This window comes from Oenanthe melanoleuca, chromosome 1, assembly GCF_029582105.1.
Source record: "Oenanthe melanoleuca isolate GR-GAL-2019-014 chromosome 1, OMel1.0, whole genome shotgun sequence".
Taxonomy (NCBI): domain Eukaryota; kingdom Metazoa; phylum Chordata; class Aves; order Passeriformes; family Muscicapidae; genus Oenanthe; species Oenanthe melanoleuca.
Genome location: NC_079333.1, coordinates 67,924,113 through 67,996,201, shown reverse-complemented (window position 1 = coordinate 67,996,201; position 72,089 = coordinate 67,924,113).

Genomic DNA, 72,089 nt, shown 5'->3' with positions numbered 1-72,089 from the left:
TAAAAATTAAATGTTGTAAAAATGTTGAAACAATGTTGTAATAATATACTTTAGGAAGAACAAAATATGCAGTATAAATCATGTGAATGTCCAAACTTAATTATTTCTCATCTATCAGTCTAAACAGATTAATTTCAAGAGGAATTTTTTTAAATTGTTGATTAAATTACAATGTTTGAAATATCCCTCACGCAAAAAAGAACAACTTGAAAACGGGGAAAAAAAAAGGCAATAAAAATCTTCAATTATATACAATTTTCTTCAAGACAATAGGTTTTCACTTTTTCAGTTGGAAAGTATGAGACTGAAAATCACCTTTTTTCAGCCACACTCGGAGGACAAGCAATAATAACTCACATGTTATGAAAATGGACCTACTCCTTTATAATGCAGAACTTGCCATCTTTCAGAAGTTGTCCATTAGGGTTTGTTGTATACATAACTCAGTACTCAGGTGTGACAGACAAGTTTGACCTGTTCACCCTGGCTGAATCTCTTCCTAGGCTGAGAATACATCAAAATTACAGCATCTAATAACACTTTCCAGTTCTCTGATCTGAATGCACATAATTTATCTTGGCTCTTGAACTAATTGAGCCCAGGAGTTCTTCTCTTTTATAAAAAATTAACTTTATAAGTTCTCTTATGCTCTTTTGAGGTGAAACACACCATGTTAAGACAATATTTGCTGCTGGCATGGCAAGAGTACAAATACACGTAAATGTTGTGGTATGGTACTGAAGAAATGGAAATTCAAAGAGTGCTTTGTGTGTTTGAGGAGCCAGTTGCTAAGATATACCTCAGAGCCCTCCTGCACAGATAAGACTAGATAAAGCCTGAGTTCAGCCTCATGTTCTATTAGAATTTCTGAGGATATGATCAGTGGTTTTTAATGATAATTGATAAATTATGTGGAAAGTATATTCTTTCAGAATATATGGAGAATTTTGAGTGGAATATAGATTGTCAGTCTTCTTTGAAGCTGCTATGATAAGTGATGTCCCAGTCCTTATGTCAACCCAGGAACTATATAAACCCATTTTCTCCCTATCCTGTGGGTCTGGCAGCTGGCCCAGGTCAACCCACCACATCTCATGGGAGAAAAGTAAATAAATATAATAAGTACATCTATGTTGCTAAAGAAACAGCGAGCCAGGAAACAAGATAAGAGATTGGATGTTCCTTCGCCCAACTAATTCAACAGTTAATCTACTCCCAGTCAGTTGAAATATTATATTTCATTCTAAAGACAGCTCTCCCAAAGGAGTATTCATAAAGGACAGCAAAACCATGAGACTGCCCAAAGTTCTGCTGCCTCTGTTGCACTTTGCTACAAATCCAGACTGAATCTCTGCTGAGGAGTCCGATGGGCTGATTGAGAAAAAGAACAGCTCCCTCCCCTGTAGTGAATGTCCTTAGGAGCTAACCTTCTTTGTAGTGGTGAGGGCAATTCCTCCCAGCATGCCTCTCTGCTCCAGGCAAATTGCTTGTACCCCATTGGTTCTTCCTCCTTTGCTCCGCCCCTGTGCCCTCTGTTGATTGGCCTGTTGCTCTACCCCGCCCCCCAGCTTTCTCCCTCAGACCCCTTTGGGCTGGCTGCCATTTGTGCCTGGTGTGCTTTGTGGAAGAAGCTGAATAAGTTTCTCCGTGGAGCACCATTGTTGTGCCATCAGCACTCTGCCATGACACTCTGCCTCTCAAAATCAGGTAAAAAAAACACACTTTGGTCCTGTGCAGCACAGTCCTTTCATCGTAACCCATTTATTGATGAAAGAAAGGTACAAAGCAGCCTTGCAGAGGCATTGCAGGGGACCCAAATGATACAAATCATGAATGTATTGTTTTCATCCTAATGCAACTGGACTAATCAGCCTGGACGCAAGCCAGCCCACAGAACTTGGTTTCATGCCCAAGGATTGATCCTGATTCTCTGTTGTTAAGGGGAGTAGCTGAAGTCACTGTAATTGCTGCAAGGCTTCTTTCACATCGCCAGTGGTATCTGATTTCAGCCATTACAAATTTATATTAAAATTTGTAAGAATTATTTTCAATATGAACATTCTTATTACTTCACTATTTCTTTGTATTCATCTGCTGTAACTTGTCCTTTTTTCACTAGTAATTCTTTTGGGATGTCCTAAAAATTATAGAAAAACAAGGCTGCTGTGGAATTCTTAACAGCACCTGAACACAAACCAGAGACATTATTTTATTTTATTGAAAAGTATCTGAGACAGATGAACAGAACCAAACCAGAACAAATGCAGAAGTGAAATAAATATAAATACTATAGATAAAATACTGCTCTGATTCCTTGTTCCCACAAGTAAGGAAATAGCATTGCTAGCTTTTATTATATTTTTCTTACTTTATGCTAAAAACCTTGCCACTGAAACACAATTCAAAGCTTCACACTTCTCAATTTTAGATCTGTGATACCGTACCTTCAATTGTCTATATATCTTGTACAAAGAAGTCCTTATTATTTGTCTCTTTTGTTTCAAGATTTGTTTGTTTGTGTTGCTTTTGGGTTTTTATTTTAATATCTGACATCATTCTTTCCCACTCTTTCCTGGGTTATTCATATGAAGACTCAATTCTTACTTTCTGAAACACTGCATGCAAGACAACGTACCTGAATTTCCCATTATGCTTTCACATAACTACAAAAAATGAAGTAGGCCCTAAAAGGTAGTGTACCACCAGTACTAAATAAAGGTAAATGTGCTGCTTTATACAAAATTCTTTCTAGTCTGACAGTATCACAGGGCAGTAAAAGCCACAACACCTGCTATTTGTTATCAAAGTCAGAGCTGAGAGCATAATTGATCAAAGAAATAATAAGGAAATATATTACAGGAATGGCACTTTTTTTGCAATAGAAGAAAGCAATCGAGAGAAATAGCAATTTAAGTCTGTCAAGCACATTACTGACATGCCTGACATTTACGATGTACATGGGAAATGAAATTTATACACTCGGGTTGTGAACTCAGATTCTCTAGAAACTGAGTGGAGAGAACTATTGGTTTTTTAAGCATTAATTAATATAACCATTTCCAAATAATTCAGTGCCTTAGAGAGGCAAGAGGAAATGCCAAATAATGAAAGTTCTTATACAACTCTACCCTTCTCATCTCTAAAGGTAATAAGGAAAGATTAATATTCACAGACTGAAGCAGGATTTGAAGGTAGATGCCTGCAGCTTTCCTTTAATTATGAAGGGTCACTTCACCTCAGAACCCAATGTCAAAAAGACGAATAGTGCAAATTCACCTTGACAGCACAACCTGTGTTTTCCCTGGGCTTTGATCCACAAATCCCTCCTCTCAGCACACTATTACCATGATTACTGCAGTCTAATTTGGTTGTGCTGTGCACTTACATCTTCTGCTGAAGCTACACAAACATGGGTAAACAATGCAGTTTGTTGGTGAAAGTGGCAGTGTAAGGTGTGACATTATTGTCCCCATTTTAAGGCTTAATTTTGAATTTTGCATTTAGGTCTAACATGATGGGGTAGTGACTTTTTGTGAGATATCTTGTTATGAATGAGCTGGTCTTGAGTAACTCCTTGATAGTAGTTGAAGTCAAATGACAGATTTCTTTGTGCTGCTTAGACAGAAAAAAATGAGGTTTTTAATGTCTTCAGAGTTACAGTTAGAGATCAGATCTTTTCCTGTGCAAATATCATCTCAATATCCAAATCAATGTTTTATGTATCCTAAGTAAGACATCAGCTAATTTGATGACATTTTCTTTCAGTAAATTGGGATAAAGTTGACACCTGCTCTGCCACATACGACTCCAGTGATTTGGTGCCTGAAATGCCCATCTTAGCTTAAAAGAGAAAATTGCTGTCATGAAGAGCTGGACTCTACTAGCTTAGGGCTAGTACAGCCCTGAGTATTCTGACAGCATGAGTGCAGTCTAAAATCTGTTAGCCACATAAAGACTTGTATTCCCAACAAAACTAGAACAGTATTCTGAAGTAAAATTTAGTTTTGGAGGAATTTTCATGGAATTTCTTCATATTCATTTGCCTTATTACCACACAGGAAAAAAACAAATATTTCTTTTGTATGGCCTACCCCAAACTTATGTAGTTCTATGTATGATTTATATAATTATTTCCAGCCATCTATTTTTTGCAGAGAGAATAAACAAATAGATTAATAACTGAAAAAAAAAAAAAAAAAAAAAAAAAAGAATAAAACAGCTAAGAAGCTAACACCTAGAAGATAACATATCAGATCAGCAGCCAATAATTAACAGTATATTAAGTTCTATCCTAATAATAATAAACCATAGTAATTTGAATTTTGAAACTAGAACACAATGGTCAGAATAACTGTCTCTTTTGATGAAACTGGACTTTAAGAAAATGTTCAGAAAACTCATCAAAGTTAACCTAGAATTGATACAAACTATGATAGCCAACACACCTTGATACACTGAAACTAACTCTGATTATGGTTTATGTAATACCTTCATCCTTGAATTTGTTTTAAAGCCTTAATCCATATAACAATGTATATTTTAGGAAACAAAGGGATAATCAAATGTGATAGAAAGGTGGATTTATTTTATTTTAATTTTTTTTTTTTTTTACCTAGAAGAAGACATTTCCTTAATAAAGAGAATTTCTTCTAATCTCCTACTGTAATACTGTTCTGGATGTGCTATTCTAATACCAGAAATATTAAAGCAATATTCCTGCTTTTTTTGTATCTGATGTTCTTCCCAAAATTATAAAATTGAACTACATGAAAGAATAAATCATAAAAAAATACGAAACAAATAAAAAGGTTTTGGGGTAAAAATTAGAAAAATATTGGAAGACAAAAATAGGCTTTTTGATCACTTGGAATTTCACTGTTGACACTAGCCTCTATGTTTTCTGAACTACAATATTGAGATGGATAGCAATATAGACTCACAAAACAAAAACAATAAAAGATTAAGTATCAGAGATTTGAATTGTGTGGATCACTCTCTCTTTTTCCTGAAAAAAAGCCAAATTAAATTCTTATGTTACGTTTTAGAGACCAACATCATGCTAAGAGATGAAAGAAACTCTGGATTTCAGTTTCTTTCTTTAATAGACACATACAAGCATAAATGTCTGGTGCAGATAGTAGATGATTTTTTTCTCTTCTTCCAAAGTTGATTACAAAATAAAAACCTGAGAGAAATATAAAAATGTAATAAATCACAAAAGGAGCTATGTACATACAGTAAGATGTGAGAGGGGAAGGTGTGAACACCCAGGAGAAACACAGAACTTAAAATAATACAAAAAAAATTGGACAAGCATGAAACTAAAGAGGTCCTTTCAAAAATAAATCCTTCCATAATATATGCAAAATTAATAGGAACGACAATAATTAGGACATGAGTAAAATTATTTTATATGTGGAGAAATGTGCAATAGGAAATAACATGAATGGCACTTTCAGGGATTGTTATTTAAAGCATAATAAATGTGAGGGTTTGAAGTAGTTAAGCATAGAGTTACCTGCAACCAGATTTGTACAATATGCTTGGACTTACAGAAAATATCTTTTCATGAAGTCTGCAAAAACTAATTTGATATGAAGCTGTAGTTAAGGATTATTATTTGCAATAGGATGCCACCAGTGACTTAATTCCATAGGATTCCATGTTGATGCTTATACTGTGCCTCATGTTTTCAAACTGCTTTGAAAATGAATTAAATAGACTAAAACATTTCAAGATAACAATAAATAAATTTGTCTAGCCAGATATGGAAACCTGTTTTACCCATGAAATATGGAGCTGAGTGAGTCGATTTTATATGCAGCTTATTTTAATATTAGCAACAATGGTAAAATTGGAGACACTTTTCAACATGCAGCAGCCAAAAAGTTAATACTATCACTACTAGTGACAGCCCACAGGCCTTGTAGTGCCTGACAATGCAAGTCCCAGCCATGCCTTTTGTTGCCAGTTTGTTTTGGGAACTGGCTGTGTGAACTTGGCAGCAAGTAGCTCATTACGCTGGGCAATTTTCTTATGGTCCTGCCAGTGTGAGCAGAGGCTGAAAGCAGCGAGTCCCTGGGAACCTAAACAGCTCCATGCTGGTCAAGTGTTTTTCCCTTTGGCTGAGCAGTGGTGCACATTGCCCAGGGATGTTGTGCTGCATCAGTCTTGAAAGGTTTACAAGAGCATTCTGGTGCTAACTCAGATCTGACCCTTCTTTCAGAAGGAGGTTGGACTAAAGGCCTCGGGGTTTTGCGTGCATGCTGTAGAGCTGGGTAAGAGTTGGTTTTGCTTATAAAAAATAGCCAAGTAGCCAAGCACTGGTGGGCAGGAGAATTAGGGTATGGGGAGGTGGAAGCAGGTGGAGCACACATTGAGCTCAGTTATCATTAGTGGTGACTGCAGCATTATCTTTGTGATTTTGCATATTCACATCTGGTATAGTATGATTATTAAGGGAGAATTGCTTTCAATATACAGTGATAATAATTAACAATGTGCAATAACTAATTATTATCAATGTGTGATGTTAATTAATGTCAGTCTAGTAAAGTGTTGTTTTAACAGTTTGAAGCTGACCTGATTTTTCCATCTTCTAAGCACTCCAATCACAACTCTCTAGTTTCCTAGTACGCACAGGTTGCAAGAGCTGGCTGTTAATTGTTGAAGATTGCCTTAAAAATTCTGAATGTTCTTGAATGTTGATTAAAAATATGCTGAAAAGCTAATAAATGCAATCTTAATAAAATTAAATGAGCAATTATTTCTTTAAAAAAAAAGAATATTTTAATGAAAAGCGAAAATAGATTACTTTTTTTCTGCTCTTTTATTTTGATTAATTTTTACTGTTGAAATGCATGAAAGAGCTCCATCTCAATGCTAGTATGCAGTACATGTTCTGTCACCTGAAAGAGTTTTATAAAATCACAAATTGAAAAGAGGGCAAACATGGAATATCTTTTAATGTTCCAGTGAATGAAGTCAGGGAAATGAAAATATGATGAAAGCAGGTGAAATTATTATAATAAAAGAAGGAAATATATTATTTTACAATGAAACCTGGCTTTATGTGAGAGAGAAAAAAATGTAAAGACCATAAGTCTTTGGTCATTAGAAGACATGATTATCCCAAAATGCAAGAACACATATTCCATTTAGGAAAACATGTAGCCTTAGCAAATAAGATGCTAAAAGAGTGTATCTGAACCATCTAAATATATTCTTATCCCTAATCACCCCTTCATAATGTCTTATGACTAAAAAAGACTGGACATATTCAGAACCTAGAAAATATAACTTATAACTGACATTTTTACTGCTGACACTCCATCCTTTGAATGTCTTTAGATACTTAGATACTGGTGATAGTGAAGTTAATAATTTCTTCAGGGAAGTGTTAACTTGGTCAGTAAGGATGATTCCACACTGTACATATCTAATTTATCTTCAATGAAGAAATCTGCAGCTGAGGTGAACTTCCTAGATTTCCTTTTCAGTTAGAGGAAAGAAGAAAAGGTACTTATAAGGAAAGATTTATCAGCTCAATTTTAATATCCACATTAGTATGCATGTGCAAATGTAAAATACTATCAGTAACCAGAGGAAAAAAGGCTGCATTGGCTGGAGTTCCAAGGAATATATGAATTCAAATGGTGAATTTCAATGCATTTCAATGCAGGTGTTCAAGTATATAAATCCTTCCAGTACAGAATCCAGGGACCATCAAGTGAAACTAATAAGAGTCAAATTCAAACAAACGATGCAATAATCGGCAAGTAGCAGGTTGGAGGAGAGTTTCTGATTCTTCTGTTCTGTCAGCTCATTTACACACATAAGAAAGGAGCTGCTGCCTGTGTTTCTAACCCTTTCTAAAGTATGAGTATCACAAAGGGGGCAGAATAGACAAAAAAATCTATTCTGGATCGTTATTCTGTGAGAGGTACTGAATCTTTCAAGTATGTTCTGCCCTCAGTATGGTAAAGATATGTTTTGATGTAACCAGGTGATGTTTTGAAGGGGTGATGTAAATATTTTTTTTTCATTTCCATGTTATCTGGTGTGTATAAAGTAAGAAGGATGTTAGAAGATACCTCTGAGAAGAGCTGCAGATATTTTGTTGAATCAAGTTCTAGTCCATTCTTCTCTTCGCTGACCAAGCTGAGACATACTTTTTGTCCTAGAGATTATTTCTCAAGTGTTGCAACCACTGTGAAAAGCAGATATACAAAAGCACGAACAGAAAAACTCCCACGGAGTCATTCCCTGATCTGAGTTGCACAGCCTGTTTTCCCAAACTACGGACATTTTTTTCATGTTTTCAGGTTTAAACATAGTGTTTGAATCGAATGCTAGGAATAACTGTTCAAAAAACTTGCAATATAATACGCTTTAAAATATGAAAACGGCTTTCTACAAGCATTTTGAACAAGTGGTTTGAAGTCTTTTAACCTTGCTTCACAAATTAGAAAAAAACAAAACTGCAGAGAGCTCTAATAGTTGTATTCTGCAGTTAAGCTATTGCATTGCTAACAATTGTACCAAGGAAATGAAGCAATCATTATTTTTAAGATTCATTTTTTTAAAACTCAATCAACTTCAAACCGAATAAAAAGGGTGGTTTTACACCACGTCGAAATTCAGTTTGCTGCACACAGTAGTGGACATGGAAAAGGGTGTAAGAACACCTTGAGAAAAACAGACTGGAAAAAATGGTGAAGACTCAAAATCCTGAATAAAAAGGAAACGATTTTACTCCTACTGAAAACAAGAACAATTTCTATTTTATTTAAACTTGGTTGAGGTGAAAAATTACAGCAATTCTAAGTAACTAAAACACAGCAAAATATAAGAATCAGGTTCTGTTTTTAATTGCAGTGAGCTGAAAAAAAAGGCAGTTAAATATTCTGTGACTCTTCAAACAGAATTTCACTGTTTGCTGTAAGAAAAAGGACAGACAGTACATCACGAGAATTTTCTATAATTTTGTTTAAGAGAACCACTACATAAAATAAAAAAAACCTGGATCAGTTCTTGCTTCTGAAAAAAAAGATAAAAAGTTGTTTTCAATCAAAAACAGAAAAAATAGTTGTTAAAAAATGTTATCCCCTTCTGAAAACCAAAGGTCCTCCATGCTACTCCCGAAGAATGCAATTCTGACAGAAACAAAATTCCTGTTTATGCTCAAGGCTGTACAACTATCAGTTCAACTTGTGCATGTTCTGTGTCTCTCATGGCCTCCGAGTTTCTGACAGGATCTCTTACTGATTTTCCTGTGTAGAACAGCAGACTCATCTGTCTCTACTTCCATTGGAATGCTTGGTCAGGTTTTTAACTGTTCACAGATCTTATGTGGGATCATTCTGAAGCTCTTCTTTCTCAGCTTATGACAGGTGTACACAAAATACCAGAGAAACAGTTCTCAGTCTGCCACCTGGGCTTGAGGGAACAGCCTAGGAGTTTGGCTTGTTGGAGGAGGGCAGTCAGAACCCTGAATTAATGTAAAGTACAAACACATTGTCTACCTTAACCATGTTTGTCATGAAAATATGTGAGGCACTTTGTTAACAAAATGTGAAAAGGAAGAGTTGAACAACTTTTATTTAAACTACATGACCCAGTTAGAGACTTTCTCTCTATGAATACACTAACATATTTTCCTGCTTTTTTTTTTTTTTTTTTTTTTATTTTGCCAATAGCAACACATTTTTCTAAATTGTTAGAAGTAGAGTTCAGAAAGTATGAAAGTTGTTAGTCTTTCTTTACAAGGGCTGACCAAGTATATTTGTATTACTCCCAGTTTTGTTTGGGGTGAACAAGTTAGTCTTAGAAGTCAAACACAGCCAGAAACGACAATGTTTCAGCTGAAATTAAGTTGCTGGTACTGTAGCTCTTACTGGTGTCCTTAAATATAACCTACAGCAAAACAGAAGGAGTTTGACAAATTGTTTGTATAAAATAAATACTGTAAACCCAAAAGGCACTGCTATTTGTTGGTTGAAAGGTCTGAGAAATTTTAAAAAAAATATTATTTCCTTCTTAGTGACCAGAAGGACTTCATTTCAGTAATGGCAATAATTTAATCAAAGAATATCAGTCTAATACTGTTAACTTTTGACCATTACTGAGCCTGGCAGTCTAATTTGGCTGCTATTGCATATCTTCAATGGAAAATAGGCTAAGAGGTGAACACTGCTCTATTTCTGTGACCTTTTAGGGTTTATCGGCAAGAGAATCCAAGTTAAGATTGTGTAATCCTACCTTAAATCCAATCTTTTACATAAATCTCAGAAAATTTTTACTAAGATATCTCGTAAAGCAGTTCCTTCTCAGATATGATGTATGGCTTAGTGACATTCCAGAGGGATCTTTAGGTATAACATCTATATCTATTTCCTTTTCATTAATAGTGGAATGGTCAAATAATTCAGATGTATTTCAGATGTTTGCATCACCCACATTTACTCCAGGGAACAATATTTGCAGGTACAACATTTGAACAATGAGAAAATGCCTTACTACCAAGGAAAAGCAGCAGAAATAGCAGAAACTCTTCAACTTTCTCAAGTTCTGCTCTGAATACCTGGTTCTGAAGCTGTTGCATGCAATAAAGATTTTTGAGATTTCTTTTTTAAAAGAATGACTAACTTCATGGGGTGGAACATTACAGGTGGTAAAAGGAGAAAACAAATACAGTTTGATGAATCAATGATCTCAAGGGTTTTTCCCAGGGTAAATGTTTCCGTGATTCTGTGATCCTTTGCAATAATTATCGCTAAATGTTTCACACATTCTGCCTCTATCTAGTGGAGAAACGGTGAGCAATTTGTGAAGTTGACACTTTATACTCAAGTTAGGATTGGAGTTCCTTTAAGGAAACACTATACTTCATTAAAAAGGAATAAAGATAGCCCTGGGGGGAACAGGTGTTATTTGGGGGGTTGTTTTAGTTCTCTTTAATAAACCTGAAGAGTTATTACTCACTGATCTCACCAAGATCAACACTGCAAATCAGATAACATTGTAGTAGTTTCTATGGGTTGATATTTAAACTCCTGTCCAAAGAATCTCAACAGGAGAAATTTCTTTCTGTAGGTTACAGATTCATGCCATACTAAATGACTCAGCTATTCTTTTCAATTCTATTTCATATTTTTACTTAGAATTTCAAGCTCCATGCACAATCAGCTTGTGAAGATAAGTTTTACTGAAGAGAAATCTACCTTTCTTTTAGATCTGGATAGGATTTTTTTTTCCAATCATTTTGGCTAATATTTATGCTGTATAATTCAGGACTTAAAAAGTTAACTTTTAAATTAAAACAGTTAAGATATTCCATATAAGAAATTAATAAAGAGGTAAAAATCAAAAGGAAATATTCTCATCATGAATAGATGTATCTAATTCTTTCCAGTAGCTATAAAGTGAATCTCAGACTACTAGTTTGTATTTAATTAGCCCAAATTGCTGTGTGAGATAAGGCTGACCTTTCATTTAACAGGGTATCTTTCTGGTTTTGAACTTTTTGGCTATTAGTCTTGGTTTCATTAAGGCTTTGACAGATACAGGCTTACAAATCCAGCTGTTACAAATGAGCAAGTTATACTTTCTTCTATTTTTCTGCCTAACTGCTTCTGGTGTCCATCCCTCTCTCTCTGCTGGCAAATGCCTTCAGCAGAATAGATTCAGTGCAACGTCTATCAGCTTTAATTACTCTGGCTAGATTTTAAAATAAATTCCAAGAATTTTCCCTGAAGTGGCTCATCTCTTTTCCACCTCTGTAATAAAGGTAGATGTTTCTAGAATGGAACCCAAAAAAAAAAGGTTGAGGAAGATAGAAAAGTAGTGGATGTTAATGTGCTATGGCTAGTTAGCTAATTCAGGAGCTATTATAACTTGCACACATTTGAGTTCTCATCATAACCATTCTTGCATTATACTAAAGCAACTACACTAGTGAAAATGATACCTTTTTCATGATGCATAGACAATATTCATTGTGTTAAGCTGACTAGGAAATAAGAGATTGCATGTAATGTGCATGCATTCATCATAGTTTAAGAAAAATGCTGAGTCTATAGGAAGACCTGAAGGTGTTTTTTAGGGCAAAAGGTATCTCTTTGGCCAGAGCTGTTCTAGAATTTGAGAGAGGTTCTGACTGTCTTAGGCATTACAAGCAAAGCCATTTAATCACTTTGTTTTAAGTAAAGGCATGTCAATAATACCCTCCAAAAATTACTCATGTCTTTTGATTTTTCTGTAAATATTCAGTTGTTGGTCTTTGACATGCATTTAAAATGTTGTCTAACATTTTTAGAAAGCAAGATGCTACATTCGAGGCCAAATTTATGAGACTTCTCTTTTAATTATACGGGTTGTTATATAATTGAAATTTTTATTTTCTTTTAAGCACAAAAAATAATTCAGCATTCCTTCAGATTTCATTTTGTGCACTTTGGGCACATAGATCCTTAGCAACACAAAGAAAAGTGTATGTTCTTCTGTTTGTCATTTCTGGGAGTATGATCATGTAGTTTCATGATTTAATAATAGCAAAACACTGATAAGCCAGAATGTTTCAAAATCTTTGTTTGATGCCTCACAACGTGTATTTTCAAAGATATGACTTTAGTGTCTAAAAGCATCTGACATTTCTTGACAGTTTTAAGCTGCAGCTGCAAATATAGTCTATGTTTGCATCTAGAGGAATTTGCATGTGCTATATCTAACATGAAGTAGCTTTAATATTTATAAATCTTGTGCAAATCACAAGGAAACTGCTGTGATCTTGAAGAGTGTCATGTTTGCATCATGGGCTGCTTATCTCACCATATTTAAGTAACTAAGTATAACTACATAAAAATTATCTTTGGGGGAAGAAAGTACCACATGTAAAGAAAAATGGGAAGAGGTAAATATTTAGAAGAATATATTGTCTCCTAGCAATCAGAATGAGAGTACCTTGGGAATGGTCTGCTGCTTGGATTGTCTAATGCTACATCCAGAATATTCTAGAATATTCTCTCAGTTTGTTTGCTACCCCTCTTGTTTATAGTTCCAGCAAGTTCCAGTGATGTCAATACCTCTCTCTCTCTCTCTCTCTCTCTCTCTCTCTCTCTCTCTCTCACACTCACACACACACACAAAATGAACACACATAGCCACATAGTTTCTTGTCTCTTATTTCTTCATAATTAAAGGCTGAATCTTTATTGGCTTTTCTCCCAAACAAGAGGTCTTTGCCACCCTACAAGTGACAACATAGTCTTTCATTCCACATCATTCCGATTTCACACACACTTCCAGTCCTATCTTCCTTGCTATCTTGTACACAACTAGACTCCATTTGTTTAGTACATAATATAATATTATGGTTAAAAGAGAGCCTTGGACTAACTATATGAAAATTCAATATTAAAAAAAAATAGCCAAACTAACAAGCCATTTTCTTTCAGTTAGAAATGTGGAGATACAGCAATCTTAATGCACTTAAGAGCAGAATGACAATAACCCATTCATGTGATGCAGGCATAAAAAAATAAAGCCTATTTTTAGAATATATTAGGTGAGCTATTTCTGGCATAGATGGTAATATATATAACAGTCTAACTTTGCTTCAATATATCTTACCTGGTGGGATGACACTTAAATTAATATGGACAATTCAGGTCACCTGTATTCTAAAAACAGAATATATAAAAAAAGAGACTTCAGTCTTTCATGAGACAATAAAATGCTAGTAGATTAGGAAAACTTAATACTACAGGATTTATACTGATAATTCTGTTCATTTTTAAAAAAAGATATGTAAGCTAATGAGCAATGTAAGCACTGAAGTAAATGAACACAAAGTGAGCATTAATAAGTCTGGTCTTTAACTACTTCTCATAAAGAAGATATTTTAGAACCTAACTTCCATGACAGAGTAGCCAAACAAAAATCTAAACAATTTTAAGAAGATTGATTAATGTCAGACAGCACTGGATTCTACAATAGAAGATAATAGTTTTAATCCTGTATTTTCTTCATTACAAAATGACTCTGAACAATGATCTGGGTCTTAGAGAATGTAAATACATTTTTCTAAAAGAGTTTATTGGGGAGGATAGACTGATCTGTGGATAAGCATCTACCTTTCAAAGATGTTTCAAGCTGTGTCTCTGCTGTAGGGGAAATTGATTCTGTGATGTTCCTTGAGCTCCTGATCCCTCCAAAGTTTGGATATAGGGACTGATGAGATGTGATTCCTCACTTCACTCAGAATCCAGAGGGAAAGCACGTGAACAGCCAGGACATCTATTGCAAAGTGCTATGAGTTTTTATGAACCAATATGGTTCTTTTTAAATTTAGTGAAGAATTGGAGAAGAAGCAGTTTGTGTGTGTGTGTGTGTGTGTGTGTGTGTAGAACAGATTTAAGCTAGGTATGAAAAGTATTTGCTTGCACCTGCAGAAAATAAAAACAGATATTTCAGGTGGGACTTTTAATGTCCTTCAAACCAGGACACAAGGATATGACAAGGAAAAATTTAAAAAAAATACTAATGGTCATGAATTACTAATTTCATAACGAATTTGGAAGTCTAGGAATGCTAAAGTAAACTTTGAAACCAGCCAGGTATATGCAACAGGGACTGTAAAGATCTGACATCACTTAATAAATACTTCCAGCTGAGATTTAAATATTTCTGATCTGAGTTGCTAACTGATTTCATTTTCTTCTGCTGCTTTCTTTTTAATGGTGTGAACCTGTGAAAATAATTGATTAGAGAGAACCTAACTAAAGCTATAGAATATATTTAAAGAAGATGGTCATCAAGACATAAAACATGCTTCCTCAAAACCATCCTGAAAGAAAACAGAAACCTCACAGAAGAGACAACTACTCTGAGAAACAGGACAATCCATACCCAGCATGGAGAATATTTTAGAGTAATGTGAAATTAAAAGCAAAGCCATTCATGCAGTCAGAAAAAAAAAAGGAAAAAGGTACTGATTACAAGGGACTAGATGAAACAGACAAATAAAGCATTGTAATCCTAATCACCTCACAATGTAGCTTTTACATATGTAACTCCCAATGCAAAATGCAGTTAGTGTGGAGAGCCTGAGCTCCTAGTTTAATGCACTGAAGAATTAAATCACTTAGAATGACAGAATTTATGACAATGGCTCTACATTTGCCTGAAGCAGCTAGGAAGAAACTCTGAAAAGGAGCTGTGACTCCAGATCATCCCTTCACAAATGCCTAAAGAGCTGGGCTGCAGGGAAAAGCTTTTTAGCACAGAATTTACAGCCTTACAGGTGCTTCCTCACTTAGGGAGTTTAAAGGAGGACAGCAAAGAACATTTTCTTCTTTCATTCATAAGACAATAGGGAATATTCTTTTGGAAAAAGGCTGTAACAGACATCACACTTGTGATATATATATGAGATTCTTGTTGCAGTGTTTCCATAGAAAAGTTTAAATTCTACACTGTCAAGAAAGCATTGCAACCTGAGCCAGTTACTGCTCTACTATGAACAACAAAATCTCTTTTCTTGTTGGTGCTGTCTATATTTGCAAAATAAGTTACACTGAATAAAAAAAATAGATTGATAAGAGATGCAAGAATAATTTCCAAAAATCTAATCCCATAAAAACCAGTACAATTTGAGAGCATATAGGCTTATGTTTCATATATGTTTAAGTGGAATTTTTTAATTTATTCAATGACTACCATGACATGAATCAAATCATAAGCTACTTGTCCTGGTTTTAAGGACAAGTATCTGTCAATAAAGGCAGAAGCTTCTCTTTGAAATGGAGAATGTAAACCCACTTCCTCCAAATTATTATCAATTTGAGATTAAGGGGCTCTCCGGCAAAGATATGGGAAATAGGAATAACAGTTCTTTTCTGGCGAAAAATAGAAATACAGTATTACAAAAATAAAACCAAAGAACAATCCCAACTCTGACAGAGTCAGAACACAATCTGACACCCTGTCAGTCAGGGTGTTGGTAGCAGTCCCATTAGATGGTGGCTGCAGTCTTCCTGCAGTGGCAGATGTGGTTCAGCTGAAGCAGTGCTCCTGTAGAAGGGTGCAGCCTTCCTCCAGATGTCCAGGGATGATGTGGAAAGGTCCGGTTTTCCTCTGGAATCCAGTGGAAAAATGGATAACTTGCTGTCCAAAATCTCAGTTTTTATCTAGGTAGGAAAGGCTTGGCTCCCCCCCCGGCTGGAACATCTCCCAAAGGGATGATGTAATTTTATCAGTCATACAGTGGGACTTGATGGGCCAGCAGCAAATGATATCTTCCTGGAGGGAGGATGGGTTGTGGAGAGGATAAAGATGATTGCCCCATTAGCAGATGGTATGTGCCACAGAGATGAGGGAATCACTGCCCCACCCGACTTCAACAGATGGTGATAGAATACACATTTCTGGCCACATCAACCCAACACACTACTGCAGCTGGATAAAACACCTCTAATTTGTTTTTCAGCCGTGCCAATCTACCGACAGTCTTAGTATCAAAATTGTTAATTTTAAAATTGTTAACTCCTATGCTATTAAAAATTATAGCATTCTGAGGCAAATACTGAATTCAGCATTAAAATATTTTAGCTCACATTTTATTTTTCTAACTGCCATTAGTAGAAACTATTCTGCATTACAATGTATTCATTCATTTTTTTCAAGATTTATTTTAAAAAATGGTGAAAGGTTGAGAACAGATGTATTTTGAAAACAATATGAGATATTGGCTTCTATTAGCAGGAGAAATATGTTTCAGTTTGACTGAGCAAAATGAATGTGAAGCAAGGCCCTGTAGTATTTTTCTAGTAATTATTTGAAATTGAAAAGTAAAGAACCGGTGATACAGTTCTTGCCTCAGAAACAGTTAAAGTATTCCCTCTATAGAAGAAGTACCAAAAAACTCTTCTAGGCAGGGTCTAGAATCCTATCAAGCCAAAAATAAATCTGAAACTCTCTTCCTGTTCAGAATAGTCTGCTGTTATACCAAAGGTGGGCCTCTGCCATCTCAAAACAACAGCAACAACATTGCAGGCACATTAATCTTCTGTTGAAGATTCTGCCTCACTTCAGTTTTCATTTAATACACTTAATGTGCTAGGAGGTCTTAGGGACTTAGTCTCAATACATTAATAATTTAAATATAATCAACACTTCTTGGAACATCTGTCTTTCTTCTATCACTTGAGCTAGCTTTAATTCCTCTGGCAGTTGAGTAGAACTGGGCTTTGAGGTTCACAGTAAAACCAACTTGAAAGTTTGTGTGAAATGAAGCTGCAAAGTTCTACGAACTATCAGAGAGGATTTATTCAAGTATATGAATATGAGTCAACAGTATACGAAACACTGAAGTAGAGAGGAGAAACACTCTTTTTTCTCTTTGAACTCCTTAGCTCTTACCCTTAGACCATGAGATAATTAGATCATGAGCTAATTGAAACATACAAATTAATTGCACTGATTGCTATTTATATGAGATGATAGTCTTTTCCTGACAAATTTGCTTTGATGAGGCAAAGGAAGCACTTGACATTTTGCCATTGAAAGTCAATTGCTCTCCTGCACCAATTAAAATGACACAGTATTTGAACTCAATTGCCCAATGTGCCATTCCAAAAAAAAAAAAAAAAAAAAAAGACAGTGCATAACCTAAGGTGTCCACATTTTTAAAGCACAGTGTATCAATAAAACCAAAATTTTAATAAGCCTAGAAATCCTTTAGTTGTCAGTGAGTTTTGGCAGATAGTTCTTAATATATTAGGAAAAGAAATTATGGTCTATCAGGAAACTGATAGCAGGCTGTTGATTTTTACATGCTGGCAAGAGCTTTAAAGGAAATTTTCTGTGACTTCCTAGACCCAGAGAAAGAAAAATAAGTAATGCACATAGCAAACACTAAACTTAAACAAGTGTCATAGAGTAAATGAAAAGCAAAACGAATGAGCTTTATTTTGACTATAAGCTGTTATGAACTTCTCTTGCTGTTCATCTTTCTTACAATAGCAAGGGCTGCAATGCATCAAAAAACAACTTAAATAAGGATATTATGTTTTTGCATATGAACATGGATTATGGTGTTCTAATTTCCTTCCACATCAGTTCCCCATGGAATGAAATTCATAGCCCATCATTTTTGACTCTTCCACCACTGGAAGAACATCCAGAGAAATTACTTCCAGAGAGGAGACAAACAAGCTTTCTTTGCCAAATTGTTCCTTCAAGTTCAACAGCTAATGTAGAATTTATAAGAAATATTCACTAGACCACAATAAGCACCATTTTTTCTAGCAACTATTTATTATAAAATGTACAACCAACTGTGCAAGACAAGTCTAAAATCCACATTTCTATTTTGTACTGTAACAGCTGATCTAGTCAGCTTTTCTTAGAAACTGCTTTTCTTTCATTATGTATTTTGCTTCATTATTACACAGGAACTTAATCTCCTCTTTCTAGTTAAACTGCTTTCCACCTTCACCTTCTTTTCTATCTGTAGTTGGATGGTTACACTGTTTTTTGAAATAGATGCCAGAGGACAGCATTTCTGGATGAGAATCATTGGTAGACACATGAATAAAAAGGGAACCACTTATGGTATGAGGAAGGTCTCAGCTCTTCCTGCAGTCAGGGGCTGACACATTGTCAGCATTCCCAACCACAGAGCAGACACTAGCACCAAGTCACTTCCCTCTTCCTATCATCGCTGTGCACATGTATTTCTTTGACTTGGTGGCCCGAAGCCATAAGCAGATTTTGTCTTTCAGCTTCACAGAACATCACTGGGACTGTTTACTTGAATACTTATGGCACCTTCTTTTATCTTGGTCTGCTGGGCTATTATTATAGGGTGAGAGATTTTTTCCAGTGTTTGAATCTCCTAATGAGGTTTTTGGGGCAATTGACTGCTTTAAATAAATTTTGAATGATACCCAAACACAGGTCTAAAAATTATCTACAAGCAAGTACAAAACATCAGTGTTACTATTCTTAATCTTTTGTCATTATGTTGCTGATTGTTTTGAAAGTCACCCACGTTGAGCATCTTGGGTGATATCTTTTTATTTCAGAAATAAATGACAAAACTTCAGTAGAGTTCAGTAACACCATTGTTTCATACTTTCATACCTTTTTACTTACCCTCAATCTTGCATATATCACATTAGTCAACCAATAAAACACATTTATTCTTAGTAGCATTAGAGTACCCAATTATTAGGACTTTTAAAATACTGGTAGTACTAGAACTCAAATTGTTTTAAAATAACTTGTGTTTTCATCAATTATTGAGTTAAAACTGTTACAAAAAGGATAAATATATAAAGATAAAATTAATTTATTTGAAAACTTGCTCTGATTTGTATTCTTTACAGTACATTTGCTCTGTTTCTGCTGCAGTTGAAAAGTTCCCAAAAAAATAATCCTAGACATGTTAAATCATGTTTTGACATAGTCTTCATTATCACATTAGTCAAGCCAATACATGCAGCAAAACCCTCCTTCAGATAATATACTTCCTAATGCAGCAAATACCTTGCAAAATAGTAAAAGGAACTATGGAAATTCAGGGTAAAGAGTTGCAAATATAAAGTGTCTCTAGATAGCAAACTACTAAAGGATGTATTTTGACATTAGGTCCATTGAACATCTGCTTATTTTTTTATAAATTGTATGAGCTAGCCAACACAGAAATGCTGAATCAGATTGTTTCCTCTCAGCTACTCTAGATAAGGATGAATTCTTGGTGAGTGAAACAGAAATTGATTAAATAAAGCCCTGGCGCCCTGCTCTTTTTTAATAAAGCTTTATAAAGTCAGCTCAGGAAAACAGATTACTTCAGTCTTTGCTGAAGAAAAACCCAATGCACCTCTAGAAACATCTTCCAAACTAAGCAAAACAACAAAAACATCTTAATTGGAACTATTCAACTCACCTCACTTTCTAACAGTAATGTGAAACTTACTCTAAAAGGAAATAAAATATCACTACAAACCTGTAAGAGAAAAAAATGTGATTTTCTTGGAGTTTTATGAAAGTGGGACTCTGAGATCTAGGATGTGAACAAGAAGCTGCTAGAAAAAACTTATTCCCCAATAGAAACCTGATGAAAAGGTGAAGCTAAAGAAAGCCATGACAATTGCTTCTACTCAGGCCATGTGTGTTGGGTAAAAACAGTTTTAACAGAAGCATGTCAAAGTGAAATTTCTGTAATATGATTTTATCACTTTTGCATCTCACTATTATCATTGTTTTATTTTATGATCCAATTATAAGATGTGCCACTTCCTGAGTTAAGGTACAAACGAGAGTTTACAATTGCCAGTGTTAACAGTGGCTGTGGCATCCTTCTGGTCCTTCCTCAGTGGTGGGAGTCTGCAGTTCTTCTGGAGGTACCATTTTCATACACTCAAGTCCCAGGTGTCCACAAGGTGCAGACACTGTTCCCATAACTTGAGATGTAACACATTTCTTCCTTTCTCACAGTCTGCCACCGTATGAATTTTTGACCAGAGAGTTTAGGCAGATCTGCCTCACCAGGCATGGAATTATTACCATCTTCCTGTTGTTGACATCTCTGCAGATTCTGTTGTCTTCTCACAGACATTAAACCCTTCCATGTAAACCCATAACAAAAACCTTCCAGAAAATTAATACTTTAATATTATTCATGTGGAAGACTGGGATTTGGTAGTGTTTTCAGATTGTTTTTGTGTTTTGTGTTGAAAGAAACATATTTACAGGAAAATTAAGAAAGAAAGGAAACAATGGAATTCCCAGGGATATATGTTGAAAAGGGCTAAATGCACAATATTAATGACCTTACTGTCTAGTGTCAGACCCTTATATGCTCTAACAAATTACTGATGAATGTAGTAATGAATGGTGTTGGGACAATGATGGGTAATTGTACCTGCCTTTTTCCCACTCAAATAACTTTCTAATTGAAAAATATAAAATTTCGTGAAAACTAGAGTTTAACTGTATTAGAAAGAAAGAACCAAGCTGATTTTTCATTTCTCTGTGGTTTTGCTGCATAGTCATAAAACCTCCTCTATTTTGATCAGTTCATTTTCAGTACAGTTAAGATGAACAGAGCGCTGCAAGAGAATTTTTAACTTCAGATACTGCTTGGAGCCATGAATCTCTTTTTACAGTGGAGCTTATTATGCTTGTAGGAGGAGGAGGATGTTCACTCTTCTTAACCCAACTGTGTCTTTCAAATGCCTATCAGACTAAGCAGCACTTTATTAAGAAGCTAAAAATACAGAATTTTGGTATAAAGATATGATAAACAACAATTCAAACATGAAGTACTGAGAGGAAGACCAGTTCATCTCTTTTTGTTGCTATTATTCTATAAACCTTTCCTCACTATTTTTCTTTGTACCTTATTGTCACCATAAATTTATCCATATGTTCCGTGTTTATATACTGAGTTCTACAGTTGCTAGATAACTATTTTTTTTCCTAGGTGGATCCAGAAGTTATGTCATGAGGCTGTACTGTACATGAATGGTCCAGCAATGGTTCACATGACCAGTTCTCCAAAACACTCTGAGTCTCTCTTTTCTAGGCTAAACGATTCCATCTCTCTCAACCCTTACTCAAAGAGAAAAGCAGTACCACTTCATCGGTTTAGTCACCCTTTTTGAACTCTCCCCAGTGTATCCATGCCACTCTTGTACTGAGGAGCCCATAACAGGACACAAGTGTGATCTCACCAGTGCTGAATAGAGGGGAATGTTCATCACTCTTTGTCTGGTGGCAGGACTTCGGCTAGCACAGCCCAGGACTCCATGATCTTTCCCCTAGTGGCTTTAGAAGATAGTTATTGTAGGGCCTTCAGGGGAATTCTTTAGCCAAAGATTCTTAAATTCTCTTATGTAGAGTAGAACTTCCACAGGTTGGGAAAATAAGGGACTGTGGGCTAGATTTCTGTTGTTAGGCCACTCTCCAGAATTATAAAATTAAAAGTTAATAATGCAGGAAATGATCCTGGATATTCTATGTCACCATGTTCTAGCCTATCTCAGGATGTGGATCACTACCACAGCTCAGAATAGACCCATTTCTATAATTATTACGTGGAGCATGATCCTAGATATGTGCATGGAGTGTTTCAAGATCAGATACTTTGTTCCAAGTCTCCAAGATCTTACTTGAAAAATGTGCCATTCCTTCATCTTAACCAAATAACTGTCACAATTCAGTCCTTCATAGAAAGAAAGAAACATTACTTTAGAGTCCTTCAGATATAGCTCATAGGGAAAAAAGAAAAAAAAAAAAAGACAAAAAAAAAAGAAAAAAAAAAAAAGTAATATGCAGACTGGACATTTTGTGGGTTCAGATGGCAGCTGAGCTTTAAATTCCACATCTAAATTCTACTAATATCATCCATAAGGCACTAAACTGCTTTCTGGCACCTGGCCTTCATTACCCAACCAGATCCATTGCTATACTTCAGACTTTACTGGAACTGTTTTTAAAATAAATCATTACTCATAGTCTCTATCTACACTAGTGACTGCATCACTGTATCCATCTTAGGAGAGATGTTACCCCACTATGTGGTGTGGTGATTCCTGTATATTTAGCTCAGGACTAGCTATCTCCAGAGCAAATTGGTGGAATCTGCATCTCAGGTTAAGTCACCCTGGGCAACCAGGGCCACAGGTAGCTCTTGAGAATCAAAATATTTCTCTTTTCCATTTAAAGTGTCTGACATACATGTGCAGATTATGCTGTAGGAGAGTTATTTTTATGTTTTTCTTAATTTAGAATGTGGTATTAAGTAATATGATAATGACTTAATACCTGAAAGAGTTTAAGTGAATTCGTTAATGTAAAAAGGACAAAGTCCTTTCCAGTCAAATGCTGGATTTGGAGAGCAGCTCAGAAATCAGCTTCTAAAGCCATGCAAGAATGTGTTTTCATGGAACATGTTGAGTCACATTCACAAAGATCCTGAGAAAAATTTACAATTTTTCACAGTGTAGATATGCAGAGATGGAAACAAAATGGTGATGTGAGCAGCCATAATTAGTAGCCTGATTAGGAGGAGAATGTTACTGAACAGAGGAAATATCTGTTGAAAAATACTGACAGACAAATTGCCTGCCAGCCTGAGAGCCTGGGAACTAGGCCTTGGCAGCAGAAATACCCTTGAAAAGTGCAGCTGGCATCTTTGAAATACAGCTGCATACATAGAAAGAGGAGGCATCCTGAGATACCATCAATAAGTGCAAAACCTAAGAAACTACAATGGCAATTTATCATCTCAAAAATATGGGGACATTTTGGGAAAATGAAATTGGTCTGAAAACCCAAAAAACTTCATCATGTATTGGCTCTTACAGGTGAAAAATAAAGTTTGACAACATTTATTGGCTGTTCAGAATGCTGGTGATTGATGTTTCTAGGAAATAAAAAGGACCTAATTTTTTCCTTTCCTAGACAGGCTGAATTGTCCAAAAGAAACTTCTATGGGATCTTGGACCCAGGCTGAGGATGCCTGGATGACTTCAGATTCTGTAGTGGAGGTTATCTTTGAAGAGAGACTCAATCTGCTACTTCATTGGTCCCACATTTGGGGTTAGATTGGTTTGTCCTCTACCTCTGAGATAGTTTGGTTCCTTTCTTGTATCAATATGTCCTCCTCTTTCAGGTTGTTTTACCCCCTCTGAAATCTGTCTAATTCACTGGATACTGGTATTACATATCCATGTAAATATTATAACTACCCACTATTATATTGTTGATAATTTTGTTTCATTAAGTAAAAGTTTCTGGTTGCTAGTAATAGAAAATAACTGTGTTGCTGTTTTACAATTGATTATTGTTGTTATATGGTTGATTGCTGCTATGATTGATTGCTACCATACTATTGATTGATACTATATTATTGATTCCTGATGATAATCTTCAACAGTGTGATATATACATATATATTCACTTTATTAATCATGGCTTTACTTGCTAGTGGTGATTTTATGGTAGTATATGTGTTAGTGGTGATGTGGGGGAAAATCTATGTGGTAATCTGCAATAAAGAGACTTTTAGAGGATAGTACCCATGTGCATTATGGAATCCTAAGAACCCACAGTCACGATTTTTATACACCCACAGAATAGGTTATTTTTTTGCCTGTGACAAATAGTGAGATAAGCTACTTGACAGATTTACCCATTTGAAATATGTCAGAGTGCAGTACACTTTCACTGGGTCCTTTGAGATTGTGGAGGTTGTAGTATTTAACATCAGCTTTACTTATTCTAAATATATCTGATGTTGAAAAAGATTTCTGATTTTTTTCAGATTGACTGAAAATAAACTGTATAACAACACCAAATATAAGTCACAGTCAGTAAAACACAGCAAATGCAGTGGAAAGTTCAATCATAATATTATTGTATTTCCCATTCCCAGTGTCTGTGCTATGCTCACTATCACCATCCTGGGTCTCATCAGTCGGCAGGAAATAATACATGGCTTGAAAACAGCTCTAGCCTTTTGCTCTCTTAGAAATTCTTTTACCAGTTTCTTTGTTTTTCTACTCTGTGTTGGGTTGAGCAACATAATCATTCCCCTTCTTGTTCTGGCTGACTCAGGGAGATACTTACACTTTTAAGGAACACAGGGAGAAACATTTACACCACTAGTTATACAACTCAGCTGTTGGTAGTGGTTTATTTGAAGCAAAGGCTACCTCTGTTCACTTTTGTGCTGAGATTAGGTCAGTTTCTTTGCATCACTCCCTGAAATTATTGGGCACAACAACTTGACGCATTTCTACTAAGATTTGTGTCATTGCAGGAGTTTCTTGATCAGTCAAAAAGTGGCATATCAGGTCACCCAACTGGTAAAAAATTTAAAATGTAGGGAACTTATTTGACTTTCATTAGTAATAAATTATGAGTTTGTCTACTCTGCTAATGTTGTTTCCTAAATAGAAAATTCTCTGCACTAAAATGAAGATTTATCCTACTTTAGATGATTAAGAATCATGAGACTTTCTGTAAAGTTAACAGGGTGGCTGTGTGACTAGGCTTTAGCTCTAGATGATTGATTTGGGATGATAGTGAGAGTGCAATTATGTTGATTGTACTGAGTAATCCCAGTTTTATGGTAATATCTAAATATTGTATTTCAGCCTATTATGTAATTATACTACAGTATATATTTACTATTCTTTAGTAAATGGCTAGCTATTTATCAGAGCAACTTTACAAGTTTTATAGTTTTCTCATGCCACCAACAATCTCTGCTTCAGCTGTGGATAAATGTGCATTTTGTTGAGATAAGCCATTTTCCTTCCCCCATCCTCTCTGGCAAGAGAGGGACAGAGACAGACACTATGGGTTGAGATAACAATTCACTGAATTTGCTGAAAGCAAAGCCCAATGGGAAAAGACACATGCAATAATAGCAGCAATAGTAATTACAAAAGTATACAAAAACAAAAAAAAAAAAAACAAAAAAAAAAAACAACAAAAACAAAAAGAAAAACCAAACAAAAAAAAACAAAAAAAGAGATGTTCACCCCCTCAGCTTAACTCTGTAGTGACTGGAAAAAAGACAGGATGGTGAATACTCCTCACAGTGCTCTACCTGTCCCAAGCCTGAGACAATGGAAAACAGTGATGGACAAACCCCTGAAAGCTGGGTCGTCTGCATTTGTTAGGCATCAAACAAATTTCTCAACTCAAATCTGTTCAATTCTGATAATTTCTAAATTATGTGTAATTTCTAAAATCTAAATTTCTATTTCTTTATCCAGCGTCTGATGATGTTTAAAAGCATGAAAATATAGATCCAGAGTATATAATCAAGTGACTGTTATCTTTTTTTTTGAGTCATCAGGAAATTGTTCTTAGCTCTTCATATTTATTCATTGCAGACAAATGTACTAAAAAAATCCCCAAGCATTTTGAGTAAGCTTACACATTGCAAAAACTAAAATGAAATCTTATCATTAATTCAAAGACGGGAAACTGAACCTAAATATGCCAAATCTTAGCAACACTAATAATGTATATTAACATAACAATTTACACAGATCACACATCATTTTCTCAAAGAGAATGATCCATAGTAATAAACATAAGGTTGGTAGGAGTGAAAGAGGAGGCTGGTGTACTTGAGGTAGTCTGTTAAATTTAAAATTATTTTCCTTTAGTCAGTAAAATCCATAGTAAATATACACCTTTTAAGGTGACATCAAAAATCATTATGAGGTAAGAAATGTAACCACAGTGAATATTACAGGAAATTACCTTCATTATCATACAGAAACAAGTTATTTCAATGTCTGCAAGAGAAAAATATTGTCATTTAGACAATAGATGACCCAAAATTTCATCTGCCAACAACTGCACTGCAGTTTAACTGAGTGCAAGTGCTACTAAAATCGATTATCCTGACCTTCAGTAGAATGCTCAGTTTTAGTCTTTATTCTACATTATTCTAAAAAATCCTTCCTGGAATACAACTCCCAATATGCCTGTGTGGAAATGTTGCTGCCTGTCCACAATTTTACTGAAAGATCAGTCCAAAGTATTCACCTTTATGTCTGAGTAACTGTAGGTCCCGCTGGATGACTAATTTGTTCTGCTCTTTTCCATCTCCTTGCATTTCCTTCTGAGCACCTTCTCTTCAAATCTGAGTTTCATCACTGATTTACATAAACTACTTCTGCTAGTAGATAAACATGGGAGTGTGTCTTTTCTATAGTCTTATCCTAAGACTGGTTATGAATTACATGCTTATTTTGTTCTCATCTTCTTTGGATGGGTAAGGAAGCTAAAACATGGACAAAAAAAATCCAGCTAAGTTTTAATTTCATCAAAAGTCTACCCTGGAAAAGAAAATTTTAAAAACATGTATAATTAATGACTGATGACTAAAATTCAAAATTAGAAAAAAAAAAAAAAGGAATTGTGTTTTACTGCTTCACATGAAATGTGTCTATGAAAACTTACTGGATTAGAAATAATACATAGCATCACTGAACTGAATGTCTCTGAATCTACCAAGCAAGACACAGCAGTGACACTCTAGAAGAAGCAAAATCTTTCATTGCTTCCATGTCCAACTTGTCAATTCCACATCCTGGGGCTGAAAAGGAAAACTAGGCTATAGCAAAACTGGAGCAATATATTAAACTATTGCTCAGTGTACTCATTGTGAAGGAGCATTCCCAGTACACATCACAGATGACTTGCATTTCTGGCCCAATGCACTGTGAAGTATGGAAACTATGTCCAGAATGTAAAAGTATAACATACAGGTGTCACACATTTTTAACTCATTTTTCATTGATAAAATGCCGAAGTAAGTTTGCTGTGAGCAAATATGTGTTCCCAGAAAGGAAAAATGTACCCCCAAAAAAAAAAAAAATTCAAGTTTCCAAACTGAAATTGAAAAAAACTAACAAGCAGACAAACAACACAGATTCTAGAGCAAGCACATAAATAAGGATGACTTCAATTATCAGCCCATTCTTCTTCTGAAAGTTTGCACTATTATGGAGGAGCAAAACATTCCCCAGTGGCTGCTGATGTTCTTTCTCTTCCTTATGTCATGCTGGAAAGTACATTGATATACATTTGAAATGTTAGTACTGCTTTTAGAAGTCCTAACCCCAAAAACTGGGGAATGAGAATGATATACTGTGGGACTTTTAACTGTGTATTCTCAGCAGATTCTTACTGACCCTATGTAAATTTGTTCATTTTCTTTTCTTGTCTCACTGTCCTTTATTCATTCCTTGAAGCCCCTCATGATTTCACTTAGAACTTCTTTTGACAGCATAATTCCTTTGATCTCCATTTTTGTGAGCTTTTAATGACCAGCAGGTATGTCTTACCAATGTTCACTGCCTGAAAAATTGTTTTATTTATAATTGGATCCCCGGACTCCATAGAGTTAGCATTTAATTTCATTTATACTAGTGTAAATCAGCAGCAAATTACAAAAAACAAACTGAAGGTAAATCTCAGGAAAACCATACCAGAATTTGATTCTGCTATGCATCAGTTTATAATATTTTATTTTTCTTTTTTTTTTTTTAAGTTAGGGACAGACCTGAATTTTGTTCTATTCAAATATTGCATTTTTCTTGCTTGACAGCAAACAAAAGTAAAAAAAAATACACTACATGAAACCACAAGAAGAGCTTAAATCTAAATTTTATACTATTATCACACTGAGATGTCACCCTCATCTCTGATTTCTGAAATTAATAGTGTTTTCTGAAATTTATACAGATTTTAAATTAAACAGGATCTTTCTCTGATCACACAATCTAGACTGAATGAGAAATGGAGAAATGGGACAGAAAGAACAAGTATTTTTTATTGCTTCAATCACATAATAATTTGAATAAGACTAAAAGAAATGATGGATGGAAAGACGGCACCTCTGTATCCTGTCGTCTTTGAAGACAAGTCTATTTTGATTAAGAAAAAATAAAATATCTGTCAATATCTGTGCTACTTCCCAATTCATTAAAAAATCATTGCTACAAGGACTTTATATAAAGAAACATTTTTCCTCTGTTTCTATCAAACATGTCTGTCACAATGCATTTGCTGTCATGTTAAAAAAGTAATATTTCTGGAAAGTAGCACTTGTGGGAATTACATTACTCTTAACATGGTAGCTGGCTAGTATAGGGACTACCTGAGGGCATTGCTTCCAGGCAGTTTTTGAAATATTTAATGCCACATAAATCAGTTCTGGTATTGTTCTGCAAATGTTCATAGCATATTAATATTGCAATTCTAAAAGAAAAGTGAAAATCAAAACCCTATTTTTCCTTACACTTGTGACTTGACAATGAAGAAGACAACAGTTATATTATTTATTTTAACACCTGAGAGCTTATGGTTTAAAATTAAAAAAAATAATTGCTCATTGAGTAAAAGTCACACAAATGTCTTTCTTGAAAGACTTTTCTTTTTTAATTTTACTCTCCTAAAGATATCTACATTCTCCAAGAGACAGTGAAGAATATTACCATTCCTTTAAAACCTTCTTGGACCATGCCAAAATTTGGGGAGCCATAATATTAATTTCTTAAATTTTTGTTATTGTCAAAGGAACATTGATTCAAGTCTATAGTGCAAAAATATATTAAAAACTGTCGTTCAACAGTACTAGACAGTGGTTTGAAAATTTTGTAGGTTATTTGAAGTTAACACTGCAGCACTGAATGAGGAAACACACTTGGAAGCCACCAAAACATGTTCATTATCCTTGTGCTCAGTAATGGGCAATGTAATTTCAACTTTCTTAAGTAGTGCTTCTACCAGCATATTGCTGGCAGAATACAGTGGAAACATATCTAGATACATTCATAGATAATGAATAAGTACTTTCTAGAACTGTGTTTCAGTGTAAATACGAATAGATGTTGTAAAGAGATTTATTGTCTTAGCTGATATATTTCAACAGTGGAGAGGAATTAACCTGAGATGGATAATTTGCAACATTAAATGGTATTTGTATTGAAATTTTTAGGGTTTAATGATTTATTAATTAGCTTAGAAAGTATTAAAAATATTTCCTTGTATTATTGTCTCATATAAAATACCAAACCAACCAAAAGCCAAAAACACTCCCAAAAAAAAACTTCAAAAAACCCCCAAACCAACCAAACAAAAACTAACAAAAGAAAGATATCCTGTCATGTCAATCATATGTTCATTGTCTTAGCCATCCCTTTTCTATGAAATCACAAAACAAGTTTCAAACTATTTTTGATATACATATAGACATGGATGTCCCATAAGAACAGAAAGATTTTCCCCAGCTACAGAAATGCTAACTTTCTGATCTTGTTCCTTCAAAAAATACATAAAAGTATCCAGTGGACTACACCCTGTTCCTAATATGAAATCCTCCAAAAGGCTGAAAATGTGGAGTTGAAGAGAACATGGAAAGAAAATGAAAATCTTGTTCCTGAGCAGCAACCAAAACCTGCAAATCAAAGTTTTTAAGGAAACTTTTCTTACATAGCTTTTTTTTTTTTTTTTTTTCTGTCTTCTTTATATTTTTTATTCTGTTTTTTCATTGCACATGTTCTTCTCTGAATGGTTTATACCCATACTACTGGGCAGCTTTGCTCCTACCTTTAAAGCTAGGTCCAACTGCTTTATCATATGCTCTGGTTACAGGTTGATGGTATCTCAGTTTCTGTTTCTGCTCCTTTGAAATGAACAAAACCATGTTCATGCCTTTCAAAGTGTACCCAACACTTGATGCAGTATGGCAAATCTGGATATGCCCGCTTTACTCACAGAGCTGGAAATAGATCTCAGAAGACCTTGTAGAACATTTGTTATAACATTATGCTGTATCCTGCATCACAGTTTCTCCAACCTGGTTGCCTGTTACAAAAACTGAGTCATTCTGGGCTTTAAAATGGCCTTTTTATTTCCATTATTTTCTCTGTTACTGTCATGGACTTTTAGAGAGGAATGCTGTAGAGCACTGAAGTCAGCTTTGTTCTTCAAAATAGCTGTAAGAAATGTGCTGGTCCTTTATGCTGAAAAAGGAATGTTTCCTTTTTCCACACAATAGTGTTAGTGAAAGTTTAAAAAGAAAATTAGGATGGCTCGCTTACATATAGGTCCAGATTAGACTTTGGGAGATTTTTATATATGCCTCTAGTACAAAAAATTCAATGTGAATTCTAGTCTTAGAGATCAAGGTCAGCACTCCATATCTATAATTCAAAGTCAAAGCAAAATACTGGAGTCCATAGGCTGAGAAGAAATAGAGATTCTGCATGTCTTGATGTGGTTCTCCTTGTTTCTGGGAGTAAAAACATGGATCAATGGATAGGGCATGCATCCTGATATAGAATAGCTACTACTGAGGTGTTTCTTAGCAGTTTAAGTAATTTAATGCCATTTCAAAATCATTAGAAAATCTTATATCTCATATTGATAAAGTAGCATACTAACTTTATTCTGTATTTAATTTGAAATGGAACAAGATCCATCTAATTTTCTAGTAGTAAAAAATATTTTTGGTGACCAGTTACCATGTTCAAGATAATATTTTGGTCATGAGACTTTATTCAGATCAAATTAGTAACCTGAAGCCCTGTTATGGTGCATTTTTAAAAGATGAGGGAAGTCTCCCAAGTTACTGTGATGGCAGCTGAAGTGTGTGCTCTCAAGTCATTAATAAAACACGTGACTTTGTTCGTTCCTCTATTTCACTTTCATAGAAAGAAAATACTCGTGTTCATAGATTGCTTCCAATATAAAAGAAATATCTGCAAGGCATGCATAGATCATGAATGTAATGTCTCAATTATGTAATTCATAAATTCAAAATAACAGATTGTTGCATTATTCTCCACTGCTGCACGGTTATGTCTGAAACATTCTCTCTCTTAAAAAGGGAGAAAGCATAAAGATTGCTTTTTCAACAAAACTTCTTTAAACGTGATTAATTCATGTGCTTTCAAGGCAGAAGTTCATCACTTGCCCATGAAAATTATCCTTGAAATTGTCCACAGTGCTTTATAGAAAAAAAAATTATCTTTGCCAGGTTGCATCTTTAATGTTCCTATTTCTTCAAGGGAGAACCAATAATTATTTCTATAATTAGAATGTTATAGCAGGGCATGGAATAACTGAGTATGTGTACAGGAGACATGGGAGATTTTGTATTTGTGGCCAGATAATAAAAACATTGCCTATTTAATTTCAAAAGGAAAGCAAGTTTGATTTGGTGAATTTACCTTACAATTTTTTAACTCTGGGTGGGTTTTTTTGTATTTTTTAACCAATTAGTAAATTTTTACTTACTGGGGAATTTATTAATAATAAAGAAGATTAATTTTTACTTGTAGGGTTTGATTTCTACCCAGCTCAGCAGGAATTAAAAGCTGTTCTTATCTAATTAATTTCAGTGGTTTATACATCAGAGATTTTCAGTTTTAACTCCAGTGCTACAAACTCACCACCACACTTCCCCTAATTGCCTGGCTCAAAGAGCAAGAGCTTTAAAACCTCACTTAAACTGAACTCTCTACTATCTACCTCCTATATAAGGGTCAAGCCTGGCTAAGAAGGCACACGTGGTGAGCAATTTTTGTTACAGACCTATGGGCACACAAAGAAACTAATTTTTTGAAGCTGTCAGGATGAAACCTCTCGGACTCACTGGCTCTACGTCATACTTTGAAGTTAATACAATAGCTAGGTTGTAAGTAACTTAGCTGAGGAGAATTTTCCTAAGCATATTGAGAAAAATAGTCTGTCATTTAAAACTCAACATTTCTATGTCCATTCCCAGCATGGAGGACAGCAAAAGCCTTGATTCTCTGCACCCCCTGAAGCTCTTCTTCTCTGGGTCTTTTTTTCTTCATATACCTTTACCACACACAGAGACACTCTCAAACAAACACTTTAATAATTATTTATTAACACAACAATTATTTATTGGAGAGCATATACACTTAGGTTGCTAGGAAAAGTGTGATATTAAGCTAATGTTATGTTAATATTAGTTTAGCACAGGATGAGACAGGTCGTTGCTTGCCTGGCGTGTGCTAGTTGGGTCGGGTATGGTTGCTCCTTTAGAACAGACTGGTCCTTGATGCTGTTTTGTTGCTATTTTTTTTCCTAGATTGTATATCCTCTCATGTCAGCAACACTTCTTTTTCAACTTTGAAGCTATTATTTATATCTACTTAATAACATTCTGAGAAAAATTTAGGCTAAAAGGCTAGACTGCACCAAACTGGGCTTCAGGTCTCAGGTGTACACCTTGTCCATTCTCTCACGCTCTTCTATTATCCAAACTGCGTAGCTGAATTCTCAGTGGATAAAGTCTCCTGTCCACTAAAATCCTGAATAACTAATGGAGAGTGTTTGTAAAATGGTGGGTGGCCCAGGCTTAGGTAATACAAGTTTTAAATCAGTATGTAAATTAACTGAATAGCACATTATTTTCAAAATCATTCTATGGGCAAAGAGGAAGAGCGACACCCATTTATGTAAGTAAAGTCAAGACTTTACTGGTTACTATAATTGAAATCATAATAGTCTAATTAAAAAATCAACATTAGTCTATATTAAATTACTTTAGAGAAACAAAGAATTATAATGCTGATACAATAGTTATATGCAGAAAGGATCTCAATAATAGCAATAACACATTTAAAATTGCAATTTGTACTCCCACTTTCTACTTTTTCTGCTGTTATCCTTTAACTGCTCCTCTGGGACAATGAGTTATTTATGGGTTTGGTGGTGATGATCAGTTATAGCCAGTTGTTAGCATCTGGAATCCTTTCCAGGGAGGAATAGTACTGTGTTGATCACTTATTCTTTCTTTTTCCCATTTCCAGTCTTCTTCTACTCCCTTTTCCTTCTCTATGTTGCAACCTGTCTACTTGTGTCAATGCCTTTATCATACTAAACCTGCATTTCTCTACACTTTATCATTGTGTTAGGCTTGTAAATATTTCATTTCTGCCCAGAACAACTGCTTGTTACCATTATCTATAAGAAACTACAATTTTACCCTGAAAAGATTAGCAAAAGTAAATGCAAAAAATTAAAAATAGATATAGACACTTGATCATCAGACAAAAATGCTGTCAAAACTAAGCCAAGAAAAACAGTTACATAAGACTCAAAAAGCTCAAACCTCAAGCCTCTAAAATCTCTGTCTTGAGACCTTTTAAGTTCAGTACAATGTGCAACAAAATGAGAAAAAAAAAAGAGGTAAATGATTTCTAATACTTTTCAGATTTTTTTAAAATACCAATTATTGTTTCATCGTTTCCTCTCTCTCTGTTATGGAGATGCAGTAAGAGTTGAATAGCAGGAAGTAAGGAAAAGCATATATAATCTTGGTGGGCTTTTTGATAATGTGTGTTTTTTCTGTTTTCCACACAAATTCAGAATCAGATGAGGGGGTTCTATTACTTCCCCTAAGTTTAACCAAATACCTTTCTGTTCATTATCAGTAATTCTCATTATGTGTTGCGAAAGGGCTGCGATTGTCATTAAAGCTGTAGGTTTTAGTGCCAAATTCTGCTCTTTGCTGCACATCAGAAAAGTGGAGCAAGTACTTTTCTTAAGGTAGTTACTCTAACTTTACACTGAGCAAAATCTAGAACTATTCCCCTGAAAAAGTCAGGTCTCATACAAAACAAATAGTACCATTATCTATGCTTATGCAGTATATATTTAATGATCATCAGTAATCATTTTGGTGAGTCCAACTTATTTTCTTTACTTCAAACAAAAGCTGCAGAATATTACAACTAGGTTGTTAAGGTGCCAAGAAGCATTATCTCATGACTAGTACCACACATTACTGTCATTTGACTCTAAACAAAGACTCAAAGCCTGAAAAAAATAAAAAAGCCTTTTCAAAGCTTGGTGGATTCAGCCACTTCTTTGTCAGAAAAAGAAGAGAAAAAAAATAACAAAGGATAAAAGAGCAAAAATATTCCCAAAGCTACAAATTTTTTATCAAGCAATTAAAACTGATTTTAGTCCCACATTCCTTCTAACGGAGAGGTCTCTCACATTTGACAGTCTGCCCTTCAAGGCTACAATGCCTGTAAACTTTGCCATCTTGCATAACATAATGATAATTTGTATGTACTCTCCTAGCCTGTCTATGTTAATTTACTGGTGGAGTTTAATTAGCCTTTTGCCATCAAGTGATTAAGATTCATCCAGTTTTGTCCAAAAGTCACATCTTGCTTTTAACACACTGTCTGTCTATTCGCATTCTCATACCTGGTTTCTATAACTCTCTATAAAACTGTCCTTTATAAACTAAAAAAATTCAGGACTGCTTTGCTGCTCAGGAAAAAAAAAAAAATGAAAAAAACTACCATTCAAGCCAGTTGTACTACAGCACATTTTATAGAGTAGCTTAACAGCTACACCAAAAGAAAATGAAGTTGTATATCTGACAATGCATAGAGACAGACTATGAGCTATGGGACTGATGTAGCTTTGTGTTCTGCTTAAAGAGAGATGGAGAGTATTTTCTCTTGCCTTTCTCAAAAATCAGATTATATCTGCATTAGTTCTACTTATGCACATGACAAAAGTCCAATAATAGACTAAATGTATTGATCATTGTGGTGCAAAGTGGTATTTTACTATATGTTAGAGTGGCTGATCAGGCATAAAACCATTTATACCTCTCCAAATGAAAACTCAATATTTTTTCTTTTCATTTTCAAGGCAATACTTTATTTTTACTGGTCTTCTACTTGAAGTCATATCTATGAATTTCATATCCTAGAGTCAGTCAGTTCTTCAAGATGGGTGAAACACTGCTCTCCAGACCTTTAAGTGGAATAACCTTAAGGAATTCTTGTCTGATATACCATGTTTCTTACTGTTTAAAGCTGCTATTTGATGCAGTAAAAATACATGTACACTGATAAGCAAACCCAACTTACATTACATTTTAAACATGTTTTGTGTGTTATAAAACCTACTTGCAAGAACCAGTGCTTCAAGAATCAATTACATCTTTCAAGTAAATGAGTAAAGCCATATTGTATGCTGAGAATGAGTATATAGTTTTAGAACTAGAAATTGTTAACTTTTGCAACAAGTTTTTATCCATTTGAAACGGTGTAGCTGTCAGAATTCTTGAAGCCCTCTATTTTGAGATTAGCTCAGTTGGTTAGAGGATGATGTTGGTAATGCCAAGGTCACAGGGTTGCATATATGAACATTCACTTAAGATTTGTACTTGATAATCATTGTGGCTCCCTTCCAACTCAGAATATTCTGTGATCCTAATGGATTCCTGTTCCATCCCTCTGTTGTCTTTTTTATAGTTCCGATCTGCTGGTGTCAGAAATAAAGAGTTGTTATCCTGATGGATAATATTCACAAAATAATAAAATACAAAGAATCGAGATGAATAAACAGATCTTTGATTATTTTATAAGGATGATAATGCAGAAAATTTATTTCCTTAATTTAATATTTTGCAAAGAGTTGCCATGCATTATTGTCCAGAAACCACAAAAGAGGTACACAGTACATGGCTAATAAACGATGTGCAGGCCTTTTCCTAGTTCTCTCTACAAGGTGAAAGCTAACTTAAAAGAAGCAAAATTGAAATTTCTGTATCTATGTCAGTATGAATATTATTAAAAAAATGTCCAAACTTGTTCACCTGCAAAGAAAGATGACAAAACCTTCCAGCAGCTTGCTAACAAACCAGAAAAATTGCTAACCCACATACATGTGTAGTCTTTTACGCTATAGTTTTCCAGATAAGCTAACCTCATGGTCAGAACATCCTTCATCTTTCCATGTCTGAGCAGACAGTAATCTGACTCACAAACACTACTGGAATTCATAGTGTAGTTTTTAATGCCTTTCCTATATAGAAAGAGTGAAACTTGTGATAGGAATAGCATTTACTCTATTTTCAATTGAACAGTCTTGGGTGACATACCCATATACCAATGATTCTGGAACAATGAGCATCTGTCTTACCCTTGGATCCAAAGATCCAAGGGAAGTAGCAGTGAGCCATGATGACTTGTGGAGAGAACAGAAGTACCTCAGTCAGTCAGCAGCTCCTAGATTTTCACATTGCTTTTTCTTTCACATGCCCTTTGGGAGTTCTTTGGAATGACAAGATGTGAAATCAGTATGGTAAACAGCTTCGTTCAAACCTTGTATCTCATGCTGCATCAAGACAATATCTACTGTCATTCTTAAAAAAGTATACCTTCAGGAATCAGTTTCACAGTTTCTCACAAGCATCACTTATTAAGGCCATTGAATATCCTATTTAAACTTCTGATGCAGTCACAGAGGATTTAGTTCAACAAAATCCTACTTTCACAAGTGTGTTCTCTCCTAAGTTAAAACTTTGAGGTAACTAGTATGAGAAGTTCTCAAGACCAGTCCATTTAATTGTGGAAAATCAACATACACAAAAAGATAAACCATATAATTTGCAGGAAGTTAACTCAATTTGCAGAAGAGATGGATGGAATTCAGCTGCTGTTCAAGAGATTTTCTACCTTTTACAGTGAAATAATATGACAATAGTGTGAGGAGAACTCGATTCTGAAATTGAAAAATCTGTGATTCTCCTATCCTAGCTGTCTGTCTTAATAATTAATCTTTAAAAATACATTTATTATTTCTATATCTCTATCTAGCAAACATTTTTGTTTGTGCATTTATTTTCACACAAAAAAGTATCCTTTAAAAGTACCTCACTATATTATCACTGTCCATATGATCTACAATATGCAGTCAAGTAATTCTCTTGAAAGTTCAATGGTGCAATTTGAAACTGATTAGATAAATTTAAAAATTTGATGTAGGTTTTCCATTATTTGGGTGAGAATTTTGAAGATTTAATTGTTTAATAAAAGGTAAGGTTATGATACTATTTCCTTATCCTTATGTGCTTTAAATAGGAATCAGAAAAGTTTATTCCTCTTCAAAGGAGAAATTTTGGCATTTAAAATTTCAGAATAAGACATTTCTCCTAGTAGTACTGAGTGAAATTACCAAATCCCCCATGATAGCCAGTTTTGGTAGTTCTCCCTCAGTAAGTTGTCATTCTAGATTCTGGATTTCAAGATAATCAGGGCCAATTAAACCAAACCAAATTTTGTGGGGGAAAAATTTATAACTTCTCCTTATGCTTAATAATATTGGATTAAGTCACAACCCAGTCATTTAATCAGTTTTCAGAATGAAAGGAAGCAGAAATTCAGTTATTCATACAACTTCATATTTAGATACCTATTTAGTCATTGTAAGTGCATATTGAGTCAGCAAGATCTTTGAGGCAGATTTACCCATTTTGCTTTCAGGGAGCTACTTTATGAAAAAAATCATTCATATTATGTAATAAATTGTGATAATTCAGATTATCTAATAAATGGAGAAAGCTTTAAGTAAGGAGGTAAGATAGGAATAAAAGTTAAAAAAATATAAGAAGTTTTTATTCTTTTTGTGTTGGGACTTTGTTGAATGGGTCTCAGCTTTCAGGCCTGTTTTTAATTAACTCAAGGTATTTTATGAGCTGACATCCCTTAAGGTGCCTACCAAGTCTCTTCTTCCAGTCTCTGCTTGAGCTGCTATTATCTAGTTCCTACCTGTGATTATCATATTTGCTGCTGCAGTCACGTACTGTACACTGGAGTCTTATTTCTTCTAGGGGCACTTAGTTGCTTTTCAAGGAAGGAATAACCTCCCTATCTTCCTGAGCATGTGTCCTATCTATGAGATATTTTAAAAGGAAATAAATGTGCCATCGAAGAACAAATGAAATGCTCTGATACTGAAGGAAGCATAGCATCTATTTGGAGATGGGTTCCCTTGACAGAAGGCAAAATGTAGGTAAAATAATGCTAGGCAGTTTGGAGATTCTTTTTTCTTAGGATTTCCCCCTTACATAAGTTACTTACGTTTTAAAACATTTATCTACAATCGTCTTTCAAAAAAATAATACTATTAAACACTGGTACAAAATATATTTGATATCACGCAGACAAAGAAAAACTGCAGGAATTCAATATGCTCAGCAAACGAATTGCAGCAAGTCTTGTTTGTCCATTTTATTTTATTATTCATTTATTTTTACTGGAACTTCTTGCAGTTCAATAAAAATTGTTTTACAAAAACAATTCTTCTAACACTAATGCTTTAGTGTATACCTGTCACTGTATGTTTAATTATATGTTAAATACCTTGAGAGCTGAAGCAGATTCTTACTAAAAAATATTATTTCACAGACAAATTTATGTTAGAAGTATCTTTTTGGCTAAAAGCATGAAATATTTTTACGTGACAGTTGAGTCACCTCTATTTACAGTTTTACTTCAAAGTACCTGAAAGGAAAACCTTTTTCAGCTGAAGACTCCAATTTGATTCCTAACCATTTCTTCTGAGCTCTTTCCTTAACACATTGTAAGATTATTCTGGGGTGAAGAGAAGCCTGTTGTAGATATGCTGATACAGACCATCACAAAAGGGACACTGTTGATAGATTTTGATTATCTTCACATTTTCTAAAGGTAAATTTAATCAAGCCTAGATATATACAAAAGTATTCCTAGCAGTAGTAGTAGATTGATCTGCTGGATTTTTGTTGCAGATAGAATATACTTGATATTGTTACAGGTTTGACTAGCCATGTTATAATCATGTGTGGCTATGACATGGAGCATTTATGTTCATTGACCCTTATACAGTAGAGCTTTTCCAATAGCTAAGATAGCTAATTATTGAGAATATTGAACTTGGAAAATGGCTGTAGAGGAAAGCCAGTATAAATAAAGCTTATGTGCTTGTATAGCTCCTCCAGATGCATTTTTCCTGCTGTAAAATGCTACAGCAAAACACTGTAATTAAACTGCATACAGGTACAACAGAGCTCTTCTGCCATTTTTACTGCACACACTCCAGGCACTACTCTGTCATTTCAAATCTCCAAGTGTTCTTACAACCCACAAGGGCTCCAAGACTCTCTGATGGTGACACATTTCTTATAGCTAAGGATAGCAGTGGAAAGCCAATTATAATAGCTTCCCTACTAGGTCCTGTGGTGTTTGAATCTTTGTAACCCTTGTGGGTTAGTTTTCTCAGAACTGGACTGTTAGATTTCTAAAGAGACCGCCCTGAGACGCAGTCACCATTTTCTGAATCCAAAGTGATGAAGAACACCATGGAGGAGACATGCTGTGCTCTTTCAGGAGTATTTTATTATAGTTACTTATGCTTTGTTAAGTTTAGACTTTTAAAATGAAGTTGAGGTGAAGGCAGTTATGCTACACCATCACTTTTCATTGACACTGACTTTATCAAAGAGAAGGTATTTTTAAAAGGTTGTATATACACCTGAAGTCCATCCTTGCATCTACCTTGCTACAAACTCAACTGTTAAAATACTGTACTCTGAAGTCCAAGCATTTAAGATTTTGCACTGGATGAAACATGATATGTGCCCTGTAAATAATTAATTATGAATCTTCTTGAAGTTTAATGACATGATTCAGGATAAAAGCCAATTAAATTTCTTCTGACTGGCAGAAAAATTATTATTTCTCACACACAGTTGGCTTCTACATCAAATGGGGAGCAGCTTAAAAATTAAATACTAACTAAATTTAATGAGTGACCTTGAAAGGACAAAACATAGGTTCGAGAGGAAAAAATAGTCAGTATTCTTAGGCAGAGAAAAATAATTTTAGAGGTTTATATTCTGTAATGTTCTTTATTATTTGCTGGTGTAAAATCAGATCACAAATATCTAAAAAATAAGTTTAGAAAAAGAATAAATTTTTAGTGACTGCAACTCTTTGTGAAATCAATTAATATTTTTAAATTGTCTCTCCATCTTTCTTCCGAGAAATACAGGTTAAAAAAAACCCCGAAACTTGAGATTTTATTTCAGTATTTTCAGTATAAAATTTTCCATAAGCATCCAAAAATTTACTTATTTTTCAATCTGTCTGTCACACTAAAAAAACTCTGCACAGAATTTTGAGTAGAAATACAGCAGATTGCAACCTTTTAAATTCAATAGTAAATTAGAACAGTTTTGAACTTATTTTCTCTCTGACAATATAGAGACAAACAGAAGAGCAATTAAAGACTTTGGGCTTGTCTGGTTTGGAGAAAAGAAGACTGAGGAGTTATCTCATTGCTTTCTAGATCTTCCTGAGGAAGGGGAGAGAGAAGCACTTATTTCTTTCCCACTATTCAGGGAAATGGTTCAAAACTCTGTCAGGAGAGGTTTACAGGCAAAATGAGGAAGCATTTCTTTATCCAGTGGGTGGTCAAACACTGGAACAGGCTTTCTCTGGAGGTGGTTGCTACCCCAGGCCTGTCAGAGTTTAAGAGGCATTTATTTGGACAATGCCCTTAATAACATGCTTTAATTTTGGTCAGCCCTGAAGTGTTCAGGCAGTTGGGCTAGATGATTGATCACTGTAGGTATCTTCCAACAGAAAATAATACATTCTCTTCAGTCATGTACAGGAACATACTTTTCATCATCAAAATTCTTCCTTCATGCCCACTCCTTATTTATTCTCCTGAGTCAATTCGAATCTTAAGTGCATATTTTTGTCTTTTACTTTAAGACTTTTTTTCCCCCCATTTTTCTTTGGTCCACTTGTAAGATATACTTTCAAAGTAGTGAAGTATACCTCTTTTATGAATTGATCTAGTTTAAGCCCATCAGAAATCACACCTAATATATCATTCTTCATTCACAGAGTAATTGTCATTAATCTGAAAGGAATTGCTTCTAAACTATTAATGAAGAATGGAGTTGCCTAGACATACATGTATCCAGGGAACCTCTTGACATAACTTTAAATGGTTGGAAAGAAGCTGGAAAAAATGAGTTCATTAGAGAAACCCAAGACTGAAGTCTTTCACATTTTGGAATATTTAAGTAACCCAACTTTGTTTAAATAAAACAAATATGACTTTCTTTAAGAAAGAAAATTTATTTTAAATTAAAAAATCAGCAAAATATTGTGGAATATTATCATCCTGCATTAATAATTACATGTTTGACAAATTCATTATTTTTGATTATCTAGTCCAATTCTTTGTTTAAAACAATGTAAAATTCAAAATTAGATCAGATTTCTCTGTTCCTTCTACAATAGCTTTGAAATTCTCAGCCTCTCTGAGGAGCCTTTTGCAGTGCTTATTTTTCACTGGATGGTGCTGAATATCAGCATTTACCTTATTTAATATATTGAATATTATACATATTTAGCTGTGTCCCTGGTCTCCAGACGAAACATAAATCCCAAGCCATCATGTTTTTAATTTTTTACCGATTTCCATACATCTCATAAATCTAGGTGTTGGGATTTTGGTTTGATTTTTTGTTTGGTTGGGGCAGAGGGTGTGTGTGTTTGGTTTTTTTTTTTTTTTTTGATGGTTGGGGTTTTTCCCATGCTATAGCATATTTTTAGTTTTCATAAGATAGGCAAGATACACAAAAAAATCAGCAAATTTCCCACTTCTGTAAACCTTTTATGTTTGTGAATAAAAGAGCTGGGGAGCAAAGAGTTGCTACTTATTCTAGACTGACCTGAAATTGATATTTCCTAATTTACAGCTTTGCTTATACAGTACTTATTTAGACTGTGTTTTAACAATTTGTTTTACTGAAGTAATAATTTATGAATGACCATCACAGTCACAGTTTTGTTTCTGCATGGTTCCAATGTTTATAAAGAAAGAAAATCTGAAATCACATGATTTCTGTATATATGTCAGTCATATGTTTACATGAATAATGAGTTCTTCCAGGAGCATTTTCAAAGAGACCAAATGAAAAATTGCAACATTTTTTCTGAAGGAATATATTCTTGTTGTACACTTACTTATTAATTTTTGAACATGAAGATCAAAGCAAATACAGGCAATTTGCATGCCTTTCTCCTATCTCCAAATTTAATTATTCATTTGTATCAATTAAACCTCAGAAAGTTATTTTTAAAATTAAATATTACATTTTTGGTCAAGATGCATTAGAAACAAACTCCTGCTTTTTAAGGAATTTTGGTAGTGTTCTTCCTTCCACCCTTAAACTGATCTGTATTCTCCTGCTCAAGCCATAACCACCAGTGCCAATCCTAATGGGTGCATTTGGCAATGATGGCAGCAACCAGCTCAGTGTGGATTGGGGGAGGCAGAGAGCAACACAACAGCCAAGGGCTAGTTTAAACAATGCACCCAGCCTAATCACAGTGCTGGTAGGTGACCAACTCAAGCCAAATTTGGAAGAAACTAACATCTCTAGTCAGTATGCAAATATGATGAGTCAATCATTTAATCCCAGGAATATCAAGCAGCCCAAGATCCCTTTGAGCAGTCCCACATGGCACAGGATCTTACTCTGAGTATGGACATCTCTCCAGGTTTATGCCTGCCACAGAGATTCCTTACTCCTCAATACTGAGAAATTTCTTGCCTCAACAGATCCTCTGTAAGGGACTAAAAGCTTTCTGGACTTTGCCAAGGTTATGATCTTTGATAAGGTTATATCTTAGATTCAGTGTGCACATATAAACATTCAAACATAAACCTTTCACTAAAACTGGGGCTAGGACTGAATTCAGATGCATCCAGACTCTTCAACAGAATTTAATTAATAAGTCTAATTTAAAGAAAGCATTTTGAATGGAGAAAAATATAATTCAAATAAATCACCATGCCATCAGTCTCAAAAAATGAAATCTCTAATTACATTCTGCAGATTAGAACATTAAAAGGGGAAGAAAAGATTATGGGAGCTCAAGAACTATTGCTCTTAAGAGAAATGGTTGCCATTACATCTGTTGTTAACTGCTGTTTTATATACTTATACCTCACAGACCATATAGGTTTCTATTTTAATAATAAAATTACTTGCTGATAGTTGTGCGAATTTTTAGAAATGTCACTGTGATATCAGCAATGAGATGATCAGAATTTGACTTTCATGCCAACATTTATAAATATGGTATTAAGCCTAAAGGTTTAAGCCAATATAAGAACAATTGCTCAATGATATGTAATAACATTTCTTTTGGAAAGACATCTCATCAGAAACAGCAAGAAAGTTACTTGTGTGACAAAAATTTTCTTTGGTTATCACACACCAAAATGTGCTGACCTGTAGGAAGACAGTCTTCACAGAAGTAATGCTTACTCTCTTTTAATGAAATTCTCTTTCTAATGGATGTTTGATTTTACAAATCTTCCAGTTTGGCTTAAAGTGTGTAAACTCTTCTACTGTACTTACTGACTTCTGGATTGTTTCACTTTGGTCTGCTCCAGCTTATGTCACTAAAAGTAAATCTTCCTTACTGATACTTACACAGCAAATTCTGCCTACACAGGATATGTATTTGCTCATAATCTAATGTGAAGGTGGGCCTGTGCCAACACTTACATTTACCTTGAAATTATACTGTTGGGAGTGACAGTGTTTGTACTGCTGTAAGAGTTTAAAGAATGTGAAGCTTTGAGTTTATATTTGGAATAAGTATGTATTTAATTGATGTATTGAAAGGCTACAGAGGGGTTGTCTCATTAAACTGTAGACAGTTAAAGTATAGAAACCTACCTTTGACCTGAAAACTAATGTCTTTTTCTGTTCAGGAAGTTAAGACGTAACCAATTTATGTCAGATATGTGCTAAATGAGACCATCTACACTCTGAAAAACAAAACTGAAATCCATGACATTTTGTCTTCACAAAAGCAAAAACAAATTTGCTCTGGGGTTAGTAAACAGAGGTGACTCAGAAGAGATACCCCTGGAGATGTTCAAAACTTGACAGGACAAAACCATAAACAACAATGTCTGCCTGATCCTGATTGAACAAGAGTAGATGATCAGAAATGGTCCATTCCAATTTCAGCAACTCTGTGATTCTGTGGTTTTATTGCTCTTGGTTATCAAAATATATATTGCCTCCGATGACTTTTAATGTCATGTTTGTAAATACTAGGTTCCTTTCTAATCATTCAGAGCCTCCTGGTTCTTGAGAACAAAGCCACTAATAATTCCTCCAAACTGAATCATCAAAAACAAATAAAAGACTTCAATGACCTATTCAAGGCGTGATTAGAATAATCTGAACTCAACAAAAAAGTCATAAAAAATTAAAAATACAGCAAGGTAAGCAAATAGAGGTAGATTAGTAATTATGTCAATGTTATGTAAAAATCTACAGAATATCTTCCAGGTCCACCGGAAGCCATTCAAATCCTAGCAATGCCAATTGACAATGAAGTAAACTGCAGCACAAGAAGTAGAGCCAGATGAACTTAATCATATTAATGTAAGGAATAAAAATGTAATAAAATAGCTAGTGCTGGGCCATTTCAAATTAAAACTCCTTTTTGCTGATAATTCAAACAAACTAAATAAGAGAAATGGCTGTATTCCTACCTTTGAAATAATCCTTTGAAAATGTAACTGGGCAGTCTTAAATTATCATGTTCGAAAAAATTATTATCAGGACATCTAAGCAAATGTATGAATTAAAAATTGAGCTATTTTCTTTTCCCTAGATGCTTGAAAGTGCTATCGCCCCCAAGGTGTCATTACACTAGTTCTACAAAGACTTAAATATTAATTTAGTACTGTGTATTCTATTAAATCATCTTCTCTTTTGGTCTATTTCCAGGATGATGTAGAAAATTAAAAACACACCGCTATTTCATTTTCTTTCTTTTTTGGAATATTAGCATACCATCAAAAATACCTATTTTTTAGAAAAGATAACTTCTGTAGTATGTAATTAGTTATTAGTTTTAAAGATTTATAAAGCTCAGATTGCAGGATCCAAGTTTTCAAGAAAATGATTTAGCTACTAACATAATATTTTTATTTACTGATACAGAGAAAAAAATACTCAATTATCTATTTGTGTAACATCCTTCTCTCAAAATACAAAACAGAAATATTTATTATCATTTTTAATAATTAAATTAGTTTTTCTTAGTTAACAAATTTAGCTTTGTCATTTGTTAGTATTGCTGTGCAACCCACGGGATTTATTTGATTGATGATATGTTCAAGTACCACATTTATTTAAAGCAGGCTTTTGTTCCTCTCCTTCCAAGAAGAAAGACTGTTTAATAATATTTATAATGTTGTTGTTTAATTTTTATTTAATTTGTAGAAAAAAACAACTTGATAATATTTGATTATAGTTCAATATATATCTAACTGTTTAAAAACTGGAGCTTTGGAAAATATGTACCTTATTGAACTGATTACTAGAGATCAGAAAGGACACACTAAGAAAATGGAAAAATAACTCACCAGAAATTTATTTATGGGACACTAGATCTCAACTTAGCCTCTCCTAATTGTGAGAGAAATTGAGATAATTGGCTCAAAACAGACCACCACCTCCAAATGTAGGTTTCAGACTGAACCTCATCAAGTAACTGAAGACACTTAGAAATCTTACAAGCTAAATTCCCTCTGGAAGACTGAATTTTTCTGGGGAAAAAGTTGACTAGATATTGGAATTACATGTTCTAAAAATGGTGAAGTGAAGTATAATTGATATACCCAATATATATCCAATTAATGAATAATTATTAAATTCACATCAGCACAGAATTATGAAATTGGGAAAGGACTCAGAGAGGAGCCTTAGTGCATCTTCCTTACACAGAGAGGCTGAACACCTTCAGCTCTCGGATTCTCCTCATATGACAAATGCTCCAATTCCTCAAGCATCCCCATGGTCCTTTATTAAGGATGTCTACATACAACATGTCTACATCCTACTTGTACTGGAGACCTTGGAACCTGGGCCTGGAATTCCAGATGATGCCTCCTTTCTTTCTCTTTCCCAGGTAAGAACTCTGGACATCTGCCTGTGAGTTGTGTGGCAGGCAATGTACATATATTTTTATGTACATAAGTTTTTATATATATTTGTCACACTTACATTCATTTTGTATATTCATGCTGGTAATACATTTTCAGGCTCACTGCTGGCTGGACCTGGAGACATAAAGAAATAGTAGCCTCACCTCTCAAGGACTGCTGAATCTGGCATGATATATCTTCCTCTAATAACTCATAAACATAGAAATATCCTTGATCAAAATCCCTGAGTTATGACTTTGACTAATTTTAAAAGGCTGTGACAAATATATACTAAAAAGTACTAAACCCTAAATATTAGAGTATTAACTTCATAGTAGTCCTTTCTCTGTGATTTTTACTTTTTACTAGTACTTAGAGAAAAAAAATCACTTTTACTAGACTTATTCATAAGTGTATCTGCTTACAAAACTTATCACTATAACTTCTAATCCTATAATAGCAGATATCAGCCATTAATTTCTTTGTACCAATGAAGTAAAATGTCATTTTGTGTTCTTTTACCTAACAACTTCTAAATTCTTAAGCCCACAGTAATCTTGAAAACACACAATATTTTAAACAACGGCTTGAAATTATTAATTTAATTGGTAACTATGATGATTTAAGTGACACATCTTCTCTTACATATCTTCTGATTGAACCAAAAATATGTACTAGACCCACTAGAAAGTTCATATAATTTGAGCTATAAAGAATGTCTGTAGGTATGAACTTTTAGAGGCTGTGTATGACATTGGGAGGAAAGATAAAGGCAGTACTATTAAATTATTCTCCAAAGAGAAATTGTGAAGTTTCCTTAAAAATTATTATTACATTTCACAGTACAATGCCAATGCAAGCATAGATATATAAGAAAACTTGGCATTTCTCATGAAAGCAAAGGATATCTCCTCTAATATTCAAATATTTCATGTCTCTTACACCATTTATCCTGTTCTTTAGAGAAACATTGCGATCAATATCTCAGTGAAGTTAGAATTTTTAGCTGATAAATTAGGTTTTTCTTTGGCCACTTTCCTCCTTTTTTCTCTCCAAGGGACATTAGAATAATGGGTATTCTAACCTTCATCACAGTCCATTCACCCTCTAGCTATAGCTAAATTACACAGTAAAATATAACTTTGATCATTCAAAATTTGTGTTAATATACTGTTCAGTGCAGGATGAAATAGACACTTTAAAAAAGTAAATTTAAAGGTCATTTTAAAAGGGAGAGAAGTAGGGTTCTTCCTTTTAGACCTATTTAAACATTGAATCAAATTCAGAAGTGTTTTTATCTCTTGCCAACCTTAAGTACTTAAGGTCTCAAATGCATAGACTAGACTTCAAATAACAACAAAATGCATAAAACTATTATAACACAGTATCCTTTAAAGATTTATGAGTATTTGGTCTTAAATTTTGTCCTGCTTTGAGACTTTTCCAAATAATATATTCAGATACATAATTTGATTTCTTTTATATAGTTTAAGTAGAAACTAAAATTCTCATTTCTTCTATCTTTCAAAATATCATGACTCCTCTGCTATCTAAGACATGAAAAATCACCCTGTTTATAGTTACTTACTTTAGGTAACGTATAAAGTAATGAATTCTTCTGTTGTCTATTCCAACTTATAATGCTTATTTTTCCAATAAAAACATACTCTACTGGTTTCACTGCAGAGAATAAAAATTACACTGTAGAGGTAGCTCTTAATTAATTCATCTGTATTAATTCTAAAAGATAATATCTGAATTCCAAAAACCTATAGACTGGAAATATAATGCTTATGTCCTTCCACTAAGGTGTATTAACTTACTGTCATTTCTATTTGAAAGAGAATTAGAACTTACAGAATGTTAGAAAAAGAAGACCTGAAAGTACCATGTGATAATTTATGACATCTTGTTCACAACTTCACTTGGAAGACCTTCTTATTGTCAAGCTCTGCAGTTCAAAGTATAGTAGGTAGAGGTTACCTTTTCTTCACACTTGTTTGTTGGTATTTAAAAATTCAGAAAAGGCAGCACCACCTTTATTGAATGTTGCCTGATTAAACTACCTTTCCAAATGAAAAAAGTCCTATTGTAGACAGACGAATACCTTCTGTTCTTATAAGGTTTTCTTTATATATGATAGCTTGAATTGCAATTTGAGATAATTGCAAAATGAGATAATAAAACAGCACACTGTTGATATTGAGCTCTCATATTCCAAGGACCTGTTAATTAGGCTTCAGCAGAAAAAGGGACACTACTAAAATAAATGGACACATATAGAGTAGCTGTTTGGAAGATGCAAATGATATTTAACATCTGAAACAACAAGTTCTGCTGTTTCATCTCTTTTCATCCCTAACAGTAATCAACAGGGGGTATAGCACTTTGCTATTTAATGAGTTATAAATGATCTAATTAAGTGTCTGCTTGAAATTGTCTTTACACTTCTTTAGTGAGGTGGTTGTTTATTAAGCTTGAAATGTTATTGTCGGTTTAATAATTCAGTCAATTTTAGTTAAATTTGGTTTTAGTTGAATTTATAAAGTTTTGATGGCATTATTTGAATGTGGATATGACCAACTAGTTAAATTTATTTTTTCAAATTATTTTTTTTTCAGTAATCAAGATTCTGTTTTTTCTCCCTTCATTGTATTGAACTATATATGGAGGATACACATTCGATATATGCTTTACAGATTATTTTACCAATAAATATTTTATTTCATCAAATTCCTTTGTCTCTATAGTGGCCAAATGAGAAGAAAATGGCATTTCTTATAAAATACTTGCATCACTTAGTGAATCAACTGACAAGGAAATCCCTCATAGGCAGTATGTAAATGATAGGTTCAGTGGAATTTAGGTTTTCAGATTGCAAAATTTTTGGCTCAATTTATTGTTTTGTTTATATATTAGGACAGATATTTAAAAAAAAAAGCAAAACAATGCAAAACAAAACAAAACAAAAACCAAAAAAAAGCCAACAGCTTAAAAGATAGTGAATAATGAAGATGTGAATAATGAAGTAAACAGCCATTGGAAACAACCACAAAGGGAAAGTATTAACAATGGCTCCCATTTTCTGTACATGGGGAGATCAGTCAGGAAGGCAAAAGTAGCATAGCAATTAAATTTTATATTTTCCTGTTCAAAGACTTGCTATTTACAGACTGCATTTCAAAGATTTCCTTTGATTTTTAGGCATCTATTTTGTGATGTAGAACAAACAAATGAAGTTTGTGATGTTCAGCACACACTCCACTGAACCTAGACAAGACAAAGCCCATTTCTAAACTTATCCTTGAATAGTTAGCATGCTATTTTGCTGAATGTAAGGTCATTGCAAGGTTAGTTTACAGACTGCTGTTTGTCTATAATGAAGGATAATGATCATAGGCTTGTCTCCCTTTGCCTCTCTTCTGTGAAAACCATAAAAAATGAAACTTAAAAGTTGGGGTTTCTTTAAAATTGAATTGAAGATTCAAAATTCAGTATTAAATCCAACTATAGAGATGTGCTTCTTTTTTTAAAAATATTTTTTTCATGTTATTGTTAAATTGTCCCTTTAATATATTCATAACCCACATACATGGTGTCCAAATAGATAATGATATCAAAAACCTGCTGTTTCAAGTTAAAATATATATATGTCAGGCTGTTGGAAACAACTGTCTTACATTAAATAGTAGAATTTGATATGATGGGAAATAAAAAATATATGCCTATCAGATATGGGAGTGTATTTAGGAAAGAGAGTAGTGAATTTGTGGTATCTTAATGGTATAGGTAAAAAGTTCTAAAAGATCTGCTAAACCCAAAGTGAATTAGGGGCTTAGTAGTTATATAACTCAAGTCAAAATTCGATATACACCTATATTTTGGATTTAGCTTTTTTTAATTATTATTATTTGGAAAACTAGATCTATATTTACTTGCTTCTCATGATCCTTTCTACCCATGCGAGTTTGGAGAGTATGGTCAGTTACTACTACTACTACAGTTTTGCTCCATCTGAGGGCTGTTATTTAACCAGGTCCCTATGATTAAAGAGCTCAGCTGATAAAATATTTATCAACAATCTGCCAATCAATATGGTACTGGGATAGAATACAAGCAAGGATTAATTTAGTTTAAATTAATTACTGAAAATGGAAATAGAAATACCTACATTTAGTCATCATTCAGCCACTCTGGGAGAATTAATCCTTTGTACACGCTTGTACTGTAATGGAAAACTTCCATTTTCATGAGAACTCTTTATATTCTTTTAATTTCATCTGAAGATGTAAACATATTTTCCTCCTTTCAGATTTTCTCTGTACCTGCATAAAGACTCATCTTTTAATAGAAGCACAGAAGTCACACAGTCCAAGGTCCTACACAAAGCAGGTTACTCAGAATCGTGGCCAGTCTCATTCTGAATATCTTCAGGAATATCACCAAGATGATATTTCCTGAGTTCAACCACTCATACAGTGAAAGAACTTTTCCTTATATCAAGTCAGAATTTTCCATTTCAATTTTTTCCCACTGTGGTTTTGCAATATAATTTTTCATCCATTGTCCTCCTTGGAAAATTCTGGATCTGTTTTTGTTTGTTTTGCTTTAATTATGTCTTGTTGGAGCTTGTAGGCAGCAGTAAGATCCCCCATGGTATTCTTCACCTTTCAAAAGTAAACAAAACAAGTCCTCTTATCCTGTCCTTGTATGGATATATGTCCATGTGGTGCAGCCCCTACACATTTTGATTTGCTTCTGCTATACTAATCCTTGATTGTGTCTTTTTGTGTCATGGAGTCCCAAATGGACACAGTCCTATACATGCAGTCTTCAGGCTTTAAAGAGAAGGAAATAATCACTTTCCTTTACCTGCTGGAAATGGATTAAAGAATTGAAATTCTGGTGCAATAGCTTTCTTTAATTGTGGAGCATTTCTCCTTCAGATAGTGAATTAGCACCTTGCTTTCTGTTTTCTGTCTCCTAGTTCTGCAGTGTCACTGAAAGAGTTGTCTCTTGTCTGTCTTCTGAGATAACCTGAATGGCTAAACAAAGGTCACATAAATGATGACCCCTTAGGGATATTCCAGCTCTCCTTTCAGAAAAATCACCCTTATGGAATACATGTGGTCTACATAATTGAAGACTTTAAGGAAATTGCAGTTAAAAGGAATGGGAGAGGACAGTGACTTTTTTCCTATTTCTGTCTGAATCTACCTTTCACAAAGTTGTTAGGTGAAACATAGTCAACTGAAAATTACAGGTTGATACTAAATAAAAATAATTAAAAACTACTATAGAATATATGGAAAGTCCTAATATTTTACAGTCATCACACAATGAAATATATCAGTGTAGAGAAAGTACAGGAGTAGACCTCTAGAGAGATCACATAAAGAGAGTCTGCCAACCACATTGCATACACAAATGGGGGACTGATTTGGGGACTGATGTGGTTCTATCAAGTGATCAGCTTGAACAGACAGGGTATAGATGCTCAAAATCAATATAAAGATATTCCAGACATTGGCCACTGTATTGCCTCAGACTGAGCCTTCCAAAGTTTCTTCATACAGAGACTTCTAGCCAGAGGTCAGAATAACTGGGTAGGAAGAAGAAAGGTCCTGAAGAAATGTCATTTGAATTTGCTTTATCTCTTATGCTTGCCTTGAGCAGAATGTCTAAACCATCCATCCCTAAATGGTTCAAATACCAAAAAATTTATCTCCCTATTTAACTTTTAGATGGGAGGATCCAGTTTGAATAATCTAAATAAATTATGTTAGTAATGCTAACTATTTTGTGAAATGCACCATTAACCAGAGGAGCTGTTGTTGTGGTGTAATGCCAGCTGGAACCAAGCATCACACAGGCATTTGCTTACTTGCCATCTTGCAATGGGGGAGAACTCAGAATAGTAAAAGTGAGAAAACTCATGGGTTGAGATAATGTCAACTTGATAGATAAAGTGAAAACTACACACACAAGCAAAGCAGAACAAGGAATTCATTCACCACTTCCCATGAGCAGGCAGGTGTTCAGCCATCCCCAGGACAGCAGGGCTCCATCGTGGGTTAGGGTGATTTGGGAAGACAGACGTCAGCATTCTAAACCCCTCCTTCCTTCTTCCTCCACCCACTTTATATGCTGAGCATGCTATCATATGGTATGGAATACTCATTTGGTCATATGAGGTCAGCTGTACTTGGCTGTTTCTTCTCCCAGGTTTTTGTGCACCATGTGTCAACAGGCTAATGAGATGTGTGGGAGTCAGAAAAAAACTGTGGAAGCACTGCTTCACAGTACCTAAAACATACTTGTGTTAGGTACAAATTGCAGCACAAATTTGAAACACAGCACAACATCAGCTACAAAGAAAACTGAGTCTATCCAAGCCAAAACCAACAAAACCATTTATTTATTTATCTCTAAACATGAACAATTAAAAAACACACATATATCTGCAATATGTTGGTTATCTTAACAGCTTGATTTCTCTTTGACTAAATGTCCTCTATTTTTTTTTATTTACAGCTTTTTGTTTTCAGTATTTGTGCCCTTCCAATATTTCAAATTACTATTCTCGTTAGCAATTTCCTGAAACTAATATATAATAGGCAGACTTTTTATTCTTTAATATTCTCATTAGTTCTTCCAATATGTGAATTGGGTTTATTTGAGTCTTTAAATATTTACGGTTTGTCAAGCTGCTGTTCATTATAAAGTGTCACAGTCTTCTCAGTGTTCTAAAACCTAATTTCTGATACCAAAAAGCAAGGTCTATCTGAGTTTATTTTCCAACATCATATTTCTGCATTTCGGTGTTGTTTTGTTAGGATTATTTTATTGTTACAGTACCTTCAAGTTCAGATGAGTTTCTCTATTCTTTTCAACCCTAGTTTGTATTGCCAAAAAAATTTCCTCCATCCCTCAAATAGTTTTTGTGAATTGTTATTCTCCAGATGTACAGCTTGCATATTTCCCAAGACTAAATATCATTTTATTTCCAGCCAATAATTCAAACTTCTTTTGGTTTTGCTAGATTATTTCTTTATACACAATGGTATTTGCAATACATTCCAATTTCATAATATCTGAAAATTTAATTAATGTGGCATTTGTTAATTCATCCAAAACAGAAATAAATCTGCTAAATAAAACAAGGTCTAGCCCAAATCCTGGCTACACCTCCTTGGCCATTGCAATTTAACATAACTTTGTTGGTTGACCTTCAGCAGTTTTCCATCAGTGTGATGGTGCCTGTTTGAATTAGTGTTTTAAATAACTTTAGGGTTTTCTCATTAAAAACATTCAGTACAAGATATTATAATACACAAATGTTAATTTTGCGACCACATTGTATCTCCTGACATGAAAACTGCAGACCAAAATTAAGTGTTTTTTTAAAAAGTTGAAGTCCTGAAATAGCAGAGATTGAGACCTGTGTGGTACTAGCAGATAATTCTGCAGGAAACCACCCTGAGACTGGACAGGATACCCCAAATACCAAAAGTGACATCAACAAACAATATTTAAAACCAAATCACTCCTTTATTTTCCATCTTTAATCAGTGTAGTGCAATAAGCAGAAAGAAAAGGTTCTTGGCTTATAAGCATAGGTATCTACCGTGTTGTCTCCTAGAAGAGTCCATTTTTTTCTCTTTGAATAATGCAAATTTATAATAGAGCTACTTGGTGTTTTGTAGAAGATGCGCAAAGGATCCTTCTCTGGTTACCCAATTGTTCTGAACTGGGCATTCAACAGAGGTTTCCCTTTAGTTTTCTCTTTTCCTTTCTCTCTCTGCTTTATGTCTGGTAGCTTTAAAGTCATGCATGCCATCAATTAAAGACCTTGAAAAGAAAATTTTCTTCATTTAAGATTATTCCATCTTCGTGCAAGAGCTGAACCATAAAAGCAACCACACAAATGAAAAAGACAGATGAAGATGGTATGTCTGAATTGGCTTGACAAAAAACTGGGTTATTGCTGATGCATATCCCAAGATCCACCATCAAGAAGGATTTCAGGTTGTTTCAGTCTGCATGAATTTGAATTAGATTATCTTTCTTTTGGAATGTAACTACTGAAAAAAACAGATGGAGATGACGAAACCTTTTGTATTATTGAATCTGATAAAAAAAGATATAATTTCCTTCTTTGTTTCTTTCCCCCAGTTTTATATTTACAAAATTGCCTTTTTGTAAAGTATCTGTACATTCTTTTTTACCACAGCATATAGGTGTTTAAAAATTCATCACAATAAAATGAGGTATCAAGGATAAATCTCATAAATCACAAATCACATAAAGGTTTTATTTTTTAGATGCCAAGTTCTCAAAGCTCCCGAGAATAAGCCAAATACAGTCTACAGCAATAGTCAAAGCTTTCTCCTTGTTTGCTGTGCTTAGCTCTATAGTGTTACTCACATTCCTGCATTATTTACATGGTTTGGAACTGTTGGATAAACAAGCATCAATAAATCTCAATATATATCTCCAGAAAAGATGCTCACCAGCCGAACTTGAGAGATACTTGAAAAGGAAGACAAGACATTGCAAGTACATGTTTTAAAGGTCTATTGCAATGTCCTCTTCAGAGCCTGAAAGTGAAGTAACATTTATAAAATTATTATCTATTTTAAACAAAGAAATTCCCAAGAAAGTGTCTGAAGTGATTGATATCGTTCCAATCTCCAGGAAAGAGTAGAAGAGATATCTAGTTAATCAACTGTTTATTTGGATTACTTTAAAAAAAAATTTATAATTTTTTACATAGTTTCTTCTCAATAAAATTTATCTTAAAAATAGTACTAAAAGTGTTAAAAATCATATTAAAAGTTATTGCAGGCATAATTATGTGCCAATTTTCTATTCCCATCAGTGGAAAATGAATATACCCATTTTAAAAAAATCATACCAATATAAAATATAAAATCTGTACTGTGCTTTCAGGAATTTTGTATAACTTTTATACAAACGTCATATAACTGTCAAAATTAATCATCTTGTGAAACATCAATAATCTTCAAATAAGTAAAATTGATATTAAATATTTCACCCTCCATACATGGAGAGTCTCAGAGAACCTGGTCAGAAATTATCATATTTTGACGTATGGTCAAGTACTAAAATTCTTCAGTCTCAATCCTATCCTGCCTCAATGAGGAGCTCTCTAGGCTGGCCAGCTCAGCCTCGGTGGTTGATTATCAGTAACTGCAGCTATGCTACTGCACAATCACAGGTGGAGCAGGATATGATTCTTAGGAACTGGCTGCTTTGAAAATGCACTGATAACATACACTGATAACGTAATGACTGATAACATGCAAGGATAACAATAATCAAAGTGATGTTAATATCAGTCAAGTTTCATGAGACTGAGCTTCTTTAGAAATCTTCTAAATAATCTAACAATATGTATGTCTAATTATCTGATATTTTCATATGTGTATAGATGTTCATATGCAAGAGATGTTTCCAGAAAACATTCTTCCTGCACAGAAGGCTGAGGCTGGGCTTACACAAAATTTGGTTTGAAGAATCACTCTCAGTTGTTTCTATCTGAAGCCTTTGAGGGTCGTAAGAGGAACACACCTGTCTTCTGGCCCTGTTCCCTCCCTGCGGCATCTCTTGTCCTCCTGGTGGCAGCAGGTATTGACTTGGGGAGCACAGTTGGCTGTCTGAATGCAGCAGTCTGATAAGCCTTGAGCAGAAGTAGGAGCTATAGACCTTTGTATACGGAGGTGGGGCAGGAACACTTGCTATCCTAACCTGCACAGCCACAGGAGAGAGGTGTCAGGGAGGGAAGGCATGAGGGAGAGAGGAAGGGAGGAAAAACACATTCCTAGACCTCTGAGTAGGGTCCTGTGACAAGAGGGGTCTACACCTGCCATAAGCATCCTGCTCTTTCTGGCCTGAGGCCAGAATTGGTCTGGTGAATTACGCTCACTCATCCCGTCTTCTTTAAGGGGAGGAAATAGAAAGCTCATGGACTGAGATAAAAGCAGAGAGATTGCTTACCAATTACTGTCATGGGCAAAACAGACGAGCAAAATTAATTTGCATCACTGCTAACTAAAATAGGTTAGGATAGGGGGAAATAAAGTCAGCTATGAAAACAAGACCAACCTTTCCCCATTTCCAATAGGTGGTGAAAGTGTAATCTTAGCATTAAAGTGGTAGATACTGATGACATATCAGCATGTGGAAGTGTGTATAACTGTTTCTTCTGTATTATTTTGTGTTCCTTAGATAATATGGTTTTGTAAAACATTAACTGGTCTAGTATTCAAGGTTTCAGCTTTCAACATATGGTGCGTTCCCTTTTGCCTGTAAAATGATTCTGAGTGTAGCACTCAGATGTGCCTCGTTCAGCAGTTTAACCATTGCTACAGAGTGTTAGCAAGACTTGGTGGTAGAATTCCTGACATCTTTCTTTAAAGCAAGTTCCTGTATGAAGAAAGCCAGATACGTGGATCTAACCTCAAGCCTGCACCCATGCCAACATGAAGTTATCTTGAACTAACAACAACTCAGATGAAGCTTCTCTCTTTCTGTCAGGAACATTTGTTTATCCGGTATCTGATAAGACAAAAGGTACATTGCTCCCTCTGACATTTCACTTAACAGCCTGTTTTATTTAAGAGTAAGAAATAATTACATTTGTTTTCTGAAGTAGTTTTTCCACTCCTTGTTTTATCTTCCTTCTCAAAATGATTGCTTCTCACAGTGAAAGATATCCCTGGCCATGGCAGCAGGACTGGTCTAGGTTATGTTTAAAGATCTCTTTCTACCTAAACCTTTCTAGGAATTCCTAGGAATTTGTCAAGAAACAGAGCAAAGACAGCTGATCTCAAGTGACCAAATAAATGACCTGTATCATATGCCAGCATGCTTGGTAAAAAAAGCTGGAGAAGGAAGGATAAAAGTTTACTTTCCAAGTAACTTTTACACATGGTGGAGTCCTGCTTTCCTGGAAGTGGCGAAGTTGAGAATCAATTATTTTTATTGCATTGCTTGTATATGTTGCTTTTGCTATTAAACCATCTTTACCACAACCCACGTGTTTTTGTACTTTTACCTTGGGATTACCTCCCAGGTTTCACTGCAGAGGAGTGAGTGAGTAGCTGTGTAAGACTTAGTTTCCTGCCAAGCCTAATCCACAAGAAGTGGAAGCTGTGGAGAATTGCATTTTGACTCCTTTCTTATTAGACCTGAACACGCCTTTTCAAATTGTAATTGTAATTTCTGTTTAACTGTAGTACTGACCTGTGTTTGTTCATGAACACTGGGCTGTCCATTTTTTATTATATAGTTAGACTATATAACCAGTATTCTCCCAGTGGAATTCCAAACTAAACCAAGTAAGGCCCTCCTGCTACAGGAAAGTAGGAAAGACTACTTACAACTTTCTTCATATACTAGGATGACGCCAGATGAGTTATCTAGAAAATGGACCCAACTAACTTGTCCTACCTTCCCAAGTTTGTATGTTTCTTTTTTTAAAAGGAATCTGTTAAAAAAACTATTTTACCAGTTTAACATATTCAAAATCATTAATAAAAGAAACACATTTGCTAGGGTCAACCCATGAGTAATTCCTTTCTAAAGAGCCAGACACATCTTGCCACGTTTATTGCATTATTAAACAAGCTTCGTTCTGCTTCCCCATTTTTCCCGTGGTGAACACAATTACACAAAACTAACTATAACAACTGTTTTTGTAGTTGTTAATTTGAGCCTGCAAGGTTTTTGTAGATCTTGCTGGCAGTTTAAGTTTGACAACAGAAATTAAATGACAAAGTTAAAAATCTCGTAGGCAAGTACACTGTAGTTATACATAGAATACTAATATTTAATCAATAAGACAAAACATAATATTGAATATTTCTTATCTTCCATGTTACCTAAATTCATAGACTTCTATGAATGCTGTGAAAGATCCAATTCAGACACATGTTGTTTTTATTCATGCTCTGTCCCTTTAATAAGAATCTGGAACTTTTGATACTGATTAAAGACTTTGTCAGGCAGGATTTTTGGTTCTGATTATAATCTGCCCTATTTCCTTTTGTCTTTGTTTTAGGGAAGTCACTTTCATCTCCTGCTATTGCACCTTACAGTCCTTTGACAATATCTCTTTTTAGACAGAAACGAATCCCAATGAGCTGGTTTGCCAGAAAACACGCTATTGGTGTGAAAATGACATGAATTCTAGAATCCATCCTCAGGGTTATATTCTCTAGTTATCCTTCATATTGATCATATTTGAAAATAGCAGTTTAAGTATTGTGATTTCTTATAGCATTATTGGGAAATAGAAATACATCAGTTTTGCTTCTACTTTCAAGATAACATTGGTAATTCAGACAGAAACGAAGCTGACAAAACCAGAACATGTGAATACGTAGTATTAAATTCAGCATAGACTGAACTGTGTTTGCCAAAAATTTTTATATATTCCCTGGCACAGATTTGACCAATTTCAAGTAGCACTTAGCCTAGTATTTCCTGGACATAGTTTAGCTCTGAAGCTCTACTTTTCCAGTATGGAAAACAGTCTGGATCATGAAGTTGTCTTCAGCTCCCAGGAACAGTTCAGAGCACTTTTTGTGCCCACTTAGAACTAGGATAGATAAAGCTTTAAGATCTTTCTTAAATGCTTCGTATTTCTGAGGAACTTCAAATTGAGATCACAGAATTGTTCTTAAAAATCAATATGTACAGAAGATTAAGAAAAATAATTTTAAGTCCTGATAGCCTGCCAGATAATATATACCCTTCATATGAATTAAAATGAATGTATTTATTCACAAGTACAGAGTTTTCTTATGTCAAATATGGAAGAAAGGAAATGTTACTTGCTTATGTATTTGAATGACCAAGAGTCAGTCAATCAAGTTCCTTTGCTGTATTCACAAATTTTTCTACTCAAGCATATTAATTTCATTGTGTGCATGTCCAGTTATGATTTCAATTTCATCCTCATTTTTCATCCATTTTTTTTCTATTTTCAAGCAGAGAGAGATTTGAAATTCATTTCTTTTCTCTAGAAGGTAGTCCAGGGTGAATATGAAAAACAGATGAATATTATCTGCTGACAAAAGCCTTGAACCTTTAGATCTCATATTTAGAAGTATCTTTTTTATGTCTACACTTTGTATTTCTGTGTGTTCTTTATAAGTACAAAGACTGACTTTTTCCTTAAAACAGTCACCATACACCAGCTTTGTGCAAAATATAAGGTATGTTTTGGTGAGATGATTAAATACAGGTTAAAGAAATCAAACAAACACATTTGAGTGACTTTCATGAAGTCACCAAAGTAGTCAGCAGGAAGACTGGGTCTTCTGATCTAACTGAAAGAGTTTGTTCACTCTGTAATGAGCAAAACAGAGTATTAAGTCTCTCTGCAGATAAACAGAAAGCAGAGATCACTTTCAAAACTTCAAAATCCTTTTTTTTTTTTCTTTGAAATATGCCTAGAATATAATTTTTCATTTTATGTACCACTGAGCCCTTTCAAATTTTCTTATTCAATGGAGCATAGCTTTCATCACTATCCCCCCTTTCATCACTATCATCAGCTTTTTCTCTGACTTTTAGATAACGCTTTTCAAAAAGAACTTGCAAAATGAATGCTTATTTCATGATCTTTTGATGCTGAAGACTTAACTGTTCTTGGAAGCTCACTTATCTAGCACCATCATGTGTTGCCATTACTTGAAGTACCACATGGACAGGCACATAGAATTCGTGCCTATAAATTTACACCTACCTGAAATATTGTAAGAAGGTAGACAAGTGTCAGTCAGTCATCTTTTTCTACTCTCTTTTTAGATTGAAATAGAGTCAGCTTGCTGTTCAGTTTTTTATCATATAATCAGTAATATGCTTCTTGCTTTGGGCTATGCAATAACCCACTAGCAATAATAACTTGTTGTGCAGACTGTGTATGTGCTTATGTGGATGTTTTGCATGTAGCTAAATGAGTTTGGGCTTTGTAAAAGCACGGCATAAATAATAAACATTTAAAGAGGTGTCAGTAAGAGCCTTGGTCTGAGGATTTTAATACTGGAGGAAACAAAGAATCACATAGAGGATTTAAAGAGACAGCAGTTACAGGACAAAGCTGACAGTGTCTTGTTAATTATTTTTAAAGTTTTAATAAAAGTGTATGTTCAGTGTCATATGCTTTTTCATGGTCAAGAAGGGAGGAGATTTTCACACTTTGCCCTGCACTTTGCCTCTTGTCAAGTGCTGCGTGCAGTTTTGGTCAACACAATATAAGAAAGATATTAAACTAGTAGGGAGAATCCCAAGGAGGGCAATAAAGATGGTGAAGGAGCTTGAGGGGAAGCTGTATGAAGAGCAGCTGGGGTCACTTGGTCTGTTCAGCCTGGAGGAGACTGAGGGGAGACCCCACTGCAGTTACAACTTCCTCATGAGGAGAAGAGGAGGGACAGACACTGATCTCTTCTCTGTGGTGACAGTGACAGGACCCAAGGGAGTGGCCTGAAGTCGTGTCAGGAAAGGTTGAGGCTGGGTATTAGGAAAAACTTTTTCACCCAGAGGGTTTGGACACTGGAACAGGCTCCCCAGGGAAGTGGTCACACCACCAAGCCAACAAAGCCCAAGAAGTGTTTGGACAGTTCTCTCAGGCACATGATGTGACTCTTGGGGACAGTGCTGTGCAGGGCCAGGAGCTTAAATGGGGTTCCTCCTAACTCAACATATTCTGTGATTCTGTGACTCTGTGACTCTGACTCTGTGACTCTGACTCTGTGACTCTGTGATTCTGTGAGATTAGAATCACATGCAATTAGGATCCAATGAACAACTGGACAACTCAGCTTAATAAATTTTTAAAAACACTGTTGTCTGGATTGCTCCTGGAGTTGCCTAATATTCTCTCCCAATCACTTATTAAATATTAAGCAGTTAACCTTTTACAATATTGGGAGCAGTTGTTACATATGGATGATTTCCAATGCTCTTTTCTTATTCTGGGACCACATTTTTTCAGTGTTGTTTTTTTCCTATTAGAATTGTGTTTCATGGATGTATCTGTTTAAATTTTGATGCACAATGAACAGATGGGTCCTGAAAGTATTATTTCATTCTTTATTTCAACCCTTTTCAAATGATTAGGGCCTATAATACAACAGTGTCATCAGAGAAGGGTGTTAATAAATGTGAAATCTATAAATGCAATTACCACAGAGGCAGAATTATGTTAATCTTACTTGAATTTCTATATTTAGACTATATGCATGGAAATAACCTATAAATACGGAAAATAGAGGTGTCTATAGATTTCTACCTAAAAGTCATGCTATCTCTTTAGTGTCAGTGTTGATTTGTTGTGGGATTCAGTTGTCTAAACATATGCACCTAATGTTATTTAAGATATTCCATGGAATCCAGGGGGCTTACTTGGGGTTGGAAAGTATGTCAAAAGGTTTGTAATAGTCATATACATTTCTGGGCATAAGGCCTAATTTCATTGTTGCACCTCCCTATGTGGGAAGCTAGTGTCTTGTGATATTCTCTTGGGAATCTTGCCTGATAGATCAGTAGATCTATTACCAAAAGGTAGAGGCCCAAAAGAAGATCTGTGCCCGGGTTGGTAGCTGGACATCAGGAGAAATCCCAAATGGCACAAGCCATCTAGTTGATGGCAGCTGCACTGACCCTGTTTGCTCAGACACCTAAATCTGTATGCCTAGAATCTGGAGCTGAATGCCAGTCCAGAAAGTGTGGATGCCACCAGTCAGCTTTAGAGGGTCTGACCTGAAAAACATTTGACATGAATCACTCTGGTGCAACTGACCAGAGAGTCAGGAGTTAGATTAAGCAGCAGTGGAGGTGTCATATTGTCCATTAGTAATATCTTCCATCATTATGCAAGAAGTCTGCAGGACTAACTCAGCTCTATAAATGTGAATCATAGTTGTCCACATTTGACTAGATGAATACAACCCAGAGCAGTTTATATGGCACCATTCATTCCATTCAGATGACAGTCCTGAAACTTCTATTTATTCTTTCCAGCATGTAATTTCCCATGCAGCCTTGTAAGTTTAAACAATCTCTTGAAAGGTCAGATGTTGACTACTTTGATCCATTTTAACATTTATAAAAGGTGATGTTTAACATGGCTTGCTGATAAAACAAACCCCATCATTTTTATAAGAAATGCTTGCTGTATCAACCTCTGGAACACTAGCATTTCTGAATAGCAGTGACTTAAAAAGGCCAGTTTTAAACACACATATGTGTATTCTTCCCTAAATTATATATAGTTGATGAAATGTATTCCGTACACATAACTAAGGAAACATACTTCCAATAACTAAGTGTGCTACTCAAAACAAATTCAGAAACCACCTCTGTTCTATAACAAAAAATCATGACAAAAGATACAAAGAAAATAGAAGCTGCAGGGAAATTTCTATTAAAATGGAAAGTATAATTTGGCAATCTACACTTCAGAACTGGAGAAACTGTCATAAAACAAAGTTAGAATGTTACATCCTGTTTTAAGCTGTTGACTTTTATTCTTCAAACACAACTTATGAAATATTAGGTAAAAAAAATATAACAGAGGATTTTTGCACATTCATAGGTGTATTTTTAAGTTGCAATTCTTACCCAGAGTAACTGTCTCAAATGACACTAAATAAGAAAATTAAAGAAGCATTAATCAGAATGTATCTTTTGTTCCACAATATAAGTGCCTTTCTATTGTCAGTTATTTATCTACATAATATTCAAAATGTTTTTTATCTTTCAAGTTTAATTGCATACATTTCTGATTTCTGTGAAATGTTAAACACATGAAAGAATCACTGTCATGAAACCAATTTCTGCCTCCTTATTGACACTATTCCTCCTTTGGCAGATTTATTCACCAGAATGACTGTGTCTGTGTTGTGTGGTATTTCTGGGTGTAGGTGCCCAGGTGCTGGTTGCAGAGAGCCTTCAGCAGTGGCCCCTGTGAGGAATGGCTGAGGCTGCCCTATGCCAGACACAGAGGGTTCCAGCTGGCTCCAACCAGCCCACCTCAGGACATGGCTGTGCCAAGTCAGGATGGTGGCACTGCCAGGAAAACATAATTAAGAACAGGCAAAATGCTGCACAGGCAGTGAGGAATGAGTGAGGAAAAAGCAAAAGTACGAGGAACAAGACTGCAGAAACTAAAGTGAAGGCAGAGGTGCTGTAGGTGCTGCACCATAGGCTCTTCTTCAGCCCTTGGAGAAGAGAACACTGGAGAAGATACATACGTTGCAGCCTATGTCAGACCCCGTGGTGCAGGAGTTGGGTACCCTTCTGAGGTAATGGCAGCATATGGTATAGCCATGCTGGTATAGAGAAAATGTTTGAGGAGAAAGAAATGTCAGTGAGAAGTTGTAAGGGACTGAAAATAATCCCCACGGTTCATCTGTTTCTGGGTACGTAGTTGCAACCACAATGAACTCCTAACGTTTAAACTAAGAATATTGTGCTTGCAAAGGACAGTGGTAAGAAATGCACCAACACATCATATGAATTCTACAGAAATCTGAGTAGATAAGAGAATACAGAGATGGAGAAACTTTTGTAACTGCTTGTATGTGCAACTCTGGTTCTAGTTCTAGATAATAATACAAAAAACACAGAAAAGAAATACTTCAGGAATAAATGATGATGAGCCTTTATAATCCAAATAAATGTGATATTCTGGATATTCTCTTGAAGACAAATGGTTTTTTTATTGATGTTTTCTGATAACAGAAGATAAAGATTTAACATCTTCCTAACTTCATGGCAGAGGTTCAAAATGTCATTTTCTGCAGAATGTTTTTTACAAAAAGAGTTTTCATTTAAACAGAGATATCACTAAACATTGGAGGACATCTTTGTAACTTTTGCAGACTTTTGTTCAATCTGCAGCTATATGAATTAATTGTCTCATATTTCTTGTGTGCTACTTCCAGAAGCTGAGTAACCCCTACAGCTGAGTTTGGATGATACTATACTATACTATAAGATTTCTACAATCAAACAGAATTCACTTTTGCATATGATATCTTTGTTTGGGGCTTTTATCTGGGAGAAGTGATAATCAGAAAAAAAGTGAATGTGAGAAAGGTTTAGGAATTTTTTATTTTTTTTTGTGCATTAATAAGTACTTGGAACAAGTTTTTGTTTCAAAAAACAAACAAAGAAGTAAATACTGCCATTATTTTTTGGACAAAAAGCTTTTGGTATGCATCACATTACATTGGACTCAGAAATAAGCCTCAAAATATGCTCAAAACCCCCTATTTCTACTAATGTTTTATGTCTTGAAAGCTATTCTTCACATATGATCATTATAAAATTGCCACATATTATCAGATAAAAACTCTAGCAATTACTTCTGGAATGTGATTTGGTTGTGGGAGATGAGTAGGATTTCTACTCTCACTTTCTCCAAAATTTTCAACCTCTGAGAGGGCACACAACAACAAAATGAAGGTTGCTCTGAATGATTAAATTTCTGCCTGCTTCTGAATCAGAAGAATGAGGAGACAAAAGGAATGCTGTTTCGTTCAGGTTTGAAGTAGAAGATTAATATGCCATCATAAATATAATTCTGCAATCATTTAAAATGATAATTATAAGCAATGGAGAGTTTGTCTTTTGTTAATTCCAGAGCAATTAGGCATGAGCAACATGTAGACCATTCTTTGGCTATGTGTTTAACTAAAGGATTTCCTCAGAATCAATGATTATACCATGTATGGCTTTTACTCATTGTATTAAATTTCAGTGAGTGAGTTAGTATCTATAAAATTAAACCAAACCAAAGAAAAAATGCTGCTACACAAGGACCAGACTCCTTCCCTCCAGTGTTCATTCACCATACTAACAAAGTGTTAACACAAAGCCATCTATTGCTGCTTATAATTGCCTTACTTACTACAGCTGCTGTTTGTAGTGATGGCAAAGATCCTATCCTGCAAGCAACCAGTGTGGAGGAGCTAAATGATTTCAAATAATGGTATGTTTATTCATTGGTGGGAATAGTTTTAAACCTCTAGGAAGAAAGAGGGGAAAAAATGAAGTTATATTGTTAATCGTGCCAAAGAAACATTAGAAACTGTGACAAAACAAATGAAAATCCATTTTAGATGGTTGAAGTAGCATAGCTCTAAGTGCTATCAGTACCCAGTATCTTTTCTTGTTGAGATTACATAGTGAATGAATACAACTCAGAAAGAAATGGCTGTGGCACCTGGATGTCAGCACTCAATGTGCAATTATTTCCTCCATTCCTCTGTAGATTTTTAATGTGATGCTGAACAAGTTATTTCAATATAACTCTTCACAGGTGATCATTAACTGTGCATTTCTCATTCCCTGGTGCTTAAACTGAAAATCAGGGCTCCCACAAGCAAAGCCACTGAGCATTTGAAATGCATTTTGAATGAGAAGTGTAATTGGAAAATATTGCAGTGTTAGAACACTGAGGCTCAGAAACAAACAGAAAAATGTCAAACAAAAAACTCCATAGTAAATCAGGGGCTAGGCTGTTATGATTTTTCTTCATCACTCTATTTCAATGTTTTCTCTATAGCATGAAGATTTCTTTAGGTGCAATTCTGGTGGGTTGACTACTAGGTGCCCACAAAGGCCTTCTATCATTTCTCTTCCTCAGCTGAATGGGAGTAGAAAATAAAAAGTTTTTGGGTCAAGATAAGGACAGAAAGATTGCTTACAAGTTACTGTACTCAACTATGGGAAATTAATTTAATATTTCACCATTAGATTGAAGTAGGATATTATGAAATAGGAAAAAACCTAAAAAAGCAGCACATTCTCCTCTCCCTGTCTTCATGAGTTCAACTTTTGTGGTAAATTGTCAGGTTTTCTATAAAGGGGCTTTAAGTTGGTGAATAATTTGCAGAATTGGTGAAGGCTGGTTGAAAAGAGCATGAGTTGGTCCCCTGGCTTGAGCAAGGTTCTAACAATTGGAGAGTGTCTGGTGGGAAGTGGAGGCTCAAAGAAAAGCACCCACATATCTCTACCAGCCTTTGGCTTTACTCTTCTTTCACCCTGAAAAACAAGCCTTGTCATAAATCTGGTCATTTAAGGAGTTAAGAGTGCATGAAAAGACTGTCTGAAAAAAGCCAGACAGCTTTAACTGCCACCTTAGTGGGTGTAGAAGGATCAAAGACTTTTTTCCACATCTTCAATCAACTATAAATTCTGATGGAAAGTAACTGAGACCCTCATTAAGTTCTATTTACATATTAACATCCCTCAGAATGCAAATGAAAAGACAACACGCCTTGTATGTAAGACCACAATCCCCAAAACTCCATCTATAACATGATAACATGGGATTATTTCGCCCTTTGGGGAAAGGACAAAAATTATAGTATACAAAAAGAGAGAGAAGGAAGCACTTCTGATTGCTCAGGATCAGTCAACCGGCTTCTTCTCTCCTCATCCCCAGACGGGTCACTTTTTGATGAGCTTTGTGCTTCCAACTGCATTGGAGAATTGGTAAACTATCTACCTATCTATCTATCTATCTATCTATCTATCTATCTATCTATCTATCTATCACCTCGTTATTAAAGCTCTATTACTATACATTCTGTCATGACACACATTAACACTCTGTAGTAAGTGCATTTATCAGCAGCAATCCTGAAACTGCCTTCCTGTTGCTCCCATAAAGTCTGCTGTCTGTGAATATGGATTATGTAATTTCTTATTGAAAATGTCCAGATCTGTTGTATAGAGCTGGTAAACTGCACTATTTCTGATCTGTGACTGTGCAAAAAATTGAGCTCAACCAGGCAGACAGTGCTAAATTGTCTATCATCAGAAGTTAAGGCGCCCAGTCCCTCTGATATCTGAGGACCAGCTGTAATGCAGAGGGCTTTATTCTCTCACAAATTTCTATACTGTTAATGCAACAACTTGACTCCCAAATTCTCTGCCTCTTCCCATCACAGGGGCAGAGGAAATGGGTGTTGCAAGCATTTTGCTGATGTCTCTCCCTGCCAGTCTTTTCTCCTCATGCGCTTTCTCTGCTCCAGCATGGGATCCCAGCCATGGTAGACAGTAGTTCATTATCTCTCCAGTATGGATCCTTCCAGTAGGCTTCTTCTAGTAGTTCTTCACAAATGGCTCCAGATTGTGTTGTTTCTTATCCTTCAAAGACTGCTCCAGCATGAGTCACCTGTGGATCCACAGTTCCTTCCAGACAACCTCCTCCAGCACTGGCTTCCTTCATGGGACAGTGTTTCTGTCATGAACCTTATTAGGCAGAGGGTCTCCATGGCATCACATCTTCTTTAAGGACACACCCAGAAAGACACCATCTGTGACTCTATGATCTGCAGATCTCTGCTTCCCTATGGACCTTCATGGGAAAGAGGCACAGGTGCCTCAGAATCTTCATCACTGTCTGCAGGAGAAACTCAGCTCCGGCACTTGGAGCTCCCTCTCCTTCTTCACTGAGTTTGTGTCTGCAGAATTGTTGCTCTCACATTTTTTCACTCTTCTGTCCCAGCTGCTGCTGTGCAGCTGTTTTGCCCCTTCTTAAAATCATCAAAAAGGTACTATGAATCAGTTTAATTCTGTCTAATAGATATATTCTAAAAGCAATTTCCTTTATATTTGTGAAGAACTTATCTCTAAGAAGCACCACAGAAAAGCTTATACTCTTTCTTAAATATATATTTGAAGTAGTCTTTATTTATTAAAAAAAATTATTTGTCATATATAGAAAAAGGTGAAGGAGGAGTGTGGAATTGTTTATATATGAGGCGATACAATTAAATACTTTCCCATTTTTATATACATAATGAAAATGAACTATTTGTGGCTTAATTTTCCTTTGTTTTCTGTGTATTTGATGCATATTTAAATACATACTGTAACTTTTTAGAAAAGCTCAGCCTTATTCTTTCATCTGATGAAATTTTACTGCACCTATTCTTATCTGCAAGAAAATACACTGTTTAGAAGTCCTATTAATTTTTTTTTTCATTTTACTTATAAGACCACTGTACTGTACCACATCTTAAATGGAATGTCAAATAATGCACTTTTTTTGCTCCCTTTGTTCTTCTAATTAAAGCCCCAGCTAAGAAAGGCCAGCAGTCAGTTTGGCACTAGTTTCAGTTCAGTAGTTTGTGCTTAAACTAAAGCTCCAGTTCTTGCTCTCTTACTCGTGTTGATTGGTGCTTTTCTTCTATGGTGCCTTTCAAACAGCAGATTTCTTTATGGAATAAAATTACATACAACATGAAAAATAAAGAATGATTCAGTCAGTGAATTACTCACACTCTATACCACTAAGCAAGTGGCAACACTAAATTATGTTTTTATGTCCAGAGTTGGAAACAGAAAATTGTTATATTGCTCCAGAAGCAGAACTGAAAGGGGTAGAATCACAGATTCAGAGAACCATAGAATATTTTGGGATAGTAGGGATCATTAAAGATTGTCTAATTCAAACACCCTGCTATGAGGAGGCACATTTTTCATTAGACCAGTTTCTCAGAACCCCATTCAGCCTAACTTTGCATGCCCCATCTATCACCACTCCAGGCAAACTGTCCCAGTGTTTCAACACCCTCCCAGTAAAGAATTTCTTCTCTATATCTTAATCTAACCTTTTTCAAATTAAAACTATGCCCTCTTGTCCTATCACTGGATAACCTTGTAACAAATCCTTCTCAGCTCTTGTAGGTCCTTTTTAAGTTCTGGAAGAGCACAATGAGATCTCCCTGAAGCCTTTTCTTTGGGCAAAATATCCTCAACTCTCACAGCCTAGCTTCACAGGAGAGGTGTTTCAGCCCTCTGTCCATCTTCATGACCCTCCTCTGGATTCACTCCAATAGGTCCATGTCTCTTTCATGCTGGGGAGCCCAGATCTGGACACATCACTCTAGGTGGGGGATCTCGTCCGAGCAGAGTAGAGGGGCAGGATCACCCCCCTTGATCTGCTGGCCATGCTGCTCTACATGCAAGTGCACATTGTTGGTTCATGTCCAACCTCTCATCCACTAGAATGCAAAAGTCCTTCTCAGCAGGGCTGCCTTCAATCTCTTCATCCTCCAGCCATTATTAATGCCAAGGGGCCTAACTTTTCACATGGATATGTGAATCTCAAACCACAGCTGCAGTGGTTTCCCACTCATGTCTACTTCAGGGTATGAAATATGCATCAGTAGCATTGGAAAGTCCATTCTATGTATTGTTAATTTACATTCAGCAGTCAAAAAACACGTTGGAGGGCTAGTGTGTCCCTAATTCTATAATCAGAATTACATAGAATGAAAATTCCACACTACATCTGGCTTGTTACTACAGATTGCCTTATCTGGATAATTTTAAGTCATCCAACATTATCACTGGACTGCTGAATCTTCTTGGCTACACATGGCTGTCCATAGTACTAGTTCATTGCCAAAAAATTTCTAAGCTTCACCACTTTGTTGTGATTGTGGAAAACAAAGAGTGGCTCAGCTACAGAATTCAGTTTTTAGTGTTTCCTTGCTAGCTGGTTCAGCCCTGACCAATACATTTCTTGTTAGTATTTTTAGAGTGTGTAGATCTATCTTTTAGAAGCTCTTGCTACTTATATGGATACAAAGTAAGAGAGGAGGGGAAGTTTTTGTGAGATATTTTTTTTCCCTAAAAGTGTCTTAATAAAAGCATTTTGAGATAGGACAAAACAGCCAAGAAAAAAATAGAACATGTCAGTAGAAAAAAGTAATCTAATGTCCAAGTGCTGACTAAAGTAATATTGGCATTAGATCAAAGATATTCAGTTTAACAGTGTTTGGTTGCAATTACCTCCCTGAATTTTCTCGCAAAAATTATGGAATAACTATACAGATTTAAAATACTTGTGGAAATGTCAGCATATAAAGAAAATCTGATTCATATGTAATAAGTTCTTCATGTTATTGTGGCAAACTTTCTTTTCATATGTACTATTTTATTTCTAGTGTTTTTGACATGCATACCATATTTTATTTTTTAAAAAAATTCTTCTCCTTTTAAATGTACTCAAGAACTGAATGAATACTAGGAGGTACATCTTAAATTTTAAAAAATCCCCCCCTCCAAATGAAATTAGAGTGTGAAATATTGGTTTATCCCTGAAGTAAAACCTCCAGAATATAAAAACTGCCACACTTAATTGAGAAAGTGATCCATCTAGTCTAGCATCCAGTCACTAACTTTAGTAGTAATAGTTGCAATATGAATTTATACATTAATTTGCAACTGGAAAATTTTCATATAACTCCATTAGGTGGATTTATACCATGGGCATATTTAAGGCAAAATAATAATATTTATAATTTTTATTAAATTCTCAGGAGTCTAGATGTACTCCACCAACAATGCTGACTGCCAGCTGATGGGGTGGAGGAATTCTGCCCCAATAAAACTGAAGAGAGGAAGGACTGCCAAAGGGGCTGTACCTACAGGCACTCCATTCCACTCCTCCCAGAAGTTACTCTAATGTGTGATCACATCCCTAAATCCTGCAACCTTGCAGATGACTGACACTATCAGCCTTAAGGTGCAAATTCAAAACAGAAGGGTGATTTCAGCACTGGAGCAAAGATTCGTAATTTCTGATGGAGGAGGATGTATAATTTTTATCTGTATTACTATGAAATATTTTTATATAAATTATATAATTTGGATGGGTAACACATTAATTGGAATAACATTTGAGTGATATCGTTTGTTCATTTTGCTGGTAATGAGATTTTGAGAGATTCAGCAATTTCTTTTTGTGATGTTCAGATTTTAATCCCACTAAGAGGAATTCCTTCTCATGGAGAGAATAGAAACTTTTTCTTTTCTTTTTCTTTCATTCTTACATGTTTTTATAGAAGCAATCTTTATATATTTGCTACTTACTTATTCACTGCCTGACCTTCCTATTTAATAATTATATAATTTTTCTGCAGTTGCATTAAACTGAGAAGAATGACCTATTTAATACTGGACTATATCAGGGACAGATTTGAAGGAAATCTCAGAGGACATTTCATTCTTTCCATCTTTTCCATGTTAAATAATATGAAAAACTGTAAAAATATGCAATTTTTCTTTGTACTTGAATAATAGCTCTTATCATCTAAGGATTTTTGCCCTCAACAAACTGTACCACCAGACTGAGGGAATATTTTCTGTTCACTCACCATTGGTTCCTTCAGAATACGGGCAAGAGACCCACTGCAGTAAGGAAACAGCTTTTCTAGCATATCATACCTCACATTTACAGCACTGACTCAGCAAGAAGCACAGAGGCACACATCTCATCACCTCAGTATAACTCTGTGTCTATTAAAATTGAGCTATGTTATGCTTTGTTATAACATAAAGAAACGCTGGACTGCATTTTCCACATTCCCACAGGGTGTCTGAAATCTAATATTCTTTCTTAGGTTGTGGTTCTGTTCCTGGCTGCAGATAAGCTAGGACCACTTAGCCTGTTGCCTTCTGCCACAACAGCACTCACTCTTTGCCAGCTCTTTGTAAGCTCTGCTAGGGGCTGTAGACAGTTTAGGACTTCCTTCTGGTCACAGACCTCGTGGGATCCACCACAGACCATCAGTGACAGATCATTCCTAAGCTAATGCCTTCAGCTGCATGCAAGTTAATGT